Raw genomic sequence first — 71008 nt, 5'->3', positions numbered from 1 at the left:
CTCCAAACACACACGCATATAGGCAGGTGGAAAAAAAGAGAGAAAGAGAGAGAGAGAGAGAGATCGAAAGTGCAATGCGGGCTTTCCGGTCGCTGGTCGCTCCGGGAAAATCAGCGCTCCGACCGGCAACACGGAAGGAGCCGTTTTTGCCACCGTAGACCTTACAGGACGGAGAAAGCAGAAGGTCCACTAGATAGAGAAGTGTCGTGGCGAGGACGTACATATAAAACGCAACCCCGTGACGCACAACGCGCCGTTCGCGTGTCTCGCCGGAGTTATTTATATCGATGCATTCGATGCAGCCGACAAGGACCGGGGATCCGATTTAGAGGCATCCCTCTTGCGCGGACAATGCAACCGAAGGGGTAAGTGCAGGTGTACGGGCTCTGAGAGGAGTTCGTATACAGCGCCAGCTACATACTCTACCTTGCGCTACAACGCGCGTGGAACCGAGACGAAGCGTGCCGGTAGCTTTCACTCTACCACGTGCAGAAAGCTGCCGCAGTGGAGGAAATGCCACAGTAGCGATAATAAAACGCTAAAAAAGACGCCCGAAACCGGCTTAGTAACGCGATTCTGGCTTGACCGGGATTGGTGGATTTTCACGAGCTATCGCACCAAATTTTCACCCAAACGCTGGACGTTTTGGGCATTCACTCCCGGTCAGCCTCGTGGCACTTTTGCGCTATTCGCGATGGAAACTGTGCGCGCGGTGGACGTCAGAAGAGCTCAGAATTCACCACAAGCGCGTCTGGGAGGTCGGGTTTTGGAAGCGAATTAGTAAAAACCAACCAGCCCTCACCGCGAAACAGGGAAAAATGGACGGCAGCAGCTGCGGAAAATGGAAAAGCATGGGGCCATTTTCCTCACTGGATTCCAATTTTCACATTTTGGTTAATGCTAACCTTTTTCGGGGAGGTTTTGAAACACGGGCCACTCCTTTTATCACCCCTTTTTCTTTGTTTTTGTTTCGCTCTTGGGGCTTTTACATTTTACATCCGCTTTCGCTTCCTCCCCCCCCTTATCTTTCCCCCTTCCCCCTCTCTCCCACTGGCCAACCGCTCTCTGTGTGGGGCTTCGTCCCCTCTTTCGGGCGTCTTTTGGGTGTTGGAGCATCTTCGATGCTTGCCGTTGACCTTTTCGGTGCGAGTTCGTGTATGTGTGTGTGTGTGTGTGCCCGCTCCCTTCCCTTTTCTTGCCTTTTTCGTGCGGTGGATTTCCACGAGGAAGAGGCATGCGAACGGAAGGTAGGGTGGCTGTGTGCAAGTGGATGTTTAAAAATAATCCATTAAACAAGGAATACATAATGATGCTGCACGGCATTGATACTAAGCACGGTGACGAAAGAAAGAGAGAGAGAGAGAGAGAGCGTGCGCGCGAGAAAACGGAAACGCGAAGAGCCATGCAGACGAAGAAGACAAGAACAGAGAAAAAAACATGGCTGGAAAAAGGCGGACAACAGCATCGGATGGTAAATGGAACCAATATTTTCCCTGGGAAAAAGGTGTCCATGAATGCGTGCATGCAGCGCCGGGAAAACTTGCGGCAATAGGTGTGTGTGTGTGTGTGTGAGAGAGAGAAAGAGACATAGTGAGCTCTTTTTTTCATCTTCAACTACGTCTCTCGTGTCCTACCCCCTCCCACTCGGTTCCCCGTTTATGCTCCTTTCCACCCATCGGTCAAGCCTAAGCAGAGGGCTTTTCCTCGCGTCGTCTCGCGCTGTCTCGCTCTAGCGCACTGTGGCACACGCTCTAGAGCACCCCTCGCACATAAGGAGCCCGGGGGCCCGGTAGCCGCACCGCGACGTACATAAAGCATATTTATTCCGTTATATTACTCGCCGTGCGGGGGTGGGGGGGAGAGGGCTTTTCCGCCCGCTTTGGTTGGTTGGTTGGTTTTTCTTCGGCCAGGCTTTTCCAGCGGTTTCCGAGCGCCCTCGCAAACGAGCGAACGAGGAGAAGCCGCGAACTGTCGCACCACCACCCTCGGTACCACCCTCTGAGGAGTAAATTTTCGCAACCACCCTCCACACCCCCCTCCCCCTACCAGGGGGTGGTTGGGTGTTTTTGAACCACCACGCGAACTGGAGGGCTTCAGCACAACGTGAGAGGCTAGTGGGTGGTGTTTCGCAAAAGCAAAAAAAAAGCACGCTCAAAGAGCCCGCAGGTGGGAAATGGTGGAAAATTCACCCTCCCCCCCCCCCCCCCTTCCCACAGGTGCACCAGCCAGCGCATGGCTCGAATTTCTCGATGGGGGAAGGGCGTGTAAAAGACGACGAGAGAACGACCACAAATGGACAACAACTGCAACCGAGACTTGGGTTGGAAAATTCATTCGTTTTCTGCATACCTGTGGAAGAGAGAAAGAGAAAGAGAGAGAGAGTAAAACATTAGTATTCGAGTGGACATGTCTCGCTGTGAGGAAGGAAAAAGGGGGGAAAAAAAACAAGAATAAAAGCATATTGGTTAGGCGGTGGTAGAGGGAAATTTTAACGACTCGTTTTCCACTCCGAACCCCTCGACTGCCCTCTCTGGCTGGCTGCGGGAAAAAAAAATGCCTCGGAAATTAAAGCCAATATTAAGCAACCGAAAAGGGGCTGAATTTCGGAAGCGCTCAGAGCTCAAGAGCCACACACTTGACCGTGTCCCGGGGGAGAGAGAGAGAGAGAGGGGAGCAGGGCGGAATGTGATGGCAAAAAGGGCTGAGGAAAAACAACCTCTCCCTTCCCACAGGAATGAAAGGGAAAACAAAAACACACCACCGAAAGCCCGGGCGCGAAGAAATACAACCCTGCCCCTTCCGTGTGTGTGGTGCCTTTAATCTACCAGGCGACATGAATTTCCCTACCACACATATACACACCCACATGTGTTTGCTGCTTCTCTGAGCCCCCTCCCCCTCCCAAGGGTGGCCCGTTTTCCCGGTGTGGAAAATTCTTCCTCGCTCTGGAAACACGTCGCGCCGTTGCATAACAAAATGGGAAGGAGATAATTTGTATGTGTGTGTGTGTGTGTTGGGGTGCGCTTCATGTCGCATTTTCATCAATACCAACCCACCCCTCCCTTTTCCCCTTCCCCGCCCCGCCCCCCTTCTGTGGCGAAGAAAAGCAAGCGCAAACATCCAAACCCAAAAATCAACTCGGACATGTCCCGAATTTCCTCCCTTTTTCCGGGTTGCACGAGAGGGAGAGGGTGACAAAGGAGCACTGAAAATTTGTTTCGCCAAAACCAACCCCCCTTCCCCTTCAATGCGAACGGTGCCTGTCCTTCCGGTCGTTACGGTGGGGCGAAAAGCTGGAGGCGATTTTGAAGGTTTATTGGCGGCGGAAGTGAAATACATACAAAGTTAAAAAAGATGCATAGGCAGAGCCTCAGCGACACCCCGACAGTGTGTGTGTGTGTGTGAACGAGAGAGACATTGAGAGGAAGTGAGAGAGAGGCCGTAAAAGAGAGAGCTTTATATTTCGCACGCGCGCGACCATTTCGGGGCCATGAATGTGTTTGTGGCTTTTCACGAAAGAGAGAGAGAGTGAGTGAGAGCGTGTGTGTAAATGAGCAGGATGCAGACGAGTGGTGGAGTGCACGGAACAGCAGCAGGAGCAGTTTCGTCCTTCGATGCTGTTGCGATGATAAGGGCGAATGTTCAGGCGGCGATCGAAATTCACCCCGAGCGATGTTGGATGGCGTGATGGTTGGTGTGGCGGGGGGGAGGAGAGAGAGAGAGGGGGGGTTCTTTGTTCTGGTGGGAAATTTTGCCGAATTTTCCCTACGTGATTTTTCCGCCCACACAACACGTACGTCGAAGCGTTGGCCGCCACGCGAACGCTTCCCAACATTGCACGGCCCAAGAGGAAGAGGAGCAGCACAAAACAGCATTCAAAACGATGGGACAAAGATCATTTGCTGGACGTGCTGGATCTGCAAAAGAATCTCAAGAACAGCGTGGTTGCATTCATTCTGAAACGCCAGATGCTGGAGACTAAACATCCAGAGCATTAAAAACGACAGGATCTTCGAGAATCTCCATCATGCTTCTTGAAGTATGAACACACCTGGCCTCGACTGTCGCTAAAATAATGCAGGTTATGCTGCCAAAGGATTAGGGTGTAAATACCTGAGCAGGCCAGAATTCAAGCGTCTAAGTTCAATCATTGTAGTTCTCAATTATGAAGTGTAACACAAATATTTTTTTGTTATGAGCATGGAGAAGAAAATAAATAACTTGCACGTATGTCGAAAGGATATCGTCACACACACACACACCTAATTCGAATTACAAAGCAGACGTTTTTCCATCTGCGGCTTCCCATTTTTCTCCCCAGTCTGTCTATTGAAGGGAGGAGGAGGAGGTGGAGGAGGATGATGAGGAGGAAGAGGAGGGGTAGTGAGTGAGGAGAGGTGAAAGGGCACTTTTATTAACCCTTGAAGTGGCAGAAAAAAAAAGCTCCTGGGAAAATGCGCATAAAACAACACACAAAACGAACCCCGCCGCCCGGGAAGAGCTTTTCATAAAAGTATATCCTTTTTTATCCTGCGTTGTGGGGTTGGGTGGAGTGGGTTTGTGAAAAAAAAAATTAACATACCACCCACATAAGCTTCCAACGAAATTGTATTTACCGTTTGCTGGCTCCGTTCGTGTTATTTCGTCTCCTTCATTTTTTTTCCCTCCCATAAAACCTTTCACTCCCCTTCCAGTAAGCCGAACAACGCCACTACACTTTCTACACTGTTTCCTCCTCCCTTCCTACCCCTTCATCATCCCTTAAACATACCGATGCGCTGTACATAATGCCAAAGGTAGGCCTGAGTGTTATTTATTGGGATAACGCCTGCTTGTTTGTTATCGTACTTCAACGCGCCGTACCGAGAGCACGGTGGTTGCACAGGTTGCAACGACCCGCGAAAGAGAGAAAAAGAGAGAGCGAGAAGGAGAGGGTGGTAAAGGTGGGTGGTGTTTTTCAACCCCCGTGGAGAGTGCATCGTGGAAAACCAGCCATGGAAACACGTTGAAACGAGAACCGCGAGCTCGAGATGAGACGATCTCCCTTCCCCTTCTGCCACATGCACCCTTCCCCTATACACTCTCTCTCTCTTTTCCTCTCTCTCCATCACCCAATACTAACCACTTCCTCATTTCCCGGGAGATGCATTGATCTCTTCCGGGAAAGCAGCATATCACATGATCGATTCGAGCATCAAAACCCCCCTTACGGATGGGCGGGAGAGAAAAAGAGAGAGAGAGCCACTTCACTCAACCTGCCCCTTCCCTTCCCACCCACCTGCGCGCGGTTTATGTATTCAAAATTGGTCCAAACCGAGACCAAAACCTTCGTGTGCTTGAGATAAAGCGAGAAGGCATGCGTATTTGTGAGGGATAGAAAGAGAGAGAGAGCGAGAGGACGTGCCTGGCAGGAAAAGCCGAGTGCCGGAACATCCTTGGGTGACAACACACACACACACACCCACAAACACGGGTGTGAGGAGAAAATCCAAACGAGACGGTGTCGTCAGCGAGGGGTATAACGGAAAGTGGAAAGAGAGCAGGGGAAAAGCCCCTCCCCACTAACCCTCCCGGGCACCATCGGTACCGCCGAGTGTCCTCGATAATTTTCTTTTCCCCAAGGCTGTCTGGATAGGCTCGATACTGCTGCAAAGAAAATGCCGATTTATGGCTTCCTCCCCGCTTTTGGAGTCGCCGTGCAAGTGCGAGTGAGAGAGAGAGAGAAAGAGAGGAGGGCAAGAGAGAGAAAATAGAGAGAGAGAGAGAGAGAACATGTTCGCGCAGGAATCCAGAGCGAAGGCCAAGGCTAGAGGGCTGAGAAACTCGAATTTCCCTTCCCTTGGAGCATCTGAGTGGTTTGTGAGTGCCCACCCCCACCCAGTGAGTGACCAGGGAGCGTAAGGTGTCATTTTCGTGCCGTTAGCCCCAAAAGGATGGGGCTGAAATAATAAAAAAAAAAATTGAATAAACCACCAGGCGCCCCCATGTCCACTACCCACCAGTGGATTTTCTCTCTTTCTCTCTCACTCGCACAAACACACTCTCATGAGTGTGGTAGCCCGTGAGGTGGAGAGGGGGGGGGGGGGAGCGGGAGCATTTTTTCCACCAACTCAAAACTTCCGCCTTCATTGTTTGTTTGTTTTTGGTCGCTGCTGGCCCGTGTCGGGAGCGATTCAGAACACTGATTCTGGGTGAAGGGTAAGGAGGAGGAGAAGGAAGAGCGGGTGGGGGAGGGGTTCCAATGGAAACAGATGACGCCTGGTAACCCGTGAGGAGCTTGGTTTCGATGGAAAAAGAGGCCACAAACCGCCATTGCAAACGGTGATAAGAGGGGAGAGGAGAGGGGAGGGGGGCGCTGGTGGTGAGAGGGTTAGGAAAATCGTGATGGAAAAAACCGCACCCCCAAAACCCCGTGGCTACTGGTTTTTTTTTCCAACACATTCAACCGTGGGCAGAAAAAATTCGAACGAGCATAAACACACACACACACCGGCGAGGAAAATCGATTACTTAACGGCATTTTCCAACGATTTGCATGCAGCGAGAAGGGGGGGGAAAGGGAAGAGATGAAGAGTGACAATCACCACCACCCCCACCATCATCCCCATTCTGACGTGGAGCAACACGTTTCTCTACCAACACATTCGCAAAAAAGAAAAAAGTGGAAAATCACAAACGTAGGATGCATGGGGTGGGTATTTGGAGAGATGCAGAGGAGATTGCGGTCATTACACCCACCTTGTCTCCACCTTTCATCCTCCCCCCCCCCCCCTTCGCCACTCTTCCTGTCTCACTGACTCCACCAACCTTTCTCGAAGCGATACAAAAGAGAACGCAAAAAAAAACCAATAAAACCTAAGGAAACAAACTTGGGAGAAGCAAAGAGAAAACTCGGAAAATCGTTACCCAACACAGCGCGCGCGGTCTCCTCCTCCAGCTGTTCCCCACGATCCGGTTCTAACGGTCCCTCTTGCCTCTTCCCCTACCGCGCCTGCCTCATCTTCGGCATCCACAAGCGTGAGCTATCTCTTTCTATTTTTCTCGCGTCAGATATCCAAGACACCATGATGTACAGGAAAAAGGGGGAAGGTAACGGTGGGCAGAGGGAAGGGAATGTATTTTTAAACATCCAATCACGCCGGGTCCACCTCCCTTGCGAGAGAGCGCGCTGGAAGAATTCCGATATTTGGTGCCCTAAAATGCGCGCGTGAAGATTCCACCGCTTGTGGGATTCCGGGAGAAGGGGGTGGTGGGGAAAGGGGAAGGATGAAAGGCGGAGTGTAAAGGGTTGGTTCCGTAAAATGTAAACAAAACCACACACCGCACCAGCGCTCCACGTTCCACGATCACGATTGTCCACGTTTCCAGTCACCGACGCCATTTTGGGCAGAATTTCAACGTGAACTTTAGTTCAGAAGTGCGGGCAACGTGTAGGGAAGAGGGGGGGGGGGGGGCGGGAGGATGGAGAATCGAGTGACATTTTAGAACCGAACGGAAGTGGTGAGATAACAACCCTTTAGGCGTAACAAAAACCTTAACGAATATCATTAGAATGTTCCTCCCTGGAACATCGTGACCTTGAGTCACCTTGGGAGATAATTGAGGACATCTCAAAAACCATCAAACCATCAGCAAGATCTTGTGATCCCATAAAACCCGCAAGTAGCTCAGGAACCTCCCTAAATGGGCTCAGCGTTCCAATTCCAGCTGCTGATCTCACATTTCGCCAATCAGCGCATCATTCACCATCAACACCCAAAGGGTTCCGAACGTTGCAGAATCAACGTCTTTTACGGCGCGATCTCGCCACGGATGACTTGGACTACACCAAATCACAGTGCGCGCGAGTCTCATCCCAGCTCAAGGGCAATAAATCACAATGACTCACGCCAGATTCCAGCTGCATACGCTCCCAAAGCCTGTTCGCGCGATCGTGTGCCTTTACACGGTTCGCCCCGCAATCGACTGGTGGGCCATAAAACGCATGTGGTGCAACCAGCGCGCGAAGGAGGTACAATAAAAACTCCACAAAACGACATAATTGCTCCAGTAATCGGCGTGTTATTAGCAGGTCCTAAAATCGTAAAATTTCACTTTGGATACGTTCTGCCAGACGTTTGGCGGCGATGCGCTGAAACCTGACCATCTCTGAGTCATCCCCGCTAGCCCCCTTCAAGAAGAGACCTCGAGTTGCACTTCTCGGGTTCCTCCCTTCCCGGATGGGTCGCTCGTGAGATAGGCGCATGGGTTAAAAATACATTCTTCACCACCAGAGGGCCACCAGATCAGCAGCAGCAGCAGGTTTTTGTGTTCTTCGTGCAACCCAGACGGCGAGACTGGCTTAAGGAAGCGTGCCGATCGCCGGACACCCTCATGTGTGTGTGTGTGTTTATCCGGCCTTGAAGCGTTTCTTCTTTTACCGCGACGGAGAGATGAAGTCTCGCACTGTTGCAGAATCGCACTTTTTGTGCGTGTTTTTCGCGGCTTCTGCTGCACATTGTACGCACCCCTTGCGTGAGCAACACGATGCGAGGGAGTGGGTATGTGGGGGGAGGGGGAGGGGGTGGTTTATCTGGCTGAAGATGGTAGCTAAAAATAAACCCCCACCGGGTGTGCTTTTGGAGCGCGAGAGCGATCACCGTTCGCGGCTAAATTAAAAAAAAAAAAAAACTCCCGCTTTTATGTTTCATTTCCGCAACACGCCTGGTGCGGCTTCATTTTCGAGAATTGTTACTAAATTAATGTTTCACAAATGATCAATCCCGACTAATGGGGGTTTTGTGTGAAGTTGAGAAAACAAAATACCCACACTAATCGCACTAACCCGCAAAAACCCACGCGACAAGATGCTTGGGAAAGGCGACGTTTGCTTGTGGTGAGTTTCGTGTCTTGATACCTGTGTTCAAGCCCATCGGGTCGGGTGTCGTCCGGCGACCTAACCAAAAAGGGTACAGTACGTTGAGGGTGTGAGAAGGGATGGTAGGGAGGGGGGGGGGATGGGGGTGTGAAAGGACGGAGGAGTGAGTGAGAAGGAAGAAAAGCCGCAGCAAAGGCGACTCGAAACCAGTTTTGCGAAACCGACCGGAAGAAAACCGAACGAACCAGAGGGGTAGGTGGGATGGAGGGAGGGTATATGAGGAAGAGGGGGAGAAGGGGGGTTTGAGAGGGGAATACGCAAGGGAGAAAGATGAAGTTCCAAAGCATAGCAACCCACCCACCCACGCCGTACACCTTTTCATGGAAATTGGGAAAGCAATAGCAAGACGAAACGAGGGATGTGGGGGGGGGGGGAAGGGAAAGGACACAAAAGCAGATGGCGGAGGGAACGGAGATGTAGGCGTGGGTGGGTGGGGGTTGTGGGCAAGAGAACGCGCTATATCGATCCGTGGGTGACGCGAAAAGGCGCTCGGCGAAACCAGCCATCTTGGAAAAGGCTGCTGATGCGGGAAATTGCGTGCAGTTTTGTTTGCTTCTGTGTTGGTCACGCGGCAGGATACTTAAACAACACAAGGGACCAACAAACCGAAGGGAAGGGGAGGCCTGAGCAAATGAAGGGGATCAAAATGTTGCTTCCAGCTAGCTCCAGAACCGAATGGATCGTGTAAATCCGACGGAAAGAGAGAGAGAGAGAGAGAGAGAGATGGTGGTAGATGGAGTGAACGAGAGGTTATGAAGGGGAGTAGATGGCGAGGAGAAGGTGTTGGGAGGTGTAGATGGGCGTAAATCGATCATTTGAGCGAGCCTCACGAGGTGTATCAGAACACGTTTCTGCCCTAAACCGAAGTCAATAGGCGCCAGAGGGTTGGTTCGACGACGTGGAAGGCAACTGGAGGTACCCAGGGGTGTGTGTGTGTGTACTCTCGAGTGCGCGAGTCGAGAACCATACGCAGGTTAAGGTCCGTAGAACTGGAAGACTGACGCATCGATAGGTTCGCGATGGGAACCGCATAATAACAGGGTAGAATCATAAACCCTTCGACGGAGAATGCCGCCTCAATGTACGAAGAGACCTCTAGGTGGGTAGAAAACACAACGAAGAAGAACAACTGACCAGTGGGTTTTAATTCGCAACCCACGAGGAGTTCGTTGACCGTAATTTGGAACAGTTTGCAGGTGTCTTACAGTACGAAGGCCTGATAGAAGTTGTATACTCTCGTAGATATCGCTGTTTAAAAGGCTCAACTGAAGTTCCCAGCGCTGGAAAACACATATGGAGCAGATGGCAGATGGTGACTCGCACGAAAGAGATGATCTGTTGCTCCACTTTCCGATAGCGCAGATGTTCCACAAACCGTAAATCGTCAGTAATCCGTGAACGAGAATGAAACCCATCGCTTCTGGAAGACGTCAAAGTGCAACGAGCCAACTTGCTCAAGATAAGGCTCCAACATTGCGCTTGTGTGAGTGCATAGCGATAAGAACCGGCCTTTTTCTGAACATTGCCTCTTCAAGGGTTCACTTGAGTGGAGCTCATACAGCTTGGAGACGGCAGCAAGGGTGAGGCAAACGAAAGGCAAAGAGAGCCGATACACACACACACACATTTGATACATGCACAGTAATTGGGTGGGTTGTATGGGAAGCGAGTAGAGTGAGCCATCGAGCCTGAACGCGTGTTAGCTGCGAACTAACAGGCAGAGACCCGACAGGTGAGTCGTGGAAAAAGGCCAACCTGGGGGCTGTGAGGGAGGAGTAGTACTATCAACTACCTCTTCACACACACACACACATTCCGATCGCTTTCGTACCTTCTGATCCGAGGGCAGAAGCGTTTCATAATCGCATACACACCCGTAAAGCTGAACACGCCGGCATACAAAAAACGCACTACCACAAACGCACGCATCGGGAAAATGAAAATGAATGAAAACACGAGCGTCTTGCGATAGGCGCGGGCGCAGAGGGGAAACGCAGCGAGAATCGATGCATTTTCTCTCTCTCTCACGATGGGGGTCTCGGACATTGACGTCCCATTAGTAGTTGTCGGTGTTGCACAGACAGAAAGCGAGAGAGAGAGAGAGAGAGAGAGAAAATGAAGGGGAAGGAAAATCGGGAGTAAAAGCATCGAGACGATTTTCCGGAAAAGCACGCTGCACAAGAGTCCGCAATAAGGGATGTGATTTTTCCTGTAAACGACGTCAGAGTGGGTTGGTACTTCGCCAGCGAGGCGTACCAATGAAATGTTGCGCTCGCGTTGCACGGAAAAGCGAAAAGTACTTTTTCCTTCTTTTTTCTCATGCTGTTTTTTTTAACGACCTTTATTTATAGCAACAGTGAACTGATTTTGACAATTTTTTGGATTGAAAAAAAGAAGTTTCTTTTCGTGATTCGAACCCAGATCATCCCTGTTGCTAGGCGCACGGTTTAACCCGTAGACCTATCAGAGCGCAACTTATCTAATTACGTTGAAACTAGTTCTGTACCATCGTGCATGGGCTGGTTTTTGGCCACCTGCCAGAGCTTTTAGTCCCTAATGGTCTCAGGGGCCCCCTCTTTTTTGCCAACAATCGAAAAACATATCTTATGATAGGCATAAATGAGACGGAATGCCTGGTTTTCACGTTAGTTTAAAGGTATTCTTCCTCGCGATTTGATACCCACCCACAGCCCATCGATGGTACCTTCGTGGGAGGCTGACATCTGCCTCTCTCTCTGCTTCTCTTTCTCTCTCTCTCTCTCTCTCTCTCTCTCTCAATCGTATTTCTTTCACCCCCAGCGACGCAACCGGATGTGACCCATTCGAAGGAAGAAAAACTCGCGTCTGTATCGTTAACTCAACACCGGGACTCGAGTACCACCAACTTCCCGTCGATCGTGAAGCAATGACAGAGGGGATGCATTTTGTGACGAGACGTGGCCACTCATTCTTCATTCATACACCAGGTTGGAGGCAGAAGAGCCATCATTTGATGACCTTCTACGCGATACCTGCCGCGCACAGGTAACGAAGAGATTTCTACATCCGCTTCCCCTAGACCACCGTGAGCGAGGAATACATAAAAGGACAATAAAAAACGCCCTCCCTCCCCCACACATACACATACGCGCGCAACACCCCGCTTTGCGAGGGGCAACCTCAAATCAACCCGCCAGGGGTGGTTTTTCAAACTTGTAGGACTATATTTCTCGGAGACGCAGCACTGTGAAGGCGGCGCGAAAAGAGAGGTATATTTTTAGACACACCATTTTGTTTATCGATCCCCGCACCCCCTTCCAGACCCACCCGCGCTTCATCACCGCCTTTTGGGTGTTTTTCAAAACGAACTATTTCGCCCTTCAAAACCCTCCCGTGAGCCCGTGGTGCTTTACAATTGCACACTAATCGCTGCTCGTAAGCATCAACCCTGCGCACACACACACCTACACTCCACCCCCCCCCCCTCCGCCCATTTTGGAGGGGTTAGGGGGTGGCTATTCGCTTGATTGAGTCGGTTACTTTAAACGGTGGCGGCGAATGCAGGCCTCGCAATGTGACATCATGTCACGCGCCTTGCCACGGTGCGAGCAAGTGGAGTTGGGAGGGTGGCTAGAGGGTGGACACCCTCATACCCTCCCCCGCTCATGGCCGCTACGAGTTGCATTAGGTTTTAGGGTTCCTCAGAATCTCCCGGTTGCGAAACCTGGGCCGATGCGTGACGAATAGTTGTTTGACTTGGGCTCATTTACGTAACGGTAGCCACTGTTCGTCGTGTCGGTTCCAGCGAGACGACAGAACAAGTAAAAACTCCTGCCAGCACCGTCTGAGGGTTCGTAACTTTTGCTGCAATAATTTGCTCGCCTCCCTTTCCACCCAGAGCCGGCGAGATAACAGCGAAACCGAAAGCAAAGCGTTCCGAATATCGCAGAACGCAAGCACTCTTCGATTAGACGAAACGTTAGCCCCGTTAGCAAAGCGTTACGCAACTAAACCCGCAATAGGTGCTCTTGTTGAGCTAAGCGTGGTCTTCTTTTAAACCGAATCCATGTCCTGCATAAGGGGCACCCAAAACCCCCCTCCCCACGCTTTTTTGTACCGTTCTCATAAACATCATTAATTCGTGGTAATTGGGCGAGAAAACCGATTTTCGATCCACCCATCGTCGACGTCATCGATCGCACACACGCACGCGATGTTCGCGCTGAATGAAACACCAAAAAAAAAACAGCGGCGGAATGAGCGAGCCAAAGCCAGGGCCGGAGGTCCGAAAATACGGGCGCAAAAGAAGTAATTCCGATAAAACATTCCACGGCGCCACACGCAACGCAACGCGTACGTAGTGGTGAGCCCTTTTCCTATGCCCATGTTTGGAGTGGGAGGCGTTTTTTTGTTCCAGCCCCAAGCACATCCTTTGCTCGAGCTCGTGGGGCGGAAATAATTCTGAGAGATATTTTTTTTTTGCTTTCTCATTGACATGCACACACATAAGCGCACACACACACACACAAACACGGGCATATGCGAGAGCATGTACATATACATACAGCAGGAAAGGTACATCATCTCCGGTGCCGTTGAATCACGAGGCCGCGTATAGATAGGCGCACAAAAGGCATGATCCCAGTCGCTAGCATACACACACACACCCACACATACGCTTGCCCCTCCCATGTCCCGGTACCTCAGCTCTACCTCCAACATGCTCCACCAAGGTGTTGGGGCGTCTTCTGCTCTTGTTACGTCATGCGTTAAACGGCAGCATGCAAATGTTTCGATTCCGTAAAGGCGTGTATGTGTGTGCTTGAGTGTGTGACCAACATGGGACACACGCTTCACGTCTCGCTTCCCTTCATCCCTCGCCCAAACACTCGGTTGGTTGAAATTCGCGAAGAGAAACCCCGAGTGTGAGCATCTCTACGCTGCTGTTTATATATATATATATATATATATGGCATAAATAAATCTATATAGCCACCAGCAGGCTAGATACCGCCCTTTGAGTGGCTCCACGACCCTCCACCACCTCACTCTCCACCGTAGGTCGCTGGGCATAATCAATGTGCGCGTTTGGTGAGCGCGAGAATCATGCAACAACTATTTTTGGGTATGTTGGGAGGTTCTAATACGAACCCAAACCGGCAGGGGGCATACCTGAGCCAGCTTCCCAGCGAGCTTGGGTCAGTTGTTCCGAACAAGGGAAAAGCCACGGAACACCGGCTTGGTTAGGTAGGGTGGTGAAGGGTGCTTGAGCAACGGAAGGAACATGCGCCATTGGAGGTGGATAAGCAGTTGAAGTGAAATTTAGGTATGTTTAGGAATATCTCATCGATAGAATGACAATAAACAACAAACAATCGCCACTTTCGTGGATTAATCAAGTCTATTTGGCGTGTGAGCGATTTTTGAGGTTAGATGATGAGCACTTTCATCTCAAAAATGACAAAAACATGTATCTATTTGTCATCCACCGGGTTACTACCAGACTTTTCCGATTATCACATGACAGCTGTCAAGTGATTTGGATTAGCATTTATAATAATTTAACAATATGTTTGCCATAAAGGCTATACACATTCATGGACAAACCCAAACACTAAAAATTTAAAATATTTCCTAACGTAACAGATTATACTTTGATAATTGATACGAATATGATAAGTTCAAAGAAAAGATAAGAATAGAGAAAAAACATTAAATAAATAAATAACAGACTCATCAGGATAATGAATGGTATAAGGTACGAGGCTCAATTACATATAGCATTGTGCGACGACAGTTTACCAAAGCAGCATTGAAATAAAAGTGATCACAATTTTCATTGAAGCTACGAAGACAGCTCAGAAAAGGGTCAAGAGATCCAAAGCGAGTACGACGTGTCGGAATCGCCAAGAGGGAACGAAGACACAAGGAATACCAGGGAATGTAACGATGAACACGAAACAGGATGTATGGAGCGTCAACTCGACCCAAATGCAATCCTGCTACAACAAAGTAACTCGAAGGTACAAGACGTCGAAGTACGCGAACTCCAGATCACGGTTACCTGTCATTGCCGGTTGTGGGTGTTGCGTCTCACACCGACACGGGTCGAAACCATCGCCTCACTGACAACCTGTACGGGTGGCATAGCGAGTCGACCACCTCCGGTACTAGAGCGCTTCCGGGTGATGTGTCCACCGCTACTACTGCTGCTGCTGTTGCTGCTACCAAGCATCATCCAGTACGAGGACGACATCCGAGAACCTCCTCACTGGTAGCCTTTTTGGGTGTATTTTTTTGTTCTTTTTTTTGGAAGCACTCACACATTCACACTCACACGAGAGTGACGAGATAGCGCGATTGCGCAAGAACAAACACACACACACACGCCGACACTCCAAAAGCAGACACACACCGCTCGAAAACAGCCGGCTTCCGGGAAGCAGCGGACCAAAGGCGGAAGAATCAGCAGGATGTGTGGAGGAGTCCTTTTGGCGAATCTGCTGCCCGTGTGTGTCGTCTACCAGCAGATGACGCGTACTAAGCGACTGCCATCCAACCAACACTGCGAAATTCGGCTCAGTATCGCGGAATTTCTCAGAATTTCTCTCGAGCTTTGGGCCGATACCGACTTTTATCTCTTTCGCTCGCGAGGACGCAGCTTCCCTCTTTCGATCCCCGGTGTCTTCCTCGTGCCTCTAGCCATTCTCCACCCTGATGGCCCCGTGGGATGTCCTGACTGATGGACTTTCTCTCTCTCTCTCTCTCTCTCTCGCTCTCGCTTGAAGATAAAAACCCCCGAATGTGGCAGGATAACGAAATGGTAACGCACTGCGTGTTGTTCCTTTCCAGCAAGGACGCAGATGGTACCTTTATGGAGGTTCTCCTTTGTTCATGTGGCCCTCTGCTAGCATGAGTTTGCCAGCTTTTCAATATTTGCATACATCACAACTCCGATAGAGCTCCGTCGTCTAGTCCGTGGACTGCTGATGTTCGGGACTCTTCCCTTTCTTTTTTTATAGCCTCCCAGCATCAGGAAGGTCAGGGCCCTTCTCACTCACATAAACACACACAAACACACTCTCTATCTCTCTCTCGCTCTGGTTCGAAGCCTTGCGCGAATCAGACCATCGTATTTTGACCTGTAGAGTGAGTTATCGCACCAAAAAAATAAATAAAATAAAAACAAAACACAAAGCCAATTGGCAAGCGTACCAACCCTAGACACTGGGAAATCTCGTTTCCAGGATCAATTCCTCTCGTGTGCTCCCTCTCTTTCTCTCTCTCTCTCGCTGGTTATATTAGCGCACACTTCGCTCAGCCCTTCACACGACAAAGAAGCACCTTTTGTCTTCTATGCGGCAACCGCATCGACCCACCCAAAGGGACCGTTGCGCGTTTTGTTCCCGGGGAAATCTGCCACCGTACGAACCTCGGCAGATTCGCACAAACCCGCTGGCACCCAGCTCGATGCGCCGTTGCCACACAAAATGGTTGCCCTCGCTCTCTCTTTCTCTCTCTCTCTCTCTCTGCCTGCGACGGTCGCTATTTATAATTTAATTTTGTGTTTGCGGAACAATTGGGCAACGTTGTGTCCGCGGGCGCTATCTCGCATGCCTGATTCGGCAGTATTCGACCGGTTCGATGACGCTGGCGCAGATAAGCACCTTCCCCGGGGTTCGGTTGTCGATAAGCTAATCGAATGTGTGTACAGCTGATGAAAGCGTGGTGGGTTTCCCAGATGGGGGGGGTGAGGGTGCGCTTTGGCCCATCTCGCGAGATGTACCGCACAAGAGATGGTGTTTCAGGTAAAGCCCTACACTCACACACCGTTACACCGCTCGCTCGGGCACGTGTTCCGGGGAAGTGCATAAAAGGTGTTGGTTTAAGGGAGTTGTGTTTCCAACTCGCAATCGATTGTTCCAGCGGTGTCGGGGTCAGTTGCAGGGTTATTGGAAGGAAAACAGGGAATGTCTCGGGAAATGGCATCAGGGGATGCTGCTTACCCGTGCGCCGAGGAAACGAGCTTCCAGGAGCTCCTGCTTGCGCGGATCCAGCGCGGCCTGGAAGTGATCCATCTTGACCGCTGCACCTGGAATGGATGAGACCAAAAAAGGGATTCAAAAAAAGCTAATAACCACCATGGCGAGTTCGGGAGTTTCATTAGACGGCTGGGGTCTCTACTTACCACCTAGTGAGAAGCGAATCGGATCGGTCATACCATTGATGACGGGGCTATTCTTAGAACGTCATCTGTGGAAAAAGAAGCGAAAGAAAGGGTGCAATTAAAGCAATGTGTTCGTAGAGTTTCATGATGACGAATCGAGCCTTTAAACCCAACGAACTACAGAACTTTGGAACGCTCTGGGGCAGATTTGCTAGCCAAAAAAAACTAGCCGGAGTATGAATGAAAAAAAAGGAGCATAAAGGAACATGCCCCTACCACACACAACGTTACTAATTACGTGCCAAACGACGGTTCGATAAGGTACGCGGTAGCCTCACGTCAAAAGCGTCATTACTTGACATTTCCATGCATTCGCTGTCAAGTGCTGACCCGTAAAAAACTTCCAACATTACAATCCATCGCGTTAATTGGGTAAATTTACAGGTACCTTGACGGGGTTGTGCGATAGGGTGAGCTTAAAATTGAAATGTGCGATTGATTTGCACTAAACGTGAAGTCATACGCAATTACAGACAGCGCTAACGCGTCGGTTTGCACGTATTGGTGTCAATTCCACCATCTTAGTGACAATTAAAGGGCCATCCTAAATCCCCAACGTCATGCAGCAGCCCTGAAGGAGGTTGGGTTTTAGTTTTAAGGACTCGTAAGCGTTCGTACTCTAACCCTTTTTCCATATATCCTTTCGGCGGGCGCTAGCCAGACTCACTCGTTTTGATCACGGCCGCTGGTGTTGTCTCTATCACACTGCGCCCTCCTCCTGCGTCGTCCCGCTTCTCGCCAAGGTGTGTTTGGTTGCTTGAAGACTCGCTAGACGACACACGGCCAAAGGACCCGTTCTAGCACCTGCACCTTTACCTGGCACTTTCCCGGGCTTGCACCCGCCGACGGTGCGCACATACGCGCACTCGCACCCTCGCACACAAACGCACACACATACACGAACTTACGGGTAACGCATAAGGACACACGGAACACACACACGCGCGCGCGCGCGCGCACACGCAGAGAGAAAGATAGAGTGAACCACCGCACGGTACCACTATCGCACGGGTGGAAAGGCTAACAACACTGCCGCTGGAGCATCCTTCGGGACGAGAGATACATGCGAACTGATTTAAAACAAAACCCCTTAAACCGAAAACCAAAATGGACTTGCCCGCTCGTTCGGGAAGGAGCACGACCTGACAGTTGTCAACACTGTTATGTTTTCGCGACCTACTTGTCAACAGCATTCGCCTTTGCTGCTTGACGTTTGCTCCCTTTTGTTTTCGCTTCTAAACCCGAAAACGCCCTCGAACCGGAACACCGGATGTGTTCTAAAGATCTAGCTGCCACGCACACGCACGCATTCGTCGCTACCACCTTTTGCTGGTGTTCGTTTGCATTCGGGCACCGGTTTGAAACCAAATTAAGGATGATGTTTGATAAGGGCGTAGAAGAAAGGCAAACAAAAAGGGACGCTCCGTAAGGACATCAGGGCAGATGGACTGCACACGGAATGGTTTGCGGGACGGGGGCAGGGTGGACGGCAGCTGTCAAAGGGGATGTGAAAAAGAAAAATGGCACCAATTTCTGGTGCATTTCTTGCGCTCGTGCGAACAACAATCACACCCAATGACCGTAACGAGCCGGAGTGGGCAGCAAAGAAGAAGAGAAAGCCCACGAAGAAGCGTCCTTCATTGGAGTTTCCCTTCGGTGATAGTGATTGCCGCACGACTGTGCACACGGGGTCATGGAACACGGGGTTGGAAGGGCGGGGGGGGGTGTTGTGGTGGGGGTAGATGGGGGGGGGCATCCATTATCTCTCCCCAAGCAGCGAATTAGCCGATGGTGCGTGCGCATACGCGTGTGTCAGAGTGCGTTTATCGCACGATCGAAAGAGAGAGAGAGAGAGAGAATCAAACACGAGGAGCCTGTGGGTCAATGTGGAGGCCAAGTACGGCCGGGATGGGTGAATAATTATTTTTCAACAGGCACACACACACACACATACACTGGGGTGGGTTTTCGCGCCGTGGCGGCTTTTCCTTTTGGTTGTTAGCTGGTTGATTGAAGTCTTCCGTTCCGGTCCCACTCGTGTGAGCTTGCCTGGTGTGTGCGCGCGCGCGCGCATCCCCCTAGAGACGGCTTTTTGTTGCTATCTTTCTCTCACTCGCTTTGTCTCCCTCTTTCCCTATCGCCTTTTGCTGGGTTTGCCTTAATTGATTGTAGTGCTGCTAGTGCCTTCGATGACGACGGGGTGATGGGTGGTGGTGGGGTGGGGGACGGGAGACGGGGGGGAAGGGCGACCCATGCGTGTGTGTGTGTGTGTGTGTGTGCGTGTGATTGCATCCCTCCTTCGTTGCACCTCGTTCTGCTTGCCAATCGACAAACTCCACAGCCTTCCTCTTTCCTTATTCTCTCTCCCCGCTCCCTTCCCTTCCTCTCCCCCAACCCCCTCACGCCTTCCCACACCTTACGCAGGTAGCCGAGCTGTCACTGATTGCGGTGATGACACGGGATAGGATCGTTTCTTTCATTTTACCCACCGAACACACTGCGAATCCCCAACCACAAACCTCGAACCGGACTATGTTTGCGTTTACTTTTTCCCCGCTTTTTTTTTTGCTTCTCTCCCTCTTTGACCCTCCCCCGGCTGTTAGCTCAAAAAGATAAACGAGCGCTTTCGAAGTCCCACACGAGGCCGAATCGCAATCGCGCAGGAAAGCGGGTTTTACTATTTTTGTGACGCTTTCCTGTACAACCTCCCTACCGGCAAGGGGGATTTTTTCGTTTGTTTGTTTCATTTAACGGCCAAAATTCAGTCGCCAGCATGCGCGCAAGGAAAACGACAAAATTTCGACCGATTTTACGCGCCAACGAAATGGGAAGCCACAGTACGGCTTTTACACGCGGTCTAACGATCGATCGTGTGCAAGCCTAACACCGGTACACCGGTACCCGTGGGAGCGCTTTATCGCGAGGTCGGTGGCTCACCACAAATGATTACTAGTATCGCACGTTCCGTTGGTGTGAGTGCTTTGACGCGGGAGTATACGGGCGGTACGCGCGCGCGCGCGCGCGCTAAAGCCCGATCATTTACGGCCCTCGTTTACCTAAAACGCAGCACACTTCACACAAGGTATGAACAGGAGAAGAAACAAAAAAATAATCACTCACACACGCGCGCGAGCCTAGCGGATACCCGCGTTTTGGGGTTTTGTCTCGATGCTTCTGTTCTGGCTTTTTGCCCGTCGGATGGAACCGCCTGGTACCCGAAGTAGTACACACACCGTGAGCCCGCGCGCTACGATGCGATGTGTCTACGCTTTCCACACACTAGGGAACGAACTAACGTGACTGACCACCGGCAAGTGATGGCGTCGCGAAATAGCCACCCAGATGGTTTCGCGCGATGGCTTCCGGTCGATGGCCGGCAGCTACCGTTATCGAAGTCACATACACGCGCAATTGCCGCACGCACGCACGCACGGAAGTTTGCGTTATTTTCCCGCTGAATTTACTTACTCGTAGCCACTAGCAAACGGTGGTTAGGAAAACGCTTCGCAATCCGCAACGGTCGGTTTGATTTTTGATTGTGGCGTTGCGGGTTGCACAAAAACACGGCCAGGTTGTGGTTCTTGTTGGCCGGCTGGTGCGCGGGTTTTCTTTGTTTTCTTTACAACACGTTCCCGCCTGGTGGCTGATGGAAGGAATCTACAAACGGAGGAACCCGCGAGCGACACATACGTGCGACGCGAGAGATAACCGAGAAATGATTGTGTAGATGCGTGCGGGAGGCGGGCGACCCCTGCCGTTCGTCGAGGGATTCGGTCGGTTTGGCTTCGTGAAACGCTTGCGTGCAGGCGCAGCACTTCGGGGTGTGAAAAACGCTTCGTTTCGTTCGATACGAACCCAGGCAACATTTTCCGAAGATTTGCACGCGTAGCAGATCGTTTTGTGGTCGCGAGAAAGAGAAAAACGTTCGGGCACCTATTTGCTTCTCGCTTTTACAGTGAACTGAACGAGAGGATTCCCTGCTGCCAGGAATCACTCAAAAGAAACTCACGACGGAGGCTCTCAAAAGGCTTGAAATTTGCGGTTTTGTCGTCAAAATTGCAACCGCGGCCGGAAACGCTCGTGCGTGCTTCAGCCCTTTTCCCTTTCGCTTCCATTTCTCATTTCTGTAGCTCAGTTTCTTTCAAGGTAGAGAGAACGCAAGCCGCGAGCGCAAGCCTCGAGCGCAATTACGCTCACGCTTATGGCTGCGCTCTCTTTCAGAACAAACGCGCAGACGGAAGAACCTACAAGAGGGAATACAGTACATTTTATTGCGTTTTTTCATATTTCATTATATTTTGTTTGTGGTGGCGTCTTTCAGCTGCGTGTACGGGGAATAAACGCCTTCATCGTCCAGTAGCACTGCTTGCCTGCATAGTCCATAGTCTAGTCCTGCATAGTAGTTCCCTCGTCAAGCAGCAGCAAGCATGAAATAAGATAATGAAAGTATTAGAAAACAGTTCAAACTCCAATTGCGATGATTTTTAACCTACCTCAACGGTAACGCTTCCTCTGCGATGATGCGACCTTTCTCCAAGAACAGCACTTGCACACTGGCAGTTTGAGTTTTCTCTTTAACTTACCCGTACTCTTCGCCGTTTGCTTCAATCCACAAATTTGCTAAGTTCTCTTCGCCAACGCATCGGCCGGACTTAAAATTTGGAAAAACGCGCACACAAACCCAAAATCGCTGCTGGCAGCCGCACACATGCACACGCACAAGGGTACGAAGGTGCAAAGCGGAGAAATCTAGCCCATTTCGTTCGCTTCGTGCAGCCAGGCGGGGAAAAATCACCCAAAATCACTCAAACCGGTGAGTGGTAGGTAGAAAATTATCTTTTGTCTCTTTCCCGCTACCACAGAGCTTCGGCTTTCGTCAGCAGGGTTGGACGAGCCGAACTCCCGACCATTACCCACCCTGCTGACAAAACTCCGTTTCTTGTTTCATGTTCAAAGCGGGAATTCTAACAACCTTCGCGCTCGACCGTTGCTCGACCGCTGCTCGACCGCATTTTTGCCCGATGGGGTGCAGCCGAGCGGTGAAATGGCACTCAAAAATCACTCAAACCGGTGAGGTGCATATAGAAAATTGTCTCTTTTCTCTTTCCCGCAATCGCAGCACTTCGACATTTGTCCCATGGGTATCCACCCTACTACCAAAATGCGACAAAATAGAGCTCAAACCTTGGATCTCTCGCTCTTTTATTATCTGTTTCACGTAAATTCCCTGCCGATATGAGTGAATTTGGGCACTCAGGAGACAACTCAGCGGACAAAAAGGCGGCTGAGCTGGCGACCTTCCCAGGTGACTTTTGCTGAAGATCTCGGAGCGGGAAAAAGAAAAAAACCCGTTTTTCTATCTGTATCTCACCGGAATGAGTAATCTCGACCGCCCGGTTGAGTAAATTTTGCCAGCTCAACCATTGCTCAACCACTTTCGTGATTCTTGAGTAACCAACATGAAATGACACCTTGCGTGCCGCGTCACCCAAAAAGTAGCAAATTTTCCATACCGCCATGTCACCCATTTTTGGGTAACGGCAAAACGCTTAATGTTAAAATGCAATTTTTGAATGTTTACATCAGCTATTTTTCTAAAATATCAAATTTATGACCAAACAAAAATACTAATGAGCGTAAAGAAAGCCAAAAATTCATCACAAACTTAGAATGCGAAGAATTAGAGCCGATGAAAACGTGGCTATGACGTATGAGCAAGAAACGGTTGAATCGTGACATTATGTGGATTTTCCTATAAAAACGCTTGCCACGCAAGGTGTTAATTCAGCTTTTCAACTAACTGAAAAGCAAACTGTTTTTGAATTATTAAGCATTCAATAAATGAGTCGAAACATGTGTAATAGCCTGCTTGGCCAATGCATCAGCCTTCTCATTACCGGAAATTCCACAGTGAGAAGCGATCCAAATAAGCGAAACACGAAATGCTTTGTCGAAAAGTGAGCCTAAGACTTCCAGTATCCTACGGATGAAATGGTTTTGATTTTTAACACATTTAGAATTTCACTGCCTCGACCGAGCTTAAGCTGTCTGTGAATATAAAATACTGGTCCGGCGGGCTTGAGCTTATTAACTAAAAAGAAACATGGATAGTTAGTAACATTGAGATCGACAAGTGAGCTACATCGAGACCGGCACAAGGTACTTCAGACCAGACGGAACGGAAGACGATGAATCACATGATCATCCTACGCACTCCAACGCAACGCCCGGAAGACGATGAGACTGTCACATCAGCATCATCAGAGCAATCCTTCGACAAGCTGCGCGAACGGGTGTTAGGGCTATCAAGAGCGGATGTTTTAAGGGCACACACGATTTATCTCTTTGCTTGAAGCAAGTTTTAACAGCTTTACCGAGGTTTTTATTCTTAACGTATATCAACATGGAGCCTGAAAATCTGAAACTTATAGATTTTCCTCTTTAAAGAGAATGCCACTTGACATTCCTTGTCTCACCAAGGAGTAGGATGTTTCTTGAAACTATCGGGTAAACTATCGATCGATCGTATCGATCGTTCGTCGGTCGTAAGAATTTAGATGCTGAGTTGAATGTTTCACGCACTTGGTCGTACATGTTCAGGCACCGATAAATAAAGATAAATGCCCGCAGATAAGCTTTTATTGTATGTTTTATGTTTCTCTGGTGAAGAGACGTATTCCATGAGCATATCTAACTGTACACGTTATTTCATGTACATGTTTGACGATATGCGCTTCGAAATTAAACAGCTTAACAGTGAAAAACAAGCCAATAGTGAATATTTGATTGCAATTCCGGCGTTCCAACGTCGCTAAACTCAAAATTTCATATAACGTGAATGTTTTAAGCTCTCTCGATTAGACACCGAATATATGGAATTGGACGTATTCAGCTATCTGAGATAATCCAATGTTTTATTTTTCTATTAAAATATTTCGTCTATATACCAATGAACATAATAAACATTATAATCAGAACGAAAAATTCCTAGAGGAAAGTGGCATGTATTGTGAAAAAGGAAAAAAAGTAATAAATCTTGTGCCTTCGGCTCGAGAATAATACAATTAAATTTAAAGTTTTAATTAGTTTTATCAGACAATTTGAAATAAGACTGTGACCAGTATTTAATTTTTCTAAAAACCAACTAAAATCAATTATAAAGAAAAAATGCTCTGGAATAATATAATTAAGATTTTACGACGTTCATCAGTTAAACGGTGCTTTCAAAAATTGTATAGACGATTGCTCAAAACTGGTATAAACATTATACATTGACTACATATGTTATTTTTGTAAAAAGCTGTTATAGTTTATAACTCTTCTATCACGTCAATTGATTATTTATTTGAAGAGTTTCTGTTGAGAAAACATCGTATTTGAGATCAAATTTATTGATTTTTTTATGTTTTGTACCACTCAGGTACATTCTCAAACTTTTTTGGCTGTCCAACTAATTCATTTATGTTCCAAAATGAAATGTCATCAAACAGTCAATCTGATGAACATTTGGGTCATGCATAAGTGATTCATATCATATTCATGAGCATGTGTTCAAATTCACCAAATTCACCAAAGATTCAAATTTACTGTTCGGAATGTCAAAACATTTCGACATATTCAATTATTCAATGAAAGAGTAATATCACTCGACTATGAAATTAGTTACCATCATTTGCTTGAAAAATATTGTATCGATATGAATTTTTACTTCATCCAGTACATTGCTCTCATTCCATAGGACGTTTAAATTTGGACAGAATCAAATTAAGTAAAAATTTGAAAATTTGTTGACGAGTCTGACTATCGCATTGATTTTTTAACAATATTGTTATCCACATATATTGAATATCATTCAAGCTCTAGGTCAAAAACTCACAACTATTCTCTTGATGGTTTGACTTAAAATTAATACATGCTTTTTTGCCTCAACTTTTCCAAATACTTCTCCAGAATATCGACTCATATCATTCATCTGAAAACTGTTGCTTAAAATTGGGCTCATTATTTATCTTACTTTTTATACATCGTTATAAAAGATAGAAAAGTATTGAGAAAAGTGAAAATGAACTATTCGAATGAAGTCCGAAAAATCAGCTTGTGTTTCTATGATACGTAATGAATTTGGGCAAATGAATAATTTGTTTCTATTGGTACATAATTTAACCTGTAAATGTCGCTACATGAAACGAGCGAAATGTGTTATTTTACGCATCCCAAAAACCATGATGACTTTTTCTACGATATCGTGCCCAAAATGGTGTCTATTGTACGCACCATCGCCGCGGCGCGTAGCACCATTCTACCAAGTGCAACACGCCTGCCAACCAATAGGAGCTGTCAAAAATGAACTCGTTGTTGACAGCACAGCTAAACGACATTAGCATCTAGGATTAACAACGAGGCTGTTGTTGGTGGTAGTGAGAGACGGAAGTTTTGTGCCTGTGTTCTCGTTCGCATCGAACACTTTCCCGAGAAACAATCCGTATCCAAAGCGCTAGAGTTTGGACCGCTGCGAGAATAGCCTAGCACCCACACACACAAACACACCAGCAAACGCTGTGGCTTCGTCTGCAAGCCAATGGAAGCGAATGGCACGCAATGAACGCGCAGGCAGATGAACAATCCGTGAGTATAGCCCCATCATTTTCGAGCAGCACGCAGCGAAAAAGTCAAGATGGCGAGGTATCCGTTTGTTTGGTGTTCGATCGCGGTGTGAGGCGCGTAGTACGGGGTACGCGACAGCAACCATCGGTCGCGCCTGCGGTAGTGTGCGTGTGCGAGCAGTTTTCTGGTGTAGCTTTTTTTTCCTCCTCCCGTGTGCAGACGGTAGTGCAGCCAGCCAGCCAGCGGGACAGCCAGCCAGCCAGCCATGTTGGAAAGCCTGGCCGGTGCGTGGTGTTGGTGAGCGCACCATTTCCGTCGGTGGCCTCTGAAGCGAAGCACAGTGGGCATTTCGTTCGCAGATCGGGAAGGTGTTGTACGTTCGCGATGCTGCGAACTTTGCATGCCTGGTAGGCATCCCAGCACTTCAACTGTGGCCGAGAATATCGAGCGAGAGTAGTGTATGTATGTGCGTGCGTGTGTGTGTTTGTGGCTAAATAATGGACTCCGAGCAGCCCATGGGTAAGGCAGGATTTCCTACCGTGTGCGACTAGCAGGGGTGGGAGGGTGGGGTGCAGGGGCAAGGGCTGGTTGATGGGCATGGAACAGGGGGGAAGGGGGACTGGTGTGAACGAAAAGAAGGGGTGGGTGGGGGTGTCGAATGGTCAACTCAGCATAGTCGCTGGGTGCGTTCGTGCGCGAAAGGCGAGATCGCAGCACCCGGGTGTCAGAACGAGACAGCAAATGGGGGGGGAGGGAGGGGGAGAGGCCCGAGAATGTGCGGTTGTGGTGCCATTTGGTGAGTGTGAGCCAGTGAGAAGAAAAACGCTACGGCGTACGGCTGCCAGTGCTTATCTTTCACGTCCCGGCAGTTAGTGGTGAGTGCGTGCCCCTGAACGGTGACGGGGATCGCAAGGACGGGGAGGAAGGGTTGGGGACATCCGCAACGGCGATAAAAAAAAACACACACACACCCATGGGTGTCAGCAAATCGAGCAAGGACAGCTCCTAAACTGGTCACATCCCCTCGATCGCCTGCGGTTCCTGCGTCCGGTTGGTCGTTGCACACTTCCACCCACGCTTATAAACGCGTGCTCAACCCACACACACGCACACACAAAAGAAAGCCCCAATCGACCGTAGCTGCCGAACGGCAACCATCGAAGACGGCCAGAAGAAGAAAAAAAGGCAAATGCGTGCAACTCTAGCCACGGGCACATTCTGCTGCATCGGCGCGAAAAGTACCCCCTCTCGTTCCCGCAGCCGCTTCCATCTGCCTGCGATGTTTCAAACTTCTGCATATCAGCCAGAAATCCGGTGTTTCGAGTGTGCCTCGCGAGCAAGTTGCATGCACTTCGACGCGCGGAGAGTGCAGCGACCGTGAGCAGAAGTATACTCGCTCGTTTCGAGAGCCCCACACACGCACACCAGCACGGACGGTTCCCATCAGAGAAGAGAGCAGTCCACGGTATCGTGGACTAAAACCGTCTAGTGTGCATCCCTTTTTTTTGCTGTACGACCCGCAAAAAGGCTCCCGGGTCGGTTGGAACCGTCTCACAATGGTCAGTGTGTTGTAGCGGTTTCGGTGTGCTACACCCCTGCCAGTTGGGCAGAGGTGGCGAACCCCGTTGGACTCCAGTGCGAAGATGGCAGAAATACCGGCACCGTCGTATGATACGGCCCACAGGGTGGCAAAATCCTGAGCAACTACTGCTGACCCCACCGCACCCATTACGCCAGCAAAAGCTGGTCGTTCACACTTAACCTTATAAAAAAAATCAATTCCCCAGCCGAGCGGGCGGCTGAACCATGATGCATCGCTATCTCGCTCTCTTCGTTCGCTTCTTCTTGCTCTCTCTCTCGTAACAGGAGAGAAAGCACACTAACCGGGAAGCGGGCGCCCATGTATGTGGGTTTTGTGTGCGCGTGTATAGCTGTGCAGTTTTTGCTACCCCATTCCACCCACTCCACCCTCTCTATCAACCAATTATGGCCGTCTTGGGAAGGCAGCCGCCCGTAGGTTGCCTTTTGAGCCACCCTGTGCGTGCTGAATAGTTTTGACGTTTGTGCTTTGCTGCTATTCCCTTTTCGCCCCAGGGTTTAGTACGCTTAGTAGAGCCTGCATTTCGTGTGTATGTGTGTGTGCAAGCCGCAAGCACACATATGTGTGCATTACCGAGTGAGATGGTGTGCGTGCGTGTGTGCATACCTCTCAACTGTGGAGGGCTGTTCCTTTGGGAAAGCTTCAGAATTTTTTCGCATGTGTAGCTGCGTCCTCTTAGTGTGCATGTGCGCGCGAGCATGCGTGCGTGCGTACGCGTGTGTGTGTGTGGATCGTTCGGCACACGCACGCGTAAAGCTGGGAGTGTGAGGCGGCTTGTATGATATCAGCACGCACCAGGCAATAAAAATCATCATCATGTTTGCTGATTTTTTCTTCTTCCAATTTCCACACCATTTTATCTCGATTTGACGCACCTTCTCTCTCTCTCTCTCTCTCGTTCGAGTGCGTTTTTATCTTTCCTTCTCCCCTGCTGTCCTACTCTCTCGCACGTTATGACTCACTCGCTCGCTCTCTTTCACTCCCTTTCGCTCGTCTTTTCTTCGCTGCTCCCGTTTATCTCGCTTTCTGTGCACGGGCAAGCAGTCGTTCATCAGCCCTCCCATTCATTTTCGACCATTCATTCTAGTTCGGGCCGTCGGCGGCTTATCGATTTTAGCGAGTGACGTTCTAATTTTGCCCCCGTGAATGCGTGTATGTGTGTGTGCTGGGCTGGTGGGGTTTTTTGTTTTATAATTTCCCGTCCATCCGGTTTTGCAATGGCGTAGATCAGCTGAAGGATCGGGTAGCTAGCGACGGTTAAGAGGGGACAATACAATCAAAGCGGTCCAGACAGGATCAAGTTCGTCAGTGTGGCCTGTTTTTTTTTCAGGATCTAGGTACCCAGGGCACAGAAGAGGTGGATGGAACGCACTGGAGGAGAAATGTCAACGGGATGGCATTTAGTGAGCGGTTTTCTTTTTACCTTCTCTCCTGCCTGTCAGTTTACCTGACTGTCAAGCTCTATGCGTGCGTGTGCGTGTATATGTGTATATGTGGACAGTGATAGCAAGGGAAGAGGTGAAAACCCGCTGCAACGCGAAAATGTGGCGAAAGACGAAAAAAGTGCATCGAACGGCGGACGCATCGCAACGTAAATGTCCCGTTTTTTGACCGGCAGTCACACCGATCATCTGTGTATGCGTGTGGTGCGTACGTGTCCGTGCGGTCCCGGTATATGTGCATGAACGTGTAGCAATCAACCAATTAATGCGCTACCAATCAGTAAGATCAATCAACCGTCAAGCAGAAGGCAGAAACAAAACCCAAAGTATGCCGTTTCCAACGCACCCAGTCATATGTGCCAGCGCTCTCTCTCTCTCTCTCTCGCGAGCTGTGACATGCGCCATCTCCCTCTCGCTTACATTACGTAGCGCTTGTGCAACCCTTTTCGCTCCAGCCCAATGGTGCTGCTGGTGTTGCTGAGAAATGGCAGGAGGTTGAACAATCTCTCGAGCGCTCTTCGCGAAGAATCGAGTTCCAAACTCCCCCTCCCCCACTCCCTCCTCGTCATGCCAGTGTCGGAGGAAGACCAACAAGAGCAGAGCGAGAGAGAGAGAGGGATAATGAGGGGAAGAGTGTGGAAAGTGGAGCCGTTCGCGAGTGAAGAAGCGAAAGAGTAACACAACAACAAAGCAGTCTTTTGTGTTCATTGTGTTTTTTTTTGTATTTTGCCCTCTTGAGCTAGCTCTTATTGATGGAAATTTGAGTAATTTCGCGTAGAATCTCACGTTTCTTGATTTTGCCGTCGTTTAACGATGCTGTGGTTGAAGTCATCTCATGTACTGTTGATGTGTGTTGGTGATGCTTTGGAATTGCAGCATGCATCAGCGTCTCCTTGGCTGCTGCGTTGCACATTCTGGCTCTGGAGAAAGAGTGTGAGAGAGAGAGCATGTTAGAGATTTCTCTACAGTCTGTCACCGGTTGCGCATGCAACTCGCTCTCCACACGCACGATATCTGGGCTGTTAAGAGCAGATCGACGAAGGAGAGAAGTCTGGTGCGCGAGGGCGTCACAAAAGCTGTTAAAAAAGCACAGCCCAGTCTAGACACAATTCCCGGTGGGCGAGTTGTACGCGCTGGCACGCTGCTTGTAGCGAAACAAAGAACGACTGCTGGGCTGCGAGAAACGATTCGGCTGGTGAACACACGCACACACACGTACAGCTGCGGTGGCTGCGTATCCACACCCAACCCTGCTGGACTCACTCGCACATCGCACGCACATTCACTTGTTTCAAGGGTACTGGGCGTCAGTAAAGTGCATACGATCGATGCATCCCCCATACCAACGCAAACGGCGTTGGGTGCTTTTGGAAGGTTTCCGGTTGCGTTAACAAAACCCAACAAAATATGCCCTAATAGCTGAGTGGGTGTTGAGGCGAAACCTCCACCTTTGAGGTGAAGCGAAACAAATTTAGTTTTGGGCCTAAAAAAGTGCATTTCTGCAAAGCTTATGTGGGGAGATGGTGGTGGTGTGTATGTGTGAGCACGGGGATGTTTTGAGTGAGGTTAAACCGAAGCGGAGGAGGCAAAGGTGTCGAACGTCGAACGGTGTCCCAGTTTTTGGGACAATCAAATAAAACAAAGCCCATTGACGCTTGCTGGAGAATTCGATCATAATGGAGCTTTGGAAAGGCTAGCTGTAAACTGCATCGGCTGGCTTACGGCCAAATGACGCACGTACAGCTTGTCAAACGCCACCAGTGCCAGTTCGTTTACCTGCTCTGTTCGAGTACTGTGAAAGTTTATTTTACGGTTTCGCTGGCCCGTTTCTATCGATCTCGGGATGCAAAGCGAAAGGTGCATCTTTGATCCGGAAAAAGGGAATGCTCTTTGCTTCATCCCTCTCTCTTTCTTTCTCTCTCTCTCTCTCTCTCTCTCTCTCGATACAGCATCCTTATCTAAGTTGCTGGTAAGCTTTGCGTATGCACGAGAGCTGTCGAGTGTGAGAGAGAAAGCTTGAGTGAAGAAAATTCGAATCGCCCCATCGTGGTGGTGTTGAAAGCAGAGAAAATCGATGGAACTCGAAAGACGTACCAAAGCAATTGCACTCTAAATCAGGGGTCGGCACAGTTTTTACCAAAAGGGCCAGACAGTGAAAATTAGCCTGAAACTGTGGGCCATATGAAACAAATCTTTAAAAATATAAATATAACAAGGCAGAATGAATAATACAACACAACTAAAAATTGACACTTGGATTGGTTTTTATTTCAACAAAATGTGGAATGAAATACGATTTTTTTTCGAAAAAATATAGATAGATACGATTGCGTTGATGTTGATTTTGGATTTGAACGTAAAAAAATAATCTGATATCATTATAATTGGTTTTTGTGTTCTTCATAAGGCCTACAAACAATTTCTCTCGGGCCGGATCAAATCATCTAGCGGGCCGGATTTGTCCCGCGGGCCAGACATTGCCGACCCCTGCTCTAAATGCAAGTCACTTTACTCATAGTTTTTAATCAAACCTCTGATTGATAAAATTCCAATCGATTGCTGTCCTTTAGCAACTCATTTAGGGTTTTATCTGATGGCGTAAACTGCCACCGATAGTGTGTTGAGAATATCGTATTTCCGGACATGTTTGTGCATTTACAGTATCCAAGCCCAGTGGGATATCTCTTTGTAATATTTCTTCTTTTCCTATTCACATCCACATGTGTACACACACACACGCACACAGCTGTACGTTTATTATAGTTTCGTCAAGAAAACTGGCGATACGCACTTTTAGCAATAATGTAAATCGTTTTTACGATAAGCTCGAACTTCGAATTGAAAGAGTGATAGAGACGTGCAGGGATGAAAGCTTATATTTCGCTGCATTTTGTGTATCAATCAACGGAATGTGATTATTCAAGCGAGTTACCTTCCTCCTTATCCAGTGCTCGTCGGCGAATGGAGCGAAAACAAGGCGAAATGATAACGCGGCGAAATGGCAACCACTTGCTATAAACAAAGGTTATAAAAGGCAGCGAGTGAGCGAGCTTCATTTACAACATGTACCGGCGAAGGAGTATTTCTGATTAGTCGTAGCTGGTAGGTGCAATCAGGCGAAAAGGTGATGGTCGACTAATGTACCGATTTGGTTGGAATTTGTTGTTTTCCCGGCAAAGGTTCGCTCGTTCCTGGCTGCTTTGTCTAAACTATGTTGTAGCGTGTGTTCGGTTTACTAATGTGCAAACGAACCCGGCAGTGTTTAACTGATGGTTTTCATCGTTGTCTTCCTTTCGTATATTTTAGATAACATCAAAGGTGCCGCATAACACGAACGCCAACTGACGTTTTAGAAGTTAATATACCTGGGAGGAAATTTTAAACGCATATAGTATATAACATCCACACGGCCACACCAGCAAAAGCGACAGCACTCTGATTGGAAAAGAACACGAAATACGGAACCTGCTGCACAGAAGAACCGGGGCGCATAGGCGGAAGTGGTGGCGGCAGCGGCAGAAGAAGCCGACGACGGTGGGGGAAGAAGCACGGGCCGGCGAGCAGGCAAGGTACAACGGGTTGCAGGAAGCGGCAGCAACGGTGGCGGCGGTCAACGGGCGCTGGTCACTGCCGCAAGGATTACCGGACCATCGAGTGGCAGAAAGCATAGGCAGCACGCTGGAGCAGGCACGAAAGCCAAACCATCGCCCACACCGCCACCAGCGCCACCACCACCACCACCGCCGTCGCCGCCAACATCCGCCGCAGGGCAGTTGGCGGCGCGGAGCGTAGCAACAACGGCCGGACCATCGCCATCGACGTCGGCGTCCATTTGTGACGGTGGTTCCGGCAACATCGCCGGCAAGATGGTGGTAGCGTCGTCCGGGCACGCGTCGGGGAGTGGGGGGCAGCAGCAGGCACGCAGCAGCAATCACCTGCACAAGCTGGCACAGGTGGCCAGCCCGGGTACGGGCATGACACCGAAGGAGCTGTCCGACAATGATGATCTCGCCACCGGGCTGGTGCTTGACACCATACTCGGGTTTCAGACGCACAAGATGAGCCTCAAGTACCGGCCGCTGAAGGCGAACAAGGACGAGATCAAGAACATCATCGAGGAGTTCATTCGCACGCAGAACTACGGCAAATGCTACCAGCAGCTCATCAACGGGAACTGGATGCCACGGTCCGTGTTGAACAAGAACAAGCTCGCTCTCAAGCGGCTGGAGGCACACGTAAGCAGGAGGGACGGGGAAAAGGGCTCCCAGGGAGTGGTGTTGTGCATGATGTTCTCCCTTTTTTTTCTTCTCCATTGTAGATCTACCGCTATCTGCGGGTGTTCGACCAACACTCGGGGTTTGTCATCGAAGCGTGCTACCGATATTCGCTCGAGGGTCAGAAAGGCGCCAAAATTTGCTCGACACGCCGTTGGATGAAGAACGAAAAGATCGAATGCCTGGTGGGGTGTATCGCGGAGCTGACTGAGCGCGAGGAGGCGGATCTGCTGCTTCCGGGTCGGAACGATTTCTCCGTCATGTATAGTTGCCGCAAAAACTGCGCCCAGCTGTGGTTGGGCCCGGCCGCTTACATCAACCACGATTGCCGGGCAAATTGCAAATTCGTGGCCACCGGGCGTGATACGGCCTGCGTGAAGGTGTTGCGTGACATCGAGGTGGGCGAAGAGATCACCTGCTTCTATGGGGAGGACTTCTTCGGCGATAACAACTGCTACTGCGAGTGTGAGACGTGCGAAAGGCGTGGAACGGGCGCGTTTATTGCCCGGCTTGCCGATGGAGCTGCCCTGCTGGGTGGTGAGGCCGGGCTCGGTGTTGGCTGTGTCGCTGGTGCGTCCGGAACCGGTGTTAGTGGCACCGGTGCGGATGGCAGTGATGGTGTGGGGGTCGGCTATCATGCTAGGCTGGCGAGAGCCAACGAACCGGGCATTGGAGTGCCCGGTGCGATTGGATCCGCGAATGGTGGCGTTCGATACCGGCTGCGGGAAACGGACAACCGGCTAAACCGGATGAAGAACAAGCGCAACAACGGGACGGCTGAGATTGGCGGGGTGAAAGCAACAGCCATCGGCAAGGAGCCACCATCAGCGCTGAGTCTGCTTACGGTGCGCGAACTGCGCGATAAAGGCATGACCAAATACGACGCGGAGATGTTGCTCGCTCAGCAAAAGCCCTACTGCACTGGAACAATCGTACCGGCGGTTTCGACCCCTGTCGGGCGACCACAAGCATCCGGAAGTCAGCAAACCGACGAGGTGGCCACCACACGGTTAGCGGAGGGTAGTGGTACAACGGACACACTCGAATCGGACGTTGTGGATGAGCGTTGCGAGAAGAAAACGCTGCCAGCGAGTGGTGGAAGCGGCACGGTGGCTAAAAGTGAGGCCCAATTAAAGCGAGCAACCCGCTCGTCGACGTGCGGGAGTATAGGTACATCACCCGCTGGTGGCAGCAAACCATCCTCGGTTAAAACGTCCGAGACGCAGGAACACCAGCACGCAGAGTCGTCCTTCCACAGTACGGACAAAGCAAGTCAGCAGCAGCACCAGCAAAACCATCACCAGAGCCGAGCCGCCTCGCAAGCACATCGGAAAAACCCTCGCCGAAGGTACAGCAGCTATAGCAGCGTGAGTACGGAGCTATCCAACACCTCCACCGACCGGAAACCGTCATCATCCGTCGGGCAATCGGTGAGGGGTCGGCAGACGCTGGCCGCGAAACGGAAGCGTAAAAAAGAACCCGACCCGGATGGGTCCCAGCGGGCGACATCGTGCGGCGGGAAAGCGACTGTCCGCGGGAAGGAGCTCGTGGATGAGATCATCGTCATCGATGACGATTGCAGCAGTAGCAGCACGCAATCATCAACGTCGAAAAGCGTAGGTGTTGGTGGTTCCTCGGCGAGTACGCTACCGTTCATCGTGCGACGTCCGGTTCCGGATGTGAGAGGCGATCGGAAGCGAAGGGCCAGCATGTACACCACCAGCAGCAGTACCGTTAGCAGCAGCGTAGGAGGTGACAGAGGTATCTATACGTTCCATGACGATCTGCTTGATGGTCCGGCACCGAATGGGTACTACACGCTGCGGAACAATACCCCGTTCCATCATCACCCCGTTTCAGGCCACCAAAATAAGCACCACAATTTGTTCACGCCGGAGCAGAACCGCCGTCCGGGGGCGGTGGTGGATGTGCCAAACGGGCCCGAACCCCTGAGCTACAACGTGGAGAGCCGGCTATCGGGACCGGCTCGAAGGCCGGTGGCTTCGTCGCAGGTCCCAACGACCGCCGGAAGCCGGAAGCGTACATCGGAAACCACCCACCCGGAAGAACCGGCAACGGCGAAACGAACCGTCGAGGACATTCCAGTCATGCGGCGGATCATGACGCGTCGCATGTCACTACGGTACGCCAATTCCACTGGCCACACGACGGCTGAGGGTACGATGCAAGCGACGGGAGGGGATGAAATTAGTCCGCGAGTGACGCGCGGTATGTTACGGCTGCAGGAGGACCACGAGCTGGGGCACGGTGAGGGTGCAAAGCAAAGTAAAACACCCACCGGTGGCACCACCAACCCGTCACGTTCCTCATCCGCTTCATCCGGTGGGACGGGTGTGCCTTCCTCGCGCACGGCCAAACCCGGGTCTGATGAGTTGAGCGACACCGTGAATGGTTGCACGAGTTACGCCCGGTGGTCGATGGGGAGTGGTGAGGGTGAAAACAGCCCAAGAAGTGGACCACAACATCCACCGGTCGTCCTGCCAGCGAACAGAGGCAGCCGGCGGAAGCAGAAATTGCAAACACGTCCGCAACAGGACGATGACGAGGACAAGCTGTTGCAGCATTCGGTTGAAAGTAGCCAGGGTGAACATAGTGGCCGGGCTTCCGCCGGAAGTGGTGGCCGCACACGGAAGCAACCTACACCTACTAAGCGATCGCGTGGAAAGCTCTCGGCAGCTAGCGTGAGGCGACCGCTAAATGGCAAACGAAACGGTGAAAATGGCAAACAAAACGGATGGCAAATTAACAAACAACAGGAGGGACAGAGCACGTTAAGCGAAAGGCGGCCAGCTCAACCAGACGACGATGACGACGAGGAGGACGATATGAATTTATCGCAAATTTTAAGCTTCCAGCAACGAGCGTACGCTGAGTACGGTGCGTGGGCGCAACCATCCACCAACGGTGTCGGAAGCAGCAGTAGCAACGCCAGCAGTGTTCACAACATCCCCACCAGCTCGTCCTTTCTGCTGCAAAAGAAGCTGGAAGTCAGCGACACCGGTGCGGAAGTGATTGTCCTCTCGAGCTCGTCCTCGGCGTCATCGTCGTCTTCCTCCTGCTCGCTAGATTCACCCGGAAGGCACAAAACGCCCCCAACGGCCACCGGTGCGGCTGCCACGAGCGGTTCCGAGCAGCAGGTGAAGCTGAAGCTACGTGTAAAACATCCCACCGGGATGGCAGACAGCGGTACCGATGTGGCCGGAAGCGATCTCACCCACCAGCTGACTGTCGATCGTTTGCAACGTTGGCTTCCGCCGGATGATACGGTGGCACCACGTGCGGCACGCATCAAATGCGTCACGCGAACCGGCACAAAACCCGAACCGGTCACTGCACCTAGACGGAGAAAAGTCATCCGTGAGCCCGGTGCACCGTCGCCGGTGGCTTCCTCGACGAAGGTGCGGGATGTTGTGGTCCCTCACACGGTGGCACGCTTGAAATGCATCCCTCCTGGACGTCATGGAGCGCGAAGTTTACGCACGAAGCGGGATGATCCGCCGGATGGGGCCGGACAATCGACGTCGGTTGGTAGCAGCGAAAGTGCGCGTGTTCCGTTGACTGTTGTGTCGGATGATGACGATGAGGATGACATACTACTGTCGCAGATCATACAGTATGGCAAGCAGCGGCACCAGCAGGCGGCTGGTAGTGGCGGTGGTTTGTTCCAGCAGCACCAAAGCAAGCAGGATGAGCAGCAACAACAACAGCAGCAGCAACAGCAGCAGCAGCAACAACAGCAGCAGCCTCACGGTAGCGATAGCAACAGCATTAGCAGCAGTACGAGCAGCAGTGCGGTGATTAGTTCCTCCACGGCGGTACAACCGGAACAGGAGGTTGTAGTGCGACCGGCGACGACGGCGGCGGTGATGCCCGTCGCAGTTTCCTCATCTACGAGCCACCGGGTGGGACCGTACGATGCCGGAGGCAAATCTGCCGCCGGTGTTCCAGCGTCATCCTCGACGGTGCTGCCGGAACCGTTAATGCGTACACCCGAGCGTCGGTTGAAGCTGACCCTCCGCATGAAGCGTAGTCCTGTGATCGACGAGATAATCGAATCCGGCAACAGCCTGAGCGATGCTGATAATGGCGGCAGTCCGAGTGCGTTCCGGCGCGAGTACGAAATCCTGCGCATGGAGGGGATCGGATTGCGTGAGCAGGATGGAGACGCACAGACGGCAGGACGGCGTGGCCAAACGCGAAGGACACTCACGTACGAAGGGTTGCTGCCGGGTGGGACGGAAGAGTCCGGTATCGGTGCGTTGCAGGATGCCAACCGCCACTACGATGGTGGGCTGTACGACAATGAAGACGATGAAGCGGAAGAGGACGAAGATTTGACGTCGTACAGCAGTAGCTGCAGTAGTTTGGTGTCGCAGAAGCGCAAGAAACGCCACAAAGCGTCGAAAGAGGCGCGCAGGTTGCGCAAACAGGCGAAACGCGAACGTCGCCAGCTGTACGGTGCGCTGTGTGCGTCCCAGCTGAAGCAACAACCGGTGATACCGAAGTATTACGCCTACACGCCACCGGAGGTACCACCGGAGGTGGATGATGGTGAGTTGTTGCCCCCACCGCCAGCACAAGATCCCACGACGACGGTGGACACACCGGCGGCACCACTTTCCGTACAGTCGTTGGCGTACTATCGGGCGCATTATCAAAACCACCCGTCTGTGATACTGCAGCCGACGAGCGCGTTAAATGGCGCGCGTACCGAACCGCCCAATGCTGGTGAGTGGGTTGACAAGCTTGATCTGTACCGGCTTAACGGCGTGATCTCGTCGTCTAGTTCGGCTGTAGCGCCCACTGCCGGTCCTGCATCAGCCACCGGTCCTGGGAAGGTGACACCCACCGAAGGAAGCGGAAACGGTGGCAACGGATTGCCGATGAAGCGCTTGCGTTTGATCCTTGGCAACGAAACGCTTACCCGGGACATTCCACTCACGACCGCGACGTACTCGATCGCGGACACTTCGTCTACGGTGGGTGGTGGTGTGGCCACACCGGTTAACCAGACGACGGTACACAGTTCCGCCGCCACGGCAACGGTCACCTTGTCCACTGTGGCGGCTTCCTCGGGACTTGAAGCACCCCGGATGGGTCTCGAAAGCGTGCTGCAGCGTCCAACACCACCACCGGTGGTGTCCACGATCGTGCGGAACGAGGAAGCGTACAAGCTGCACTTCCCGGTGCCAGGACACGCCATCAACAACACACCGGGTGTGATTGTAAGCCCGGCCAGAGCGGTTCCATTGCAACCACATCCGCCCGTTCCGGTGATGCTGGTGAGCGCCGGTAATGACAGCAACACTGGCGGTAATGGTACCATCGACAGCATCACCAGCACCAGTGGCACCGGAAGTAACGGTTTGGGTGGGTTGATATTGTTGCAACATCAGGCCACACCACCCACGGGTGGTGGTCCTTGCAGCGTGGTTTATCCACCCATCGCGAGTGACGTCGACAGGAGCAGTGGCGGACCGGTCAGTGGATTACAGACGACCGTAAGTATCGGATGGTGGCGACCTCCTCCAGCCAACCGGAATGCACCCATCAGTAACAAGTGTATTACGTAAAGTGGGAGCCAGAAACTGTCAGCTCTTGTACATTTGTACTTCTTCTTTGCGCTGGTAAGACATTGTTTCCGAGGTGTGGCGTGTTCATTTGCGGATGCTTTGGTTTACGTTTTTGGAGTGCAACTGATGCATGTCCTGCTGGCGTTTGTTGGCACTTTGTTTCGCGAACAAAACTGCAACATATGGACACCTTCTACTCTGTCGAAAGCATGGCGGTTATTTTGTATTTCAATACTGCCTGTGGTATCTTAGCCTGCGCTAGTTGTGCTTTTAGATGCACCGATGATAACACGATGAAAAAGCCACACCTCTTTCGGGATGTACTTCCGAAATATATTGCCAAAATACGAGCCGTAACGCTGCTCGTGTTACGTCAAATGATGTAACGGACTGCTCCGTAACGGCTTCGTATCGAGTTCCCGTATAGCAGGCCCCCCCTTGGCAGCTGTGTTGCGCAATAATCGAATATTGTAGCACCCCATATAAGCTGGCCTGTAGCAATAATTTTGAGCCCCCCGATCCCTAACTGAGATCAGAAGAAAAAAAAAACACTGTCGAAACTGTCACGGGCATATGGGTTGGATTTGATTCTCCAACCCGCCAAGCGCGATGCTCTATTGCGATGGTAGAATCACCTCAGACTGTTTGGATACTATTGGTCTAGTCGATGATCTCAACATGAAGCGAGAGAACAATGGGAACGCGCCCCGCCGCGTGATGATATGTGCACAGGACACAGGATGCGAGAGAACTCCTTCCGTGGTTGGCTCATCCTTCCCAAGGATGCGAAGGTATTCCGGCGTTTGCCGGGATACATGGTGTGTTGAAGAGTATTGTAGTTCATAATGCGATTCGTACAAGGGTCGTTGTTTTTAGACTACGTGGATCGCCTTCGAAAGGGCATACGATTGATGTTGGTGATTTCAATCACTTGCAATTTCACTGATTGTGTACAGTAAAGTAGGTTAAATTGTTTTTAAATTTTTTGTGTTATGGTAAGTAATTCATACTCGATGTTAAGGCGCAAGCGATTTTTGGGCGTGCAATATAAATGTTCATGATAGTATTATCCCCCTAGCAGTGGAGGGGTGCTTGATACAGAACAAAAAGGAATAATGTTTTGGAAGGTTAACAATCGCTCATGTCAGGGGTCTCTTCAGTTAAGTTGTTCAGCTAGGTTCTCCAATGCGACTCACATAGAGTTTACGAGTAGACGAAAAATAGCAATATTCGAAAGTGTTTGGTCTGAAGGAACCTGAATCACCTTAGGTCCTGTGATTGTCTCTAAATCACACAAAAACTCATGCGACCCTTAGGCATTTTGAGACGAACCGCATTAGCGTTCTAGGCGCTGTTCATGTGCAGCATGAATGGCTCGAACTACGGTTTTATTTTTATCAAGGCTTTAGGCTCGAAAAATCAGATTGGAGACCCCTTGGTGTATGCTAAAATTTTTCGCGCCCTGTTCCGTTGAGGTGTTTGCACGTTAGCTGACAGAAGAACACACATGCTGAACGATCGTCGTAACATCGATATTACTGGGAGGATATGGCCGGGCAGGTGTGCCCTCGCGTGATGTGTGTAAAAAGCTCTTGGCAGTTAGTAAAAGCGACTGTACTTCGTAGACACGACAACAACTGTAAGCAGGTGTAAACCTTAGACGATACCGAGGCGGCTTGATTTTATTAGACTCTAGTCCAAAACGAAATGAGTAGTCATTTGATGATGCGCAAATGATTTCGGTGGCCAGAATTTAGTTTGAAGACGGAGGATTCAGACCAGAGATATTTATAAACTATTGTCTGGATTAGATCTTGTTTGATCAGATATAGGATACTATTAGGTGCGCTACTAATTTCTTGCTATTCTTCCTTCCACAATGCCTCCAAACAAATTTTGGCAAGTAATATAGACATCCTAATGGCTTATTTTGGGACAAGAGGTTTACTACCTCGCACTGTCTTTTTAACGATTTATTTTAATGTATTTTTTACACTTTTTAATGTATTTTTATTTTAGAAAAAATATGGATAATTACAATTTATATAATTCGATCCGAATCCATTGGGGAGTTCGATGGTCGAAGCGTTAGCGTGCGTAATTTTGAGAATAAATGTTTCTCGGATTCGCAGACGTGTCCAGAAGAGTGGGTCACATTCTTCTCGACTGATGAGATCGTAGCAAGTGATGTGGGTTTGAAAACTGGTTCATCATATCCGCGCTTGTCCACTAAGCGGTCCGGACCTTTAGTACCGGAACGGACCAATTTTATGAACAAAATGTTGTCAGCAATTATACTTATAAGTTTTGTCACCATTATTCATATTCTGAGGGTTTTCTTTTTTTAGAAGCACGATAGAGATGTTACCGTTCCATATGAGGACGATTATTTGCCCTGTTGAATTTTTATGTTGCTGTTCTCTTGTGATTTTATTTAGAACGTTAACGCTTGTTTTTTTTTTTTTAATATTGAACTCCTTGAGTGCCGCGTCACCTAAAAGTTCGTGATAGCAAATTTTTCAGGCAGCTATGTCATCCGCTTTTGGGCTCAAGCGACATTCTCAGAAACCCGCGTTTTCGCGGGGCCGGCTGTCAATGTCTAAAAGTGCAATTTAGTTAAAAATAGTGAAAACTTAGTAGCACACCTAGTCTTAGTGTACGAAACGAGTGCAATCCACCTGAGATATCTGTATCTGAACAGCTAAATAACATTTTTTGACGATGTAAATTCATTGGTGATCCGTAATAAGAAATTTAAATATCTTTAAAAGTGTATACTTTGTAACAGAAACGTTAGGGCCACAAATGAAATGGCTTCATGCAGGACCGCTACTCTTGTCTGTTCAACTACATTTGACAATTTGAGTGCCACGTCACCCAAAAATGGGTGATGGCAAAATTTCCCGGGATGTCTCCTATTTTTGGGTGACTGCATAAACGAAATTTTTTCAAGTAATGACAATTTTCTGGTCCAATGTTTTCCTTCCGCACAGTATTTTTGCATTTTGCAAACATATCCGGTTCTAGTTTCGCATAGCATACGGCAAAGTAGACCGTACTTTACAATTTTTGCCGGATTGAATGTTTTTATAGATATTTTTTATGTTACATGGGTAAAATGTTACAAAATGATAAAAGTTTTCAAACAGTTCCATCAGAAACGTAAACTTACGATATACTAATATCGGAATTTACTCTTCGAAAGTGATTATTGCAGAAATTATTACGTCAGTCTTGCGAAATTCTCAGAATGCCGCGTTTTCGCTGGCATTCAAGCGATAGTTTCAGAATCCCGCGTTTTCGCGGGGCCGACTGTCAATGTGTTAAAATTGAATCTTATACGAAAGTGGGCCTAATCTAGAGCATCTTCTTCTTTACTGGCCCGCTCACAATTGAGCACGTCGTACTGACATGGCCTACCTTGCTAAGCTTAGCCAAGGCTTTCATGACTTTTTTAATTACTCGTAGCTGGATAGTCAGTCCTGCGTACGGGTGGGGAGGAGGGGGGGGTGGTGCCGCACGCTTAGGCTTCGGCTATCTAACTTCCCATCTTCGACTGAAATAGTCACTTTTTATAGCCAAAATAACGAAAAGATTTTCTCAAGAGTCTTAGTTTTACGAACCAATAGCCGCTAGTGGCCAACTACTGTGTCAATGTAACTTATTTCAGTGTAACTCCGTCGCCTTTCCTTGGATTTCAAACACTCCACACACCCAACCTATCTAAATTTTAACTAAATGATCCCACTCGTTGAAGTGTTGTCAATAAACAGGCTGCCACTACATTACAGAAGGTATTGTGCTGCGAAGTATTAGTACGTAGAAAAAATCATTCAGATAATGTTTCATCTAACTCAATTTAGAGCGTATTTATAAAAACCGAAGTGTTAACAATTGGAGCGTGACTTCCCGAGATGTGCGTGAGACGTCATGTTCCGCCATTAACTGCAAATATGGACAAAACCATCCTGTTTGAGAGAGGGCACACGCCCGCCGTATCTGACCGGGGTTTAGCGTTACAGCTCGCTATATTAGCCAGAGCTAATATTTGTTCTTATGAGTTAATCTAATTTTACGGCTTACTTCCTTACCGTATTCGTATTGTGCAAAGGACGATGCGTCGCGTCCGCGTCCCTTGGGTCGTTCGCCATTAATGTAATTTTCGTTTCATGGTTGTAGGGTTCTTTGCGTGAAAAAAGGGCATGCTACAATAGGCGAAAGAAGAAACAAAAAACCACATCCCACCACCCCCCACGGTGTGGAAAGGGATGTGGTCCGCAGGAAAAAAGAAGAAAAAGAAGAAGAAGAAAGAAGCGTAATCAATGTAGGGACAAACTTGTGACATGAAACGCTATCGAATCGCGCGCGCGATCGAACATCGTAACATAATAATGCGATACTGACGTGTAATTAGATGTAATAAGCTCGTAGACTGACTGGAGTTGGATGAATAAAACGGTCTCACCACGTACTGCCATTTCATACTACTTTCTCTCTTCTTCTCTCTTTCACCGTCTTTCCGTCTAGCTCTCCCTTTCTCTCTATTTCTCTTTCCCAATCGTTCTCTATCCATTTCTCTTCTTTCTCCTCTGTCATGCGATCCGTTAAAAAAAAAAAGAAAACACTAAGCCAAGGGAAATCTTAAGATTAGTTTGTAATTTTGTGAGAAGCCCAACGACAGGAACGATGCGAACAAAACCATGCCATGGCAGGAGTCGACGTTAGATTTAAGAGCCGGTTAAGTACCGGTACCGGTTGCGAGGGTGTTACAGAAAACCCCCAGATAGCACACATAGCTGGAAACTTCCGCCTGGCCCGGCTTAGGGTGGCCCACCCCTCAGTGAGAAGGGTGGGAAAACGTTTGTGATTTGTATCGGCACCACGTTGTGTGCCCGGATGCTGAGCAGGTTCGCCAATGGGCAGGTCACTCCTGCAGAGAAGCTAGAACACTCTAGAATGCACTGCACACCAGCCAGTTGGGCGAACTTGAGGGCAGTGAAGCGCTTCTTCATCGAAACGGTGGAGCAATTCCGGTGTTCCGGTCGCGAATGTGCGATCATTATGCTTTTTTCTTGTCTTTCCTTTCGCCAGCGAAATCTTTCAGCTCACCGTGACAGCTCGGTTAGCTTTTCCGTTTTGTTGCGGTCTTTTCCTCTGAGCTGGGAAAAGCGATCGCGTTCACGACCGGCAAGCTCCAGCCCCCTGATGAGTCGATGGATAATAAAGCGTACGCTGATGGCAGCCAAACCAAAAGTTAAAAAAAAAAAACAAATGGTGTATAGGAAACTGGCAGAGAGGATCGATAGAGGGGAGTGCGGCTTTCTTCGCGCCCCCGAATGCAGGATGTGAACCGTTGCTGGCCAGGACGAAAGACCCCGAAGCGAGGGGGGACGAGAGACTAGGGAGAGGTTGAGACGAGACGAGGGAAGGTATAATAAGCAAAGCAAGCGGCGAGGGGGGTGATGAGGATAGTAGAAGGCAAACGAAAATTCCCGGCGTGAGAGCGCGCGCGAACCAGGACGAATGGAAAAAAGGACCCACGCTCTGTACGGCTTTTTCGCTGAAAAGAAAACAGAAAAAGCAAAACAAAAACGGAAATTCAAAATGAACGATGATTGTGATAGTCAAAATGGCCGTGCGGAGGAGCAGCCTGGTGGAGGGTGCGTGGAGGATGGCGAGAAAAAGGACGAAGAAGGGGCGGGGGAAGGGAGTGGGCGCAGGAGTAGCTGGGTGATGTTGTGAATACTACGACTAATTTGAATGTGTAATGATTATGAAATAGTTTAGCATCTAACATGAAATACAAAACAGATATTAGGCGTGCTGTTGCGAATACGGAGCAACAAGATGCGAGTAATGGTAATTATGGTAATCATAAACGATAAATTGCAAATAAAACATATAATAGAAAGCAATTCCGTCGCTCGTGGGTGTGTTTCCGTTCAAAATGGTTCCGTCAAAAGAAACAAAAGGAAAGAAATGGCTGCACGCAGGTGAAATATGGCCGCCGTCCGTCAAAACGCTTTCCAGTGTGCGTGTGCGTGTGCGATGGTTGAACCGTTTCATTCGCATGTTGACGTTGACGTCTCCGAGGGAACCGAATCGAAGGGTTAAAGGATTAAAATTATTACGCCCCCAAATGCGGTACCCGAACCAGGACGAAATGGCAGTTCCTTCGCTTCACGTGACTTCCGCTTCCGTGCGTGTCGTTAATAATAAAATGAGCAAGCAAATTGAATTATTTTTGCTCCACCACCATCAGGGGCCCACGTTTTTGCCTGTCCGCTTTTCGGGATTTTTCGTGAGGGGGGGGGGAGGACGGGGAGGGGGGTGCGTGTTGTTGCGTGAGTTTGGAAAATTGAGCCTTCGTTCGGTTGCTTTACGCGCGTAACCTAGATTGGATGTGCCTGTTGTCTGTGCTGGTTTTTCTTTTTTTTTGCTGAGTTTTTTGCCCCCTCCCCCTCCCCCCCATGAGCCTCTCTCTCAAATCCCACCCTACCTTGGGGCCTCGGAAAATGCCTACACCGGTATGGCGCGCGTGGTTCCCGAAAATGTTTGGCTACCCTTTTCGCGGCCCGGTTGGAGTTTTTTGGCGAGTTACTTACGCCGAATGGGGTGGGACATAAATTTCAATCACCCTGACAGGGTAGAACAGTTTGCCAAACGTCCACGGGAGTCGGTGGGGAATGGGGGGGATCGGAAAAACCGACAACTTTTGGCTGGGGTGTGTTTTTTTTGTGCTCCTTCCTTCGGTAGAAAGGGTTAGCTAAACATACACAGGAAAAAATAAAAAAAAACCAAGAAATGTGCGATCCTAAACCAGCTTGAACATCGCCAGAAATGAAACATGAGCACGGGGCAAGACTTGGGCCATGGGTAGGTATGTATTATTTCAGCTGTCTGCCCTTCGCAAGTTGCGCCCTTTCCACCGATGCGTGGCGCGTGCACCAAACGATCGATTTTGGGGAGGAAAAACACCCGTTTTGCTGGGCCAGGCTGTGGATGCTCGGCTTTGGATGCTTGACAGCTCTCGGGAGGAACAAGGAAACAAGCAGCAGATAAGAATGAACGAGATAGAGAGAGAGCGAGGGAGAGATCATGTGCAGTATTATGAGTCGCCAAAAAGTCACCAGAACTGGCGAGCTGATCAGGTGATCTGGGTGTTGGATGTTCTGCTGGCTAGACGTCGAAATTTCAACACGTCCTGTTGGCTAATGTGGGACCTTTTTCATCTTCAAATATTATTTTTCTTGACCACAGAAGAATGCAATCATTTTCAGGCGCTCTTACTTCGCTCTAACATTGGCTGGGGTAACATATTTGAGCTGGAATTGTTCCAGGCACAAATGCAACTCAGCATGTACAGCTTCCTTTTTAGGATTGCTTCTATAGCTGTTTTTCCACAATTCTGAGAAAAACATTGATGTGCAGTTTTTAACATTTATCAGAGTGCTGTTACAGGAGCATGAGAATGTCAACGAGAAATTTAAGCAGATCGAGATCGTTTATAGTCCTTTTTATAGTTAGTGAATGACTTGAATCTGAACATGTTCCGTGTAACAGTGCAAGGTGTATTTAAATTCTACGTTAATCGTATTCTGGCGCTAACTTGATAAAAAATGCCGGAAGTTAGCGTTAGTTGGAAAATTGGTATGATACTTATTCGTTCACCCAATTCGGTTCGTTATCCTGTTCCACGAGGCACCTGCCAGAGGAGGGAACGATGGTTGTTGCGGAGGGGTGATTAACTTGTTGCTGGTTCGCACCAACACACCTACATCGGATCTCCCACGCCGCTACCTTCCCGTCACCCTGTATCCTGGGAAATTTCCTGTTTTCCACGCTTCCCTTCGTGTCTGAGCCTTCTTTTTTTCCCAGTCTCAGCTGCCCCAAATCTCCCACCAGTAGCGGGAAATAAATTTTTTATGTGTACTACTACATGCTCCCACTCGTTCCACCATTTTATGTTCCTCATCCACATGGCTGGGTCACTTTGTTTGCAGCAGGAGCTGGAGTGTTCGCTCTACGCGCATTCGCATTGCTGGTACGTGCAAGTCGACCTACACAGGAACCCAAAAAAAAAAACAGAAAAGAAAAGAAAAGAGAAAGCCAAAGAGAGCGAGAACACTGCCGGAGGATGGGAGGATTCCAAAATACTGCAGGTTGGTGGCGTTTATCACTGCACTGTGAGCCAACAACTCGCTCTCGAGCTCTCCCGGGCTCTTATCACTGGACTCTGTGTTCCGCATCGCTACTCTAAAGGAGACGCACAAGGACATCTCTTTCTCGCTCACTCTCATCCCATTGCTCGCGTTTGATATCCTTGCAAGCTCTCTCAATCGATGGGGCGCGTTTGCCCGAGCAAAACGTGGCCACAAACGTTTTCCCACCAGGAAAGAGCGCAACTTTTCGGACGACCCAAAGGATTCGGACGAGTTCGGCTCTCGCGGCGAAACCTCTTCAGGCGCGTGTACTCTCGCTAGTTTAGAGTTTTCATGCAAAACCCTCCCCAACCCTCACATCCTGGCATCCTTGCTGCCACAAAGGATAACGCCACTGCGGACGATACGCACACGCACACATCCGCAGCTTGGCACGGGGAAGCTGGCGAAGGATAAAAATTACATTCACGGGTTTTTGCTTCAGCACGACTGGTCGTGCACCCGTCCCGAAAGGCTTCCCGAGCCGCAGGAAGCAAGGATACTTCGCCTCCGCATCATCTCGAGCAGGTTGGGAAGCGAAAAAGCGCTTCGCAAAAACTCGCAACCTAAGAGCACACCTTTAACGCGGTTCATCCAGCATTTGTTCGCGTGACAAGCGATCGTGTCAGTGGAGTCCTTGCGACGCTGGTGTGCGTTTGTGACAACCACCTGTTTCACGGGTTGGTCCGGGAGTTCCGGTTTGCTGGCACGGGAAGAGGTTCAACGCATGGCGCAGGCTGGTAGTGGTGTAGGGAAAAACTGCAGCGAACCCGCAAGGAGCGAACCAGTACGCATCGCGTGCGCCTGTATGTAGGCAAACCGAGAGCAGACGCGAACATGATGCTGCCTGCTGAGATTGCGAACTGTCGCGGATGTTGGCTGGGTATGGCACGGTTGCTGGGTGAGTATGCAGTGCATCAAGCCAAGCCTGAAGCGTGTGTATGCGTGGCACTGGAGGGCGAAGACTTCGCGATGGTGCAGTGCCGAAAATGGAGCAGTACAGCCTGCTCGCTTGCCAGGAGCAACAGTGTTGACCGATAGAAGCATATCGCTCCCACCAAAGACGGTGGTGGGGCTCGTTTACTGCCCGATTACACGATGAGTGAACGTTCGGAAAAACAGGGAGAAAAAGAAAACGGACACGGACACCTTACGCTTACGTACTAGCTCTCACGCACGCCACTGTTGACAATCCATATCAGGGACGCGTTTGCTCCTGTGCCTTTTCGGGACGCGTGTGAGAGAGAGAGAGAGAGAGAGAGAGAGAGAGAGAGCGCGTGATAGGCCGTAAAAAAGACATTTTACACGGCGGCTGGCGTTAAACACCGACCATCAAAGCTAATCAAAGCGATAAATAAACGCAGCATCGTAGTGAGAACGACAAAGCGAGTGAGAGTGATGAGTGAGATAGATAGTGATTTAGATAGACAACCCGGGATCCATCTGGGGCCCGTGTGGTTTCCTCCGGTAGTGAGCACGTTCGGTGAACGTTTGCAATAGTGAGCTAAGCTGCCGTGAGATAAGGCGTCTGCTTTTGCTCACTAACCCGAGCGCGATCGACGCGTGAAGCGCTGCGCTTTGCACAGGTATAGGTGCCGATCGGTCGATAGCCGGTTGCCGAAAGGTCGCCCCAAGAGTGCCAGCTGGCCTGGCTGCTGCCCAGGCTCGGTGGTGCTGGTCCGAACATGCCCGACCAATGCGAGTACCGCACGGAGACGTCACTAACGCTGACAACAGTCAGCGAGGTGCTCGGCCACACAGACGGTCCCGGGCGCGAGCAAGACAGTGCAGTACGCGTTCGGCCGTCGTGCCGACTGGTGTGTGGTGAGTTTGCGGACGCTTTCGTGTTAAGTGATAGAGCGGTGGCTGGGTTCCAGAGGTCTTAGAAACCGGTGGGATAACGCACCGGTGGGTTACGGGGACCAGGAAGCTGTTTTGGGCGAGGTGAACTTACAAAAAGAGCGCACAATCGTGATACAGTGCCAGAAACCTTCGGTAGGTTGTAGGAGATCTTAGGTAGCGAGCGAACGAGTAGACCCCCACGATGGCAGGTGTTGGAGAGAACGGTAATAGGGGAGCCAACGAGGAGGTTGCTGCCGCAATCAACCAGGACAGTGCCAATGGGGTACCGGAAGTGCCCGTAGTTCCGGAGGTGTCCCCAGCAGACCTCATCCGCCCGGAACGGGTGGCCACATTCAAGGCCGAGCTATTGAGCTTCCTCGGTGAACTTGTTCCGCAAGATCCAGCACCATGGGAGATCGGTGTGTTTGAAGGATATGGCCGGGGTCTAGTGGCAACACGTGACATCGCCGTCAACGAGCTGGTGTTTGTTGATCGCCCAATTTTGGTGGGTCCTCGAGTCAACAACTACGAGGTGATCTTTTGTGCCAGCTGTTGCCGTATCCTGCGTCGACTGCAACTCTGCACTGGTGGGTGTCGATTACCCATCTGCTCCAGGTGCGACTTTTCCGTTGGGTCGGAGTCCCCACACGCGGCTGAGTGCCGGTTGATCCAGAGCTGGCAGCCAAAGGACGCTGGCAGGTACTCCAAGAACATCCTGTACGCGCTGACGTCCATTCGTGGCTTCCTGCTGTCAGAACGTGACCGTTCGATCGTGATGCAGATGGAGGGACATCCACCGCGGAAGGAGATGACGACTGAGATTGAACGTCTGCTGAAGGACGGGTACTTCTGGAACCTGGATGGAGAAGGTCCTGCTGTGCGCTATCTGCGCCAGCTTGTGAACGTACTCAACACGAACGCATTCGAGACGAGCCGCATCGTGGCGGATGAGGAGAACAACGATCACGAGATCATCCTGCGCGGGTTGTACATACTCGGGGCGCTCATGAACCACTGCTGCCGGCCAAACGTGCGGTATGTGTTCGATGAGGAGCTGCGGATGCGTGTGTACGCCTCTCGACCGATCCGCAAGGGTGAGCAGATCATGAACAACTACTCGAAGATCCTGTGGGGTACGCAACATCGCATCATTCACCTGTGCTTCTCGAAGAACTTCCTGTGCTGCTGCGACCGGTGCAAGGACCCAACGGTGAGTTTGCTTTGTCCAGGCTCTGCTTTGCTCAGGTAGCTTCCTCCCGCACGACGCGGGCATTCGTTATGCTGCTGTATATCAGCCAAAAATAGCACAACACAACATCTCCCAGCTCTGGCGGGTGATACGTTATTTATATTCTCGCGATGTACTCGTAATCCGATGCTAGGGAGTAATCTATGGACTCGCCCCCTTCGTGCGCGGCCCTTTTTCGCCAGCACGTGGTGGACATCGATACTGCTGGGTCGGTGCCATCAACACACCGCACCCGTAACAAACCATGCAGCCCCGGGATGCACTGCTCGTTCACCAATAAATTATGTCGTACCGCAAATCTCAGCTGCTCAGCCGAGTCTGGCGGAGCTCTGGTTCTACATCTACACACCGACCGGAATAGGGCCATGGTGAGGTGTTTGAATTCGCTAAGCATAAGCGGCTATTTTGAGACTTTTTTTTTTGTTCTTCTCTCCTCCCGTGTCATATTGTGGTCGATATATTTTTGGACCACGCGGTGTACCGCGGAAGGTTTTGCGTGGTCACGCAGATGTGCTGCATGTGTCCATCGGTTGGTTAGTAGCGCGCTCGCGCAAGGGTTCTGCGTGGGTTCGTTGTTTGGCCTGGTCGCGGCTTTTTTCCCGCTTCTTCTTTCGAGCTCAAAACACCACCATATGTGAAGACACAGAAACACAAAAGGAGGGACTTCTCCTCCGATCGGTCTCTAGACACCCTCGGGGTTTGGTGAGTTGAAGCTACACGCCGTGGAGTGCCAAGAGTGGCGACAAATGCTGCGTTTAATTGCTGTCACTGCTTGTTGAGGTGCGCATTTCATCGCCCCGTTCGCGTGAGTTCGCGCGCTCGACCACGTGGCCGGTGGTTGCGTGCGGTTCGCTGGCTGCGTACTGACCTGCAGCTTTTTGAAAATCGCTAGCCTGCTACCAAGCGGCAGGCCATTTTTGAGGGGAGGTTTTTTTTCCCCCTGCCATCTAAGGGTTGAAATAGGAGCCGAACAACTTCTCACCCCTAAATGCTGACGCCAGTGACATTGGAAGGAAAAAAAATATTAAAAAAAAAAACATGCAGCAAAAGCGGATGAGCTTCCAACTGCACAAATAGCGGGCGCGGAGAATTTCGCTTACATAAAACCCCCGGATGCTCCCGGTCGCGTCCGTTTTTCCTTCACCCCTCCCGCACTTCTCTTCTTCGCCCGATCGTGCGACGTTTCGGCCCGTTTTGGCAGCGGTTGTCTTCGAAATATTTCTTACATTTCAAAACGAATCAATCACCTCTCGCGACGGTGACCTTTGCGAACGGGCAGCAGAAGCAGGAGGTTGTATTTTTGTGTTCGGCCTGTTTACCGCACGCTATTTACGGACAAAACGGTTCGAGCTATGCTGGGTTTGAACCGGAAGGGTGGCTTCCGGAGGGGAGTTGCTGGCCCCCCAGCAGCGAGTCGGTTCATATTTTCTGCCAGCTGATCGGACGGGCGGCATTGACTGATGGATTGATTTGTAGCGTCAGCTTCATAATTACTCCACGGGTTGGTTGCATAATTGTTCCGGCCAGCTGCTTGCGCGGGACCGGAACTGCTTTGTTCTGTTTCAGCCATGCCCTTATTTGGCTTTGCAACGGACGCAGCCAAGTTGTGGCATTTTTGTCTCCCTTTTTTTTTATTTTTGATGTTTTGCCAATTCGACGAACAGAACGATGGCTCGCACTGCGGCATTTTTCAGCGTCTGCCAGCGACATTATGAATATTCATGAAACTACCTGCCCGGTAAAGGTTCCGGTTTCTTCGCGCGTTGCTTCGGTTGCGTTTTTAAACATTCCCAAGGATTTCCAAAGCGCCATGCCAAACCTTGACGGCCCTTCGGAATGTCCTCGATGAAGAAGCCAGCACCTGAGCGTGTGTGAGTGGGTGGATTTTTTTTGCTCTTTGGATCAATGTCGGAAACAGATCATTATCGTCAGCAAATGTGCAATAGTAATTTTTTTTTTGATTTTTTTCCTTCTTCTCGTACGCATTTGTCGCCAACGGAGAGCAATTTCCCTACCGAGGGTGTCCTGAATCGTGGAGAACGAATGGGAAAGGGCGGAACTGGCACTGAAATCCGGCATCGGGCCAACGAGGCGATGCAGTCCATAAGGATCATAATTATTTTTATGCTTCCCCAACCACCGCAAAAGATAGATCGCACTCGGGCGATAAAATAACTTCATAAAGTTGGATGACTAAAAAAAGGAAAAACGCGCCTCCTGCATGTCTCGCAGAGTTTCGCCGCAGAATGTGTAAGAGTGAGAGCAAGCGAAAAGAGCGAGTGAGAAAGAGCATCAAATGGATCCGCTCTAGCCATGGTTCGAGTGGTTTTGCGTGTCGGGAAACTTTAAAGTACTACTCCTCGTGTTTAAAGCCACCTTAGCAGGACGATGAAGCAACAAAAAAAGGCTAGCGAATGGTTTTGGACGCCCCGTTATGAAGTAGGGATTTGCGTTTTTGTTTTTCCTGTGCGGTTGGTGAAGGATTGATGGAAACCGTGGAAAGGCTACCAACATGCAAGAACAGACGGAAACTATCAGGTGGACGTTGGACGTACTGCTGAAATTGGTCAAATCGTGCGACCTAAGGGAAGGTGGCGTTGCTAAACGAGCTCCACCGATGTTGCCGTGTTTGCGTTCGTCCCTTGGGAAGAGACGGTCAGTGTATTTTCAACCTTCCCTTGTCGACATTTAACTCCCAACGGTCACGAAGGTGTCTTCCTGTGAGTCTCGCACCTAGACTGGTCGAACAACTGACGAAATGGCGAGCACGGTATGCGTGTTTGAGGTCCTGTGAGGTTTCCTTGCATGTTCCCCAAATCGATTGGCGTTGTGCATTTGTCCGGGCTTATATTCGCATCCTAAAGCAGTTACTTTTTCGAGGTATTTCTAAACATCATTCACGCTATTAAACGTTTCACGGAGGACTAAAGAGTTATTCAAAATCTCGCATCTTTGAAAGGCCAGGAAATGGCCAGTTTATGAACTAAGAAGTGCAGAAGTTGCTAATGATGACGTTGTCACTACACAGGAATCAGGTACCTACCTGGGCGCTCTTAAATGCGTCCGCGAGAGCTGTCCTGAAGGTCGTCTGCTACCGATCAACCCACTCAAGATCTCCTCCATGTGGCGATGTGACCGATGCAACCTGAACATGGACAACATCAAGGCGACCAAGATCCAGGAGATTGCCGGTCGCATGATACTAAACAACGCGATCAAACGCGAACCGAGCTACATCATCGACTATCTGAACGATCATATCTTGAAGTTCCTGCTGCCCACGAACCAGTTTACGGTGGAGTTGAAGCTCCAGGCGATCAAGAAGATCCAAGCCAGTCAACCGCTGGCTGAGCTGCGCGAGAAGGAGAAATACTGCCTGGAGATCCTGGACGTCCTCGAGCGGCTTAACTACGGCGAGTGCTTCGTAAAAGGCGTGCTCTGCTTCGAGCTGTTCGTGACACGCGTCACGATCGCGAAGGTGCTAAACGAGAGCGATGTAAGTAGTAACACCGATGGTGTACTTCAGCAACTAAAACCAGCGTTTCTTGTCTGTTTCTTGTCACCTGCAGATTGCGACGGAGGCGTCTAACTTGGAGCAGTTGCGCACCGCCTGGCAGATACTGCGTGCTAGCGGCAACCGGCCCAAAGACCTTCAGCAACTGGTTGTGACTTACGGGATCGAGTGATGCGTGACCGGTTCCGGGGATGATCCCGGTCGGGACGAATCCAACACCCGCTATACGTAGACCGAAGGCTAACGCTCTTGTACAAAAAACATATCGACACCTCGCGACAACACGTCTGTTATTTCTTTTTTTTTCACACGTTTTCCACGGCACTGGCATGTACGGCCGTGGAGGGGTAGCAACCTGTTCTTTCCACAGCACTGGCAGCGTAATGCGGGAATTATAGACAAAGACAAAGACAAAAAAGGAAGGAGAGTGAGAGAGGTAGAGGAAAAGTGAGAAGAATACGAAGTAGATAGGGTCAGAGAAATGGGAGTTAGATAGAGGTTAAAGATGAAGCGATCAGGTACTTTGCAGCTGCAGACCCGGAAGGCAGTACATTGTTTGTGATTTTATTGTGTGGGTTTCAACATATACACTAAAGCACACGGTGAACGTTGTAGCGTGGAGGTAAGGATGCCAAGGATGGCGTTACTGTCCTAGAGAAAGGTACCAAGTAGCTTGCCCCGCGTAGGGGCGTACGTATATGGGCAACTCTTAGCCCTAGGTTTTTTCCACATTGATTGCATATTTTGAACAATTTTCTCACGTGTGTGACGGTGAAGGCACTGACGAAGTTGAAAGCAACGCACTGCTCACGATTGAACTTGAACAATTTTTCTCTTCCGTGTTTGTTACTGCACTAAAGCTCAAATGATAGCACTGATAGCAAACCGGCAGACGTTCGGGTGTGTTTTTAGCGGCGAATCGAGGTGTCGGGACGAAATGCTACAGGGTGCATTTTGGACGAGCCTAAACATTATGCAACATATCGTTCGCCGAGCAGTGACGGGAGGTGTATAACACGACTTTTTTCCCTTTCTTCTCCTCGTATCTTATCTTTCAAAATCGTACCAAAAAAAACAGGATTAGAGTTACATGAAAATTACATAAAAAGACAAAAATACCTAGTGATACACTATTCCGAAGGCCGTCTCGGGCAGGGGTGTTGATGATGCCATGCTACACCTTCACCTGATTCTACCTTCGATTTGTCCTGTTCCAATTTTTCGCTCTTTTGCTATGCTCTAGTGCAAGCGCTCCCTTAATCATACCGACTACCGTGACAGGTGGTCCAATCGGTGTATTTTTCGGCATATATACTGACTCTTTATATCACATGAATAATAACATCGAGGCATGTTTGATGTACACTACCGGATTGGATCTTGAAATAAAGTGAAATGAAGGCCAGCTCTCTCGTACTGTATTTAATTGGAAGCGCCAGTGAAAGAACTTGGAAACGTCGGAAGACATTAACACCGGTTAACACCGCTAGATGGCGTGACGGTTTGTGTCTTTGCTTAAGTAGACTATAATTCTTAGTAATTCTTCAATCCTTCTTTACTAGTCGAGCGACAGGAATACGCACACGAAAATGCGCACGCAAGATCTCAAAAACAAAACATAAACGTAATTTTGCAGGAATCTTTCGCAAAAAATTGTATTTTAACCAAGACTTAGCAAACTAAAAACGAATCAAAATAGACCAAAACGTACGTTATGGGTCAAGTAAATGTTTCGGTGACACAATACCTTAAGCTTATATGCCTATGTAAATTTAACGGTACCACTGTAAAAGAGGTAAAAATATAATTTTACGCCTCCCCCTATACGTGGTAGGTCCTTCGAAGGAACCGCTACTCTAACGGAATGCCCATCGCAGGGGCCACGGTACGACGCCTGGCCAGGTACCGCTGTAGGGACGGGATAACGAACAGCATCGCTCCACTAACTGCAATTGTTGAGCCGGCCATTATAAATCCAGGACCGTAGGAGAGCGTGTAGTCGTACAGCCAACCTGAAAAAAAAAGGAACGTGTGCTCGGTTACGGTGTACTTAGAGAGAGGTGAAGATACCGTACTTACCGGCAATAGGAGGACCAACAAACGACGCAATACCCTGGAACAACAGCAGCAACCCGAAGGCGTTGGTAAGCTTCTCCAGTCCCAGCAGGTCGACGAGGATGACTGAGGTAAGCCCAACGTACGCACCGATCGTGAAGCCATACACAGCCGAGTAGACAGCGAGCCAGTAGAAGTCGAGGCACAGCACAGATAGAGCGGTCGAGATACCGCACAATGCGAGTGAGAAGTTGTACACGTACAGTCGGTTCACCCACGGTTTGTCGGATAGATAGCCGAGTACGATACGCCCAACGGTGTTGGCGATACCGATGACTCCGAGCAGGTAGCTCGCATCCTGTGAACCGATACCGAGGACTTGCGCTTGAGCCGCCAGATAGACGTATGGCACGTTGAAGCCAACACTGGTGAGAAAGTTCGATACGGTGAAGATGATGAAGATCGGATCCTTTAGAATGGAGAAGTTCATCATCTCGCGGAAGGTGTCACAAGTTTCGCGTGAGCACGGGATACAACCGAGGCAGCGTTCAGGTGTGTCAGGTTCCGCAGTTGGTCGGGGAAGTCCTCCGTTGCCGGGCACCGAACCATAGCTGCCCTTCTCGTACACGGATAGGTTCGCTTGGGATGTGTGTCGAGACGCGATGTTGTGCACTGAGCCGGTGTAGAGTGCGTCCTTGCGGTACATGGTGCCGCTGTCGGCGCGCCTTAAGGAAGACTGCTGCTCTGAGGAGTTTAGCAGAGGTTGGCTGAGTCCGAGCCGTTTCGATTCATCTGCTGGCAGGGCTCGAGCGGGCTTATTAAGGCTGTGTCCGCTCACCGAGTGTCCGTTCTGTAATAATGGGTGGAATTGAAAAAAAAAGCCACATTAGGGACGTCAATTGATTGTTGAATTCGCAATACCTACCGCATTGAGATCGATTTTGGGCACCTCCATATCGCCGTGGCTGTTTGAGCGCTTCATGTGGCCATCACCAACTACGTTATCTACCATCGGTACGGCGGCACTCTGGTCTGCTGGGAATAGCCCACAAATGGGAAGGAAAATCGATTATTAGTCTGCAGGATGCTCTACGCGTCTTTGTGTCACATACCGGCGTTGGAATGTAGCGGTGGCTCCTGTCGATCCTTGCCGACCGCAGGCTCGTTCACCAGCGGGCGGAACATCAAACCGAAGAAAACGCAGATCAGCACAATACCAGCGATCGCCAGCAGTGCACCCTGCCATTGGAATTTCTTGATCAACACCTCAGTGAGCGGGGCGAAGATCGACGTACCCAGGCCGGAACCGCACACCGCGATACCCGTGGCCAAGGATCTCAGTCTTTCGAAGTACATGGTTACGCTGACGATGGCGGGTAGATAGATCAGCCCGAGCCCGAGCCCTGTTCCAACGCCGATCGTGATGAAGAGCATAAATACGCTGGTCGCGTACATGCTGACTGCTAGTGAGGCGCTCGCCAGTAAGGCGCCTGCGATTGTCACCGCACGGCATCCGTAACGGTTTACCAGCGATGACGAGATGGGTCCTGCAACAAGACACAAGCACGAGTTGTAGATCAGTCTGGTTGAGGGGAGGGTTTCCGAGGACATGCATTATCCTTACTCACCCGAACATAGTGTGACGCCAACCAGAATCGATGCGATCCAAGCGGTGTAGCCCTTGCCCTCGTTGAAGTACGTCAGGAACTCGGAGTAGAAGATTCCGAACGAGTACGTCAGACCATCGGCTATAAACAACGCAAACAAGAAGAAACCATTGGGAGTGAGTGAAAACACTCTGGAATATTGATAGCGATGATGAAACGCTTCACCAAGTCTGATCGACCCGTTCGAAGTTCACTGAGGCTCTGTTGAAGTATCTCTCATTTATTAGTACCTCTAGAAGCCCAATATAATTGCAGCTGATAGCTGCCAAGGTTACTACACGTGTGTTGCAAAAATGTTAAGCACTTTTAGCTACTCTTGTGGGTTTACCTGAAGTGTACTGAGAGGTATAAATTCCAAGCCCTGTTGCAATACTTCTCAACGATATTTAAGCGCACTAGTAACAAGTTCTTTAAGGTGCTATGACCTACCCATGGCCTCATGTTTACCGGAAGCGACCTAAACGCCGTTTCGCGGGTATACTGATCGTGATAACTGGCAGCCGTTCTGACCACGTGCTACTTAAGGGGTCACCTACGTCATCATCTTGACTGTTTATTCACCATAGGCTTCTTGATAATGCTTGACGTGCAATACCGGCTTTCTGGTGCGTACATTGAGAGGTGTACGGTATTTTTCCGCCCCATCTCCGTCCCTGCTGGGTTGGCTTATCAGCACGGCTGAAGAGCTACCATCGGAGGGAGGGTTTGGGCAAAGTGAATAATAAATCGTATCATTTAAAATCGTTCAAGCCAAATGTCGTCAAGCCGGCATGCCTTGGTCACCAGGTTTATCGTGATCTCGCGCCGTGGAGACGATAAGATGACGCGACCTGAGAAGGTGCTGTCGAAAAGCGCTACTCTCAAATTCAATGTAAATGTTCCCAAAAGAACCCCCAGAGAAGTCGAGGAAAGGAAAAGAGAGAGCGATAGAGAGATATCATTTAAAGGGATTTCTGTATGTACTCTCTGGTAATCATGTATAGATTTCTCGGTAAAATGCTCTGCACTATTATACACGGTGCTTCTTAGGTCGTTAAACACGTCTATCGTGTTGTTTTACAAAAAAAGGCTAAAAACCGCACAACAAAGTGGGAAGCATATCTCGATTGCTATGATTAGAAGAACAAAAAAAAATGGCGCGTTGGTACACACTAAACAAACAGCACTTCTTCCGGCCAAGGTTAATGGTGAACATCGGCGAGCGTGTATTTTAATTATAGCAACACAAGCTTCCACAACCTGCTTGTTTGTCGATCGCGCATTAAACTATGACTATATTTTTTTAATATGTATGTATGTGGGTGTGTGCGTGCGTGTGTGTGCAATTTATACGCCTCTCGGATCAAACATGCTGCCAGTGTTGTCCACGCTGAGGTCGCGTTGTTCGCAAAACCGCGCGGGCGTTCTCGTCCTTGAGGTAGTTCCACGACGCCTGCGGTTTGTTTGCGAAACACCCGGCAACGTTCGGCATCGCAGGACGGTGGCTTTGGTTTGACTTAACCTCGAACAAAGATCGCACATAAAGCGGGCTGATTAATCAGGGGGTTTTACCACGTTGGTAGCGCAAGCAAAACAAAAAAAGAAAGGAAAGTCTAATAAAGCACTCACTTGCGCGTTGGTAAACAAAGATCCAAACGTCAAGTTCGGTTGCACTAAGCAAGCCGATCCGTTTTGACACTACACGCGACGATTGTGCGTTCTGATTGGCTCAAGGCCACTCGGTTTCGTGGGTAATAAAGAAATATGTCACGCATTATCGTGGCACCTTTTTTTTTGTTGTTGTTGTCGATAATGCGGATGGGAACACAACGCCAATTCGAAGATCGAAAGCCTGCGGCAACAATGGGCGCAATGTGCACAAGTGTGGGGATCAATTGCGGTGCTTATCGTTAATCGATCAACGGTCAGTTGACGCCTCGCAGAACACCCTATCGAGGTTGCCTTATGAGCTGCGGGCCGTTTGATTGATCGGTTATTGACGCGGCGTATTGTTTAGCCCACGTGCCCTGAGGATACCACGTGTTTGTGTGTGTGGAGTGGAGTGAACTACTTACTGATGATATGAATGCTGAATGAGGCCAACACCACCATCCAGCCCCAGCCACCGTCTGGAGGCGTTGGCAGCCCATTTTCCAGCTCGGCTCCACTCTGCTCGATGTCACTGTCGATCTGCTGCTGCTGCCTTTTGCGGCTCGCTGGCGGTCCGTGTGTCATCTCGTGGTGTGCGTTGTCCGTTGCCAGGTGCTCGTTGCAAATCGAGTCGATCTCCTTCGTGGTCCCTCTGACAGTTCTGTCCTCCTTCAAACGAGCCTCGCGAACGAGTCGGGATGTGCGCTTCGCTCGCCCGAAGGGTCACTAAGTTAAGATGGCGCGCTGGTTCCGTCGAGGTGTCGCATCTGTGGTGTGATAACGGAGAGGAATACTTTCAGGCGCGCGCGCGCGGTTTCACTCACACACTGCTTTCGACAGCCCAGCGATGGACACCGGAACAAAGCCATGAGTCAGGGGAGAATAAATAACAAACGTTTCGAAACGGTATGATGCACGGAAAAAGACCCTGCTTCGATAGTTGCCTCCGAGGGGTGCCCGGTGTTGAGTCAACAACATTAACAACACAACGGTGGTTTCACGACGGTCTAGAGCGCTTATCGGCCTATCTAACATCTGACATAATCCGGCACATTTAAAGCCCCACAATGCAATGCTCGCGATCGTACCAGCAAAACCAAAGCATACTTTAGCATACTTTGTCGGCAACTTATCGGCATGTTTGGCTCAAAAACAACCCCACAGGGATGAAGTTCCGATAAGAACAGCCACGATCTTCTGTGGTCACACGCGATGAGTCACCGGTACTTCAGTACGCTGACCGATAGTTGTTGACTGCTGATGCAAGCTGTCATGTGTCCCACGAGGCAATCGATTCTCTTGCGCCTAATAAAGAACTCAATTTCACGAAAGAACTCAACCCACGAGGTAGCTTTGATTGCTGGCTGGTTGGTTGCTGTAAATCCGCTCAACATCTGCACGATCCTTCCGAAGATGACGATCGTTAAAGTGATGAAGACATCCAAGAGCTTTTGTTCCCTTATAAAAAAACAACCCCCCCCCCCCCTGCCCCGCCCCGTTCCTCACCCCACAAACACTTGCCTGAGCGTCCCGAGCCAGCACTGAACCGAACGGGTGAAGAACCGACGAACGACTACTGAGTGGACCTGCGCGAGACCTGCACGGATCGGATCTTAGACCGATGGTATATGTGTTATCAGTGCAACGGTTCTGTTCGAAGGTTCGCGGGTGGTCGATCACTAGTGTTAGCGCACGAACACTGCCGTCCGCGATCGTCCCTATGGGCGTCAGGGACGATCTTCCTTTTTTCCTTCTTCTTTTTTCTTCTGCCCCTTTTGTGACACGCTCTCCTCCATCGATCTGATACGGTTAGCTAATAGCTCTAGCCCTGATTGGGTTATCACCGTCGACAACTGGCTTCGTCACCGCGGTACCTGCCTGAGCGTGGCCTGAGCAAGAAGCTGTCACATTGCGATCTTGAGTGACTGGCTGCATTCCGCCGTATCGGTGCATTCCGGTCGGCCAATCGCTCGCACAAGGTACAAGGCTTCGATGCGGAAGAACCTCGAACCTAGCTCACACACGGCGCAAGGTGTATAGACACGCGAGGTGGCACAGCAAAAAAAAAAAAACAACCACCCCTTCCAACTATCGTGCGCTTTGTCTCACCGTCTCTCGGTTCGCTTCGTCCCGGACCAAGCGAGGTGAAATTGTTGCGTGAACGAGAGTAAAAAAAAAAAAAGAAAAGAAAATCGAAAGTGCATCCGTGCACATGTGCAGGAAGGGTGGCGTGGGGCAGGGCGGATGAAGGGGGGGGGGGTGGGGTTGTGTCCCGGTTCTTGACGTCGGGCTGCATATTTATCGCAATCGGCTCGGTATCGGGAATGCGTAAAAATAGCACGCGCTTTTTTTTTTCTTGTTGCGTTTGTGTGTGCACTTTTCTTTTCTTCTTCTCATTTCTATTCGACACGGTCTTTGTCGCTAAAAATAGCACTGCATTCGCATGTGCCTGGTGGAGGCGAGAAAGAGGCGCACTTTTCCGGCCCCAATGCAGGAAGAGTGTCAACGGAAAGGGGTAAAAGAAGGGCCAGCAGGAAAGTAGTTAATTGTGTTAATCCACAAACCGCCCGCGGAACCCTTGGATGGACGCTCCAAAGAGGACACTGTCATTGTGACGTTTACCGCGCACGGCTAGACGTCGAATTAATCAGCTCCATCAGCACAACCAGGCGCAAGGGTTTTGTTTACGAGGAGCATGCTATCAGCGGTGTTATCTCAGCTTAACCGTGCGACTGTTGCTCTCTGGATACAGGTCACTCTCTCACGATGCATGTGCGCCTGGGATGCGATATCTGCGGGATATCCCACGAATGCAGCAGTTATCAGTCGCTGATAAGGCTTACCCCATGGTAACGGACCGTTTCATGTCCCTCGCAGCATGCTGCGCTGGTTATGGTCTCTCACGAGCTTCAGGATATCCGGAACAAATGCGATCATGCCTACATCAGGCAGGCAGAGTGCTCACGTAGGTTCCATTAGGTCCTCAGTGACATCTTGCAAAATAGTATTCAGAACCCGGAGACTTCACTCGCTCGTACCTTTTGACGCACGTGGTGGCATTAGTGCTGGGTTATTCCTCAACCTTTCTGCTTCCGTTGGAGCTCGTGGACAGCTGCATTGTTTACCAGCATGTCTGCGTGTGTGTTTGAGTAGCGCATGCGCGGTCTTTCGCCTTTGGATTAGGAGTACTGCTCTGGCGTCGGTGCAGAGTGTACCCAACAAGTTGATCGAAACTCGAAGCGTTGATTGATGGCCACACAACATACAATTGAGCTTCCACAAACGCACGGTACCAGCTAACGGCGCGGAGCTTATCGTGCAACCAGGGAACCTACTGATCATATCTTATCGCGATTTTTTTACGATACCGATTACATAAGCCACTAGCCGGGGGTTTTATGCATACTCACACCTTCGTCACCGGGCACCGTGTGAAGCCACGCACCGCTTGAAGTCACACCGAGTTTGCAGTTGTTTGGCGCCGACTGGATCGAGGTGAAACAGGCCGTATGGCGACCTGCCACACGTCAGTAACGTGCAGTTTGGAACGTCCAGAGCGGGTCCAACGGACGGCCCGGCCTGCGTGTTAGTAGCAGTACCCCCAAGTGCCCGCATTAATTAAACCAAACAGACGGGAGCGACTTACTACTCTGGGGGTCTGTGTTCTAGACGCAGGCTAGGTCGAAGGTGACCGCACGCACGAGCTGATCGGCGTAGAATGGCGATTATTTTTGGCTGCTTCTCGACACACGTGGTGCTCAGGCGCCTGCGCGTACCTCGAGCTAGTCTGCTTTAGTGTGCTGTGGTTCACACGACCATCGGAGTTTTGGGCACTATCGGGATCTTCCTGTTTGAAGAGGTTTTTTTTCACGCACGACACCTCACTTCCAGAATTGCTTGCTCTTTTAGGTACTTGTGCTTGAGAGCGTGCTTCAAACCACCCTTACCCGACGGAAGCCAGCGATAATGTGGGATTTGAGTTAAGCTACAGTTTCGTAAATTCTGATCCAAAATTCGACACCCGATAAAGTACGCACACAGATGGATAGCGAACCGCGTGTTTACGATGCACGCCAAGGAGGTGATTTTTTCAGATGGCGTGACTGCTAGTCGGAGTTGGCGCTGCCTTTATTTATGCTACACTTCTACTAAGTAAGGAACGTACCGTTTTGATTGAATGTTTATTCTAATCCCCACTCGTAATGGAATGCCACGCTTGTGCGCGAGTTTGACAGGGTGGTCTTGCTTGCCGTGATTGACCCGTTGCGCACGTTTCCAAGCGCAGAACGGTGTTTGGTAACAGTGAACGTATTCTTGCGTCTTTATCAGCGCATGCAAGTGGACAAAGTATCACATTTTCTTAGCATGGACCCCCCCCCCCGGGATGGAAACGGTTTTCGGCGGTGGAGATTCGAAGTGGCTAAATATGCAAAAGCGCTAAGCGAAGCGATGGTGGTGTGGGAAACTGTCAAAAATAATTTCGCAGCATGTTGCACGTTGTGCAAATGTCAAGCGTCATATCGGAAGAATTCGCTTATAGGCGCGTTTAAAGAGCGAAAATTATATACTCATGATGCCAATGTTTTTGGGCGAAATTAATTTGGGTAAAAAGCTACTTTTTTGGAGAGAGAGAGGTGTTGTAATGAGTTTCATTGCAAGCACCATTTTCTCCGAAAGCGTGACGGTTGGCTAACAATTATGAAAAAAAAAATTTAAAAAACGATACGCAGCCGAAAACGACGCTGTTGTGTCTTCCACAACAATGAGTTGCCAATATCGATGGCTGTAAAACAACGTTCCCGTCATAAAGATACGCAACCAGCGAGGTCTCCAAATGGCATCATTAAAAAGCGGCCCATCAATTATGAAACATGGACCCGATAGGGCCGGACGGTTGCTGGCAGTGCGGTGTCGAACGTGGAACGATGCGGAACCGATTCCCGGAAGCAAAGCGCTCCGGATAACGAGGCCACCGATGCACCACCGAAGCGAGATGCACAGTTTCCCAACCCTTCATGCATGCCATCCCTTTCGGGCATCCCTTTCGTCCCTTTTTCTTTGTGTGTTTCAAAAAACCACCCACGAATGGTGTGTCAACACCGGGCATCGCTCGCGGCCCTACGCGGTGGCACATGTGCCGGTAAGAAAGGTTGGTGGTTGCGAGCCGCCGCGGTATGCTGCTACCAAACAAAACTTGTACCAAATGCCAAAGCCTTCCCTCACCTACACCTTCCGTCAACCCACCCACGCCCGTCTATTTATTGCCGCGTTCTGAAATGTGAAGTAATTTCATCGTCCTTCCCGCTGGCTGTTTGCTGCATGTTTTTCGGTTCGTACTTTTTCATGCTTTTCTTTCTCCTCCCACTCCCGGTGGGGAAGGGAAGGAGGGAGGGGGGGGGGAGGAGGGAGGTTTTCCCAACCGGAGGAACATGACAAAACCACACACACACACACACCGAGCGACACACAAACACACATTTTCACCACCATAAAATGAGTCAAGGTTGAGGCAATCGATTGCGAATCGTTCTGCGGTTTTTGAGACCTGGCCATTTTTTTTTTGCCCCTTTTTTTTTTGCTGAATTTCGCCAAGATGTTCCGAGGAGCGGTGTGCAGTACCTTGGCCACCGGTTTCCCCGTTCCGTGCTGTACCTTTACCGGTGCACATCTGCGGCCATACGAAGAACGCCGGCAAAACTGGACACGGTGCGTGAAATTCCGCACGAAATGGCTCGTGCCGGCACGTGTTTTGTCCAACTCGCGGTACACCACGTGAAATGCTGGCGCACGCTAACGTCCCGGTCTCCGTACGCTACTGGCTGGCCCGGGCTCGAACACCAACGGTAACCCGCCGTGCCGTGGTGCTGTTGCGACGGATTTTAACCCGCAATTTCTGGTCCGCAACACGAGAGCTCGATGCAGGTGCTGCGAGGTGGCGCGAGCGAGAAGGCCACCGAGTGACAGAGCACGTGGCCGTGCTTCCAAAATAGGCAGGCATATTTCATGCCTTTTGTGTGTGTGTGTGTGTGTGTGTGTGCTCCTTTCGTCGGTTTTTCATCTGAGAAAAAAAAAACGTGGAAACCGTCATTGCGGGGCGCGGGAAAATATCGACCATTCAACTACTTGTTGCTGCTGCGGTGGATTAAGGGAGGTGACGTTGACGGGTTTGTTCGATTGTGTGCACGGGTTTGCGTCTCGGCTAGAGTCGAGCAAAATTCGAGCAGTTTTGTCCGAGTAGCGGTGCTACTTAACACCCTGAGTGCCAAGCGTTTTTTTTCAGGATATTCCACAGAATGCCACGATTCTAGCGTTCCTAGGTTTGTGATAAACTATTGGCTTTCTTTTCTCTCATTCCCGTTTGGCCATAAATTGTACACTTGTGAATAATAGCTATTTTAAATATTCCAAATTTTGTTTTCAAAATCCAGCTTTTTTTCCGTTACCCAAAAGTGAGTGCCTACATGGCGTACTGGACAATTTGCCGTCACCCACTTTTAGGTGACGCGACACTCAAGTTGATAAACCTGCAGGAATCGAGTACTGTGAGCTGGTGAGGAAAATTAGCCTGCACTGATTGCGAGTACACCTGGTGCGTTCAACAATTTGTCAATTTATTAAAAACCATATTGTAGTAAATTGATGTGGCGCTTCTATGCTCTACTAAGTACTACGCTTTAACACGCTATTATGAGTCTCGCTTTTCACAAATGTGGTTCAAGAGATGATAGTTTTTTTGTATCCATTTTAGTGTAGCACAAATCTGGCCTTTGTTTCGTACAACTAGACTCTAGCAACATCACTGTGGGAAACCGTTAATTTAGTGGAGGGAAACCTGTGTATTTCACTAGCATTGGATGACGTTTGAAGACGTTTTGGAGGGCGCCGACTACTGCATTCGTATATCCTACCAATTCGTGATCTTCCCGCTGATGAATTCAGTTACTCGCGGTCGTGAGTTACAATTTAATTGATCTACCGTAGAACCTGGCAAGCATAGAAGGTGGAAATTATTTTAGTGGCGTTATAACACGAATCGACATTATAAAACTAAACTCAAAAATATTATTTTAACTGCTTGCATGTTTGATTCGGCAAAGAATTCATACTTCCGTCTCAAACTTCCGCACTGTAGCAGTAGTATAGCAGAACGCTCTCCGTGCAGAAACGTCCAGAAGAAGATAAAAAACGACCCGCAACCCTGTTGCACGCTTGAACGGAACGCACAGGTATGTGGGATGAGAAGAATGCTCACCTGCCGCGCTTCTGCTTCTCGTTCGGGTTTAACATGCCATTCGGAATGCGACATGTAAGACAAGACAACCAGCTTCCTGCGTGGAAGTGCTGATGGCAAGGGAATACGCCATTACACGCTTATACTTCTTTCAGCGGGCTCCAGGTGAAGTCGGCCTGGTAGGTGTAGTACACCAGCCAGTAAAGAATGTTGAAAAACATGAAAGAGGTTGGGAAGAGAATGCGGGCTGCCTGATCGATGAGCGAGACGCTGTTCACATGCCGATTGCCACCGCCTGTTGGGATAAAGTTGACATACATATGGTTGAAAAATTATACGATTTTTTCTATTGTCATATTCTCTCAGAATTCGCTATCTTTGCTCACTTAATTCTGAGAATCCGGAGTAGGTAATTTATTCTTTATGCTGGATAAATTTTTCAACCCACTTCAATTCTGGCTTACCTCGAGCAGAAGCTTCACGTTGCCGGCGACGTCGAAATTGGTCATCACCCAAGAAGCACAACCACACCTGCTTCCACACAGGTTCTTTCGGTGGCTCGGTCTGTGTGGTGCGTTCCATCGTCGACAGATGAGACGATGTTGGTTTGAACATGTGCGTCGGGTCATTATAGATCGGACAAATCAGGGAGCTACGTCGGCGAGCGGCTATCATTCGAGGAGACTCAGCCGCAGAAGGCACACTAAGGTGCTGCGGTAGCGATGGAAGATCCCGAATCTCTTCAGCACCTTCCATATCCTCCCATTCCTCCTCGTCTAGTGGAATCTCGCCACTACCTACCTGAATTAGGGAAGCGAAAATGAGCAAAGGCTTGTCACCCACATTCACGGAGTTCACGCACCTTGGTGAAATAGTGCACCCCGGCAAACTCCAGCAGAGTGGCAATGCAGTAGAAGAAGCTCATAAGCAAGAACCAGTCGAGAGCGGTGGCATACCGCACCTTTGGAAGGTCTGTGCGTGAATCGAGGCTGATGGTTGAGAGCGTCAGCACGGTGGTGATGCCAAGTCCAACACGATCACTCGTCGCCTCGCGGTGTATCCAGAACGACACCCAAGACAACACCACGATCAGGATACACGGCACGTACACCTGGATGAGGAAGTACCCTGTGTGACGCTGCAGGTTGAACGAGACGTGCAACACCGAGAACTCGCCCTCGCGCCTAATGAATGTGTAGTTCTTCTGCCCAAAGCTGATCAAATCGAACTGACTGAGCGTCATGCCCGGCACAAAATCCACTGAGTCCTCATCCTTCCATTGGTACAACAGCTGTTGGCGGGAGTACGCGTAGCTACCTAAGACCAACGGACAGGACTGTCGATCCATCGGGAAGCTGCGTAGTTCCATCAAACACGACGCCTTGATCGTCAGCCTCATCGAATAGAGAATTTCGCCGTCCTGGCTCAATCGGAGAAGCTTATTGGGGACCGTGATCGTGTGAACGTGTGAGTGCTTGCCGTTGTAGAAGTACGTGTCCGGGCGCCAGATGCGCTCCAGCATCTTAATACTAAGCGATAGGCTCTTGATGGGACCATGGAAGCTGAGTCGCTTGTCCCTCCAATACTGCCGGAAGTAGCAATCCATCGAGTAGTCCTATCGCAGGAACGAACAATTTGAAGCACTCTAATGTAATAACAAGTCCTTGTCTTGCACAACCAACCTACCATATCTAGCTCCGACACCGGTCCCATGCTGCGAATGAGTATGTTTGTTTGAACCAAAGTGGGAATTCCTGTAGATAATTGACAGCACATATATAAAGGGCATGAAAATGAGTGCCGATGATGTCCAACATACCTTGCCCGTGCGTTGGCATTTGCGAGTTTTCGTACCGCTTGAGTAGGTTTTCCAGAATGATAGTGATATTCTTACTGAGCATGTCGTCGACGGCACTGCGACGCTTGAAGCGATCAGTTTTCTGCTGCTGCGGTTGCTGTTCCGGGAAGGTGTTTGTGTTGTTGAACGATCGTGGCTGCCTGTGATATTCCAAGGACTCTAGCACAGTGGATGTACTATCCAGTGTACCCTCAAGTCGGCTCGCGTGGCGTGACCCACTCAGTGGTCTCGGACGTGCAGGATCAGCGTAGATATAGTACCGATTTGGCTTACTTTCCGGCGCCACGACCCTGTAACCATGGTCTAATCGGTGCTGTTCTGAATTTACCGAGGTGAAACTCTCTGCCTGCGGCTGTTGTGTGGCAGTCTTTGTCTTTACGCGATGCTCGCCGATAGCACCTGTTGGAACGCCTGCAATACTAGCGAAGTGTCGCAGTTTGTGCTGCTCCACAGATAAGCGCCTCTGGTTGGGATCCGACAGCTCTCTCGTGGAGCTGCCAAGAGCCACAAACGAAGGAGCTAGTAACCAGACGTTGCCAGACGAGTTTCGTTGGGTGGAGGTGTGGCGTTTCTGGACTAGATCGAAATTGAGAGCTGGCGGGTGAGAGATGTTGTGCTGACCGGACGGTTGTACATTCAGGCTAAAAAGGGATGAGAAAAGAAGTGCCAGCTGGAGCTCCAGAGATGAACATGAATGCCCACGTACCTCGGGAAGATGTAGAAGAATTTGAACTTCCTTGTAAAAAGGCTACCATCGTCGTTGATAGTGACGTTGGACGAATGTTGAAGTTTTTTCTCAAATGTACTTTTAGGGTACGTAGCTTGGGAATTGAACGCGATGGTTAGATCTCCTGGTGGTTGCACTGCGAACCTAAATAGATGAAACGACGTTCTTAGTAACACTATTTAGACCACAAATATACGCACATCTTCGTAGGAATACAAGAGCGAACACGTTGCATGAACTCGCAAGTTAAAACACATTCAATTAACCCTCAAATTCATGTGTTTTTTTTTTCTCCTAAAGGACCTGTGCCAAGACTGAATGTTGACAGTACAAAGTCCACCCTTGAAGAACCAAGTGCAATTATAAAAATTACATCAACAATGCAATTACATGCCAATGTCTCGGACATGCCATTAACATACCAATTAGCTCGGTTTAGCGGTGCAACGAAATACCTTCTGGGTCATGGTAGGTACAGTAACAGGAAAATCAAAAGGATGCATTTTGAATGAGCTGTGTCACGGGCTGCATTTCGGATGAGACGTCGTAGCTGAGTGTGGATGTATGGGTGAACCGTAGGTTATAGTGTTGGTTGTTGTTCCTTGCTCGGTTACTGACAGATTTAAATATCTTACGCAATATACTCCTCTCCGGATCCACAAAACAGTTCTTCGTTTCGATCTCCATGTCCACATGCACTAATTCTTCCTATTTTTTAAAACTCGTCCTGTTTCGATGCACTTTCTCCCTCTCCCTAGTTGAACTTCCTTCGTCCTAACTGTTCTCGGAATGCTGCGGAAGGTACCCACTCCTTCCAAGGTGACCTGGCACTTCTCGGTGTTGCACTATTCCCCGTCGCTACCCCGCGTTTGGAGCACCCCTGAATGGTGCATTTCGCTTTCGGGGTGAAAACTAATTGCCGTCTCAACTGCACCACTCTCGAGCGACCACTTAAATGTAATTAGACCAGTTAAACCGTTTAACCGAGAATGCTTGAGCATCTCACTCTCACTTCATCACGCGTTAGCCAGGATGGTAGGGTCGGGGACGTGCCACGGCAACTACCGGTCAGGGTGCTCCAGCGCGGAGGAACGCTGAATAATGGGCACAAAGGGCAGAAGGCAAAATGCAAGTGTCGGAACAAAAAGAGAAAAAAAGGGGTTGAGAAATGTGGTGAGGGTATGGGTGAAAAAAAAAGCCTTCAAAATCGATAAAAAGCCTGTCTCCCTGAGGGGCCTGAGTGTCCGTTTTCTCGGGAGGCTGTTGTCAGGCAAGCATGTGTATGCGTATTCCCGTGACTCGCTCAATCGAACCATGCTAGGGTAGTTGGTTTTTGAGAAACGTGATATGGTTGCGCTTTAACGACAAACATCTACGGTATACCTCAAACGAGCGAGAGCTGTTCTAGAATCTTGAAGAGAAAGAACATCGTCTGTAGGTTGCTAATAGTTTATTACCAATTTTAAAATCAGATGCTTTTCAAAGCATAAAAATGAAGTTAATGTAACAGTAGATCCTACCGAAGGTTTTCGTTCTGCTTCTGAGGAATTGAGGTACTTACCCCAGCAGTACGAGTCGAATGCTCGTTAGAATGTATAGCTGCAGCCAGTTGTAGCATCCCATCCTGTAAGCATTGACAAAAGCAGAAGATAGCGTGATCTTTGCAAACATAATGTCACTTCTTCGCGTTCCACACATCCAAAAGTTGTCACGACAACTCCAACGTGCTGGAGCATTGGTTTAGTTGATTGATTCGGCTGGTTTCAAACGCATCCAGTAACTCTAGGGTCATCACACAACACCTACCTTCAGCATCTACCAAACTGCTTCACCAAACCACCGTGGATAAACGCACACTGCGATCGCCAACCGGAAACCCAGCAGCTCTGGGATCGTCTGCGATGTCCTGTCCTCGAGACTCCGTACGGTACCGGATAGCAATGGAGACCTACAGGAGCGCTACTCCAACGTTGCGATCGCCCTTGGCCGCAAGCCCGGCCCTTATGTAGATTCATGCAAATCCGCTTTACGACGGGACCGCATCTGGAACACGTGCGTTCTCGACGGCTCAATTTGAAACTGTGCGACGTTCGGTGGTGGTTCCCGAGAGCCGCGGCCACGCTATTCACCTGCTATTGCCCTTTCTATCTCTCTCTCTCTCTCACACACACCGGCAGGATCCGGTCCCGGTGTTGGTGTGTGCGATTTTGCGTTCCTAGTCCGAAGGAATTTCTCCTTCTAGCTCACTGGCTTGCGATCTGGTTTCTTCGGCAGCTCATAGCCCACGGACTCTAGCGCTAGCTCACTCACTCTCTGTCTCTTTCTTGGTTCCTTATTGTGCCATACTTGCTATCTTCCTCTTTTACACTCACTCATGTACATACATAGCGATGCGTGC

At 49.9% G+C, this 71008-nt stretch overlaps 3 protein-coding genes across 3 annotated transcripts; 1 reads left to right on the top strand and 2 right to left on the bottom strand.

The window, feature by feature from the left end:
- Positions 1–32635: 32635 nt before the first annotated feature.
- On the top strand, positions 32636–54803 carry LOC128728956 (uncharacterized). Its single transcript, XM_053822607.1, has 6 exons — positions 32636–33004; positions 33088–36742; positions 36944–37230; positions 37330–38565; positions 52958–53425; positions 53499–54803. Exons 1-6 carry the CDS (start codon positions 32636–32638, stop codon positions 53613–53615), a joined length of 6132 nt encoding a protein of 2043 aa, XP_053678582.1. The 3' UTR covers positions 53616–54803.
- A 364-nt stretch (positions 54804–55167) lies between these two features.
- LOC128728742 (monocarboxylate transporter 12-B) lies at positions 55168–59452 on the bottom strand. Its single transcript, XM_053822386.1, has 6 exons — positions 59220–59452; positions 57127–57246; positions 56611–57045; positions 56424–56530; positions 55523–56348; positions 55168–55455 (listed from the first exon to the last, which is right to left on the bottom strand). Exons 1-6 carry the CDS (start codon positions 59377–59379, stop codon positions 55295–55297), a joined length of 1809 nt encoding a protein of 602 aa, XP_053678361.1. The 5' UTR covers positions 59380–59452; the 3' UTR covers positions 55168–55294.
- Positions 59453–66165: 6713 nt separating this feature from the next.
- On the bottom strand, positions 66166–70233 carry LOC128728955 (gamma-aminobutyric acid receptor subunit alpha-6). The gene is made up of 7 exons (XM_053822605.1): positions 70172–70233; positions 68590–68754; positions 67845–68524; positions 67712–67779; positions 66888–67640; positions 66490–66826; positions 66166–66320 (listed from the first exon to the last, which is right to left on the bottom strand). Exons 1-7 carry the CDS (start codon positions 70231–70233, stop codon positions 66166–66168), a joined length of 2220 nt encoding a protein of 739 aa, XP_053678580.1.
- Positions 70234–71008: the final 775 nt, after the last annotated feature.

Source organism: Anopheles nili, chromosome X, assembly GCF_943737925.1.
Source record: "Anopheles nili chromosome X, idAnoNiliSN_F5_01, whole genome shotgun sequence".
Lineage (NCBI taxonomy): Eukaryota > Metazoa > Arthropoda > Insecta > Diptera > Culicidae > Anopheles > Anopheles nili.
Note: the sequence above shows the minus strand (reverse complement) of the source record. Positions and strands in the feature narration are given on the sequence as shown.

Bases quoted from the DNA above. Each gene is read 5' to 3' on its own strand.
- LOC128728956 (XM_053822607.1), top strand. From the start codon at position 32,636: ATGGTGGTAGCGTCGTCCGGGCACGCGTCGGGGAGTGGGGGGCAGCAG. The intron at 37,231-37,329 runs GCACAGACGGCA...GGTGCGTTGCAG, and splicing joins TGCGTGAGCAGGATGGAGAC to GATGCCAACCGCCACTACGA. The intron at 38,566-52,957 runs GTAAGTATCGGA...GTCACTACACAG, and splicing joins TCAGTGGATTACAGACGACC to GAATCAGGTACCTACCTGGG.
- LOC128728742 (XM_053822386.1), bottom strand. From the start codon at position 59,379: ATGACACACGGACCGCCAGCGAGCCGCAAAAGGCAGCAGCAGCAGATC. The intron at 56,531-56,610 runs GTATGTGACACA...TATTCCCAGCAG, and splicing joins ACCGCTACATTCCAACGCCG to ACCAGAGTGCCGCCGTACCG. The intron at 55,456-55,522 runs GTAAGTACGGTA...TTTTTTTTTCAG, and splicing joins TGTTGGTCCTCCTATTGCCG to GTTGGCTGTACGACTACACG.
- LOC128728955 (XM_053822605.1), bottom strand. From the start codon at position 70,233: ATGGGATGCTACAACTGGCTGCAGCTATACATTCTAACGAGCATTCGA. The intron at 67,641-67,711 runs GTAGGTTGGTTG...TTCCTGCGATAG, and splicing joins CGGTGTCGGAGCTAGATATG to GACTACTCGATGGATTGCTA. The intron at 66,321-66,489 runs GTAAGCCAGAAT...TTATCCCAACAG, and splicing joins ACGTGAAGCTTCTGCTCGAG to GCGGTGGCAATCGGCATGTG.